This window comes from Coturnix japonica, chromosome 5 (genome assembly GCF_001577835.2).
Source record: "Coturnix japonica isolate 7356 chromosome 5, Coturnix japonica 2.1, whole genome shotgun sequence".
NCBI lineage: Eukaryota > Metazoa > Chordata > Aves > Galliformes > Phasianidae > Coturnix > Coturnix japonica.
In genome coordinates, this window is record NC_029520.1 from 41,103,957 (window position 1) to 41,166,847 (window position 62,891).

At 42.1% G+C, this 62,891-nt stretch overlaps 2 protein-coding genes across 4 annotated transcripts; one reads left to right on the plus strand and one right to left on the minus strand.

The window, feature by feature from the left end:
- The first annotated feature begins 19,765 nt into the window (after window positions 1-19,765).
- On the plus strand, window positions 19,766-22,193 carry FAM181A (family with sequence similarity 181 member A). 2 transcript variants are annotated; one of them, XM_032445011.1, is made up of 2 exons: window positions 19,766-20,059; window positions 20,186-22,193. In XM_032445011.1, the coding sequence occupies exon 2, from the start codon at window positions 20,256-20,258 to the stop codon at window positions 21,123-21,125; it is 870 nt and encodes a 289-aa protein (XP_032300902.1). In that variant the 5' UTR covers window positions 19,766-20,059; window positions 20,186-20,255; the 3' UTR covers window positions 21,126-22,193. The 2 variants fall into 2 exon arrangements, with proteins under 2 accessions (XP_032300902.1, XP_015720879.1); XM_015865393.2 differs by having other exon boundaries at window positions 19,766-19,908.
- A 362-nt stretch (window positions 22,194-22,555) lies between these two features.
- Window positions 22,556-50,267, minus strand: ASB2 (ankyrin repeat and SOCS box containing 2). 2 transcript variants are annotated; one of them, XM_015865390.2, is made up of 10 exons: window positions 49,934-50,265; window positions 44,379-44,650; window positions 42,828-42,917; window positions 39,352-39,518; window positions 38,577-38,732; window positions 37,910-38,155; window positions 35,690-35,861; window positions 31,172-31,733; window positions 28,251-28,404; window positions 22,556-27,477 (listed from the first exon to the last, which is right to left on the minus strand). In XM_015865390.2, the coding sequence occupies exons 2-10, from the start codon at window positions 44,621-44,623 to the stop codon at window positions 27,341-27,343; spliced, it is 1,929 nt and encodes a 642-aa protein (XP_015720876.1). In that variant the 5' UTR covers window positions 44,624-44,650; window positions 49,934-50,265; the 3' UTR covers window positions 22,556-27,340. The 2 variants fall into 2 exon arrangements, with proteins under 2 accessions (XP_015720876.1, XP_015720877.1); XM_015865391.2 differs by lacking the exon at window positions 42,828-42,917 and having other exon boundaries at window positions 49,934-50,267.
- Window positions 50,268-62,891: the final 12,624 nt, after the last annotated feature.

Below are 62,891 nucleotides of genomic sequence, written 5' to 3' on the forward strand. Positions count from 1 at the left end.
CAAACAAGAAAGAGTAATTTAACTCAAAGCTACCCCAAGCTATTTACTTCTGCCTTACAGACAACAAACCTATTTACTGAAGGTGATGATTACAGTGATTTACCAGCAGAAGCTCAATCAAATCCCTGGATGTCAGGTTTCCTTCCAGACTGGACAACATAGCAGTACTGCTGTTATATTATGATGTCTTTTGTGGGTTTCAGTTTACCAGATGACTTCCTGTTGGTCATTCCTTATGGTAGTCAGGTCACCCAACTCTCCAATTGGACACACTGGCTGGTTCTGTTCCTATTTTTTCTGCCCATTTTGCCAGTATCTTAATACGTCATGTCAGAAGAGGCATCTTTTCTTCTATTATCTGTGCTCAGGAGATAGCAGGGTGGGAGGAAAAGGCCATGTCTTGAAGGCTGTTGTGTGTTAAAGCAAGATAAAGTCATTTGCTGCCATGCATTCACACAGAAGAACAAAACTCAGTATTTTCACATCCATAAATCATGTTTTTGTATTTAAGCTCTGCACCATCACCATATTTCAGAAGAATTATAAAAGATCACTGAGGTTTCTATCAACTGTTGATCTTTAAAGACAAAAGATTAATTATCTTTAAAGAAATAAAAATACTTCTTTTGTTTGTTTAAAAAATCGCTATTTAAAGGTGATAGATTTTACAAATTGCTATGACACTTAGAGGAATCAAGAAACCCCTTTGACACCTGCAATAACTCTTCTTCAGAACTTCAGATTTTTATCTGGCTTCTTGACAGTCTTTTTTTTTTTTTTTTTTTTTTTTTACTGTATCTGAACCAACACACTCCATTAATAACAAGCCCAAGTGCCTTTTCTGAGTGGTACCCATCTGGCACTTCTTTATTGACTTTGTTCTATGCCTGGCCAGAGTTGTCCCTTGAACAATCCCTCTAAGTACACTTTACATTTTAATTGTACAAGTTAATGTTTCAAACTGCCTGTCAGCTCTCAAACTTTCACTTGGAGGCCTAATGAGATTTTATCACTAGTGATTTGCATTGGCTAATGGGAAACACCCACTAAATCAACAGGAGCAGGATCTGACCAGCTGAGGAGTCTCTATCCAGACAGAGACCAATTCTTCTGTTACTTCATGAGTTTTTGACTCCTGAAATTATTATGGCTTGATAAGAATCAATCTGGATTTACAGCTGTGTGAATGAGAGGAGAATCAGCCTCTAGAGTGAATTACAGAGGCCACTATGTGGATTTTCTTGAGGGGTAAGGTACTACACAGTATGATGGCGTCATTTTTGGTTGACAAAAATTTGTATGTTCTATGGCTTCTTTTATTTTATTAATGGCTCTCAGCCATACATATCATATCTTGGTTTCTTATCTTAAAAATATTAGAAGTAAAAGGAAACTGGTAGTGACCAGGGGCTGTCCAACCCTGCTGCAATGCTATATGAGCCCAGGTACAGTTTTATGTGCAGTCTCTGACTAACCTAGGAGTTTTCTCCTATGATTCTAGTGGAAACCTTCTCCACAAAGGGAAATACATTCCATTTTCTTCAGGCGCTGAGGAATAACACAATGCTTCTGCAAACAAAATCATAGTTTTTGTTTTTGAAGATGAGTTGTTTGCTTCATACTGCTCATCCTCCCTTTTACTATACCAGGGATAATAATTCATGCAGAAAAGGTAACATAAAATCAATACCTAGAGGTAGATACTGTCTTTGAACTACCATAGTTTGATAAAATGCAGATAAATCACAGATAAATCTTGCAATTTGATCTTGGGATGGGTTTAAGATACAAGTTATTGGGGTTTTCCTGCTTATTCATGCTGATGGTGTGCACTAAGACATTATCAGCAGAATGCTCCTGAAATGTCAGGTCCCTCTGCTATCTTAGTGCTTCATCTTGTGTGCTTTGATAGTTCTTTGCTAACTTGTCTCAAGTAACGCTGCAGCCTGACTGCAGTTCCAGGTCCGTGAAAAGGATTTTAGAGTTTGTTCAGAGCTTTCCTTTCTTGCAAGAGCAAATAGAGGCAATACATGTTGGACTACAACAGATTTACCTTGTTGTGGCTTTTTTAGTCACCAGGAATATGCGCTGATTTGCTATGGTTACAAAATTCATCTCAGTCACCCAATCGCTTCACTGAAAAGTAACAGGGCTAAATGCATATTCGCAATGAGCTGAAGCAGCATTGTGAACCCAGAGGTTCAGCAATCTGTGGAGCCACAGAGCTAAACAAATTGATTTATTCATTATTTATTCTCCTCTGCATCCCCCACCTTAGTTCAAATGTTAGCTTGGGACAAGACAGCACTGAGATTGTAATTGCTGTTCCATTGAATGATTAATAGCTATTTCTATGTTGCTTTATTTATTTGTTTATTAACAAGGAAAAAAAAAACAACAAAAACCCCCAGCTTCTTCAAAACAAGAAATCTGATGAAAATTTACTGCTTTGGAGAAAACCTTCACTGGTAGAATATGTTACTGAATGTAATGAAAACAAATGCCTGAGTTCTTTGGAAGCAGGTTCTCCGGTATGAATGGAAGATTAGTTAACTTTGTTTGCTTCAAATGTCCATGCTTGAGAAATGGGTATGGCCTGGAAAGGCTACTGCTACTGGTTTTGTTTAAATTTCTCATAGATGGAGAATGCAAATAGGTCCTGGGTGGAGACGCATAGCAAGTGTTTGCAGTACAGCTTCAGGGCTTCCAAAATGGAATAATTGACCTGGGTTCAGAGCAAGCCAGCCCTAAACACCTTGCAGTCTTGTTTAACTGGCATGTTTCTCTGCAAATGTATACACCAGGCAGTCCTGGAGGCAATGACGATCCTTTAAATTGGTTGCTTGTTTTTGTGAAGTGGCTTTCCACTGTTTTACAGAACAAAATATGTACAGACTGAAGCTGTTCTCAGTCAGTGCTTCTGAGATCTGTAATGTGGCAATGTCAGTGTCCCACTGCTCCTATGGATTAATCAGGCCCCTGCACAATTTTATTCTAAAGTACCTACATATGTTTTGGTTTTCATCTGGGGAAATCCTTTCCTGGTTTTACGCCTGTTTCTGTTCCTGATGTATCATTTTGCAGAGTTAAACAATGAAATAGCTGTTTCCCATGTCATTTCTGTGCACTTTGCATTGGAAATTATTCCGTGCAGCTTTGTATTTGCTCAAGAAGAACCGCTTAAATTCTCCCCAGTAAGGGGTTTTGTCAGAAGATAATTGTTGTTAAGGAAAAAGACCAAGCTACAGACAACATGGCTTAGATTGCTCAAAATGCTCTGAAGCCAGAGTCTCCCAGGTGTGGACTTGCACAAAACTCAACACTTAGCAATCCTGGCTGTGACTCACAATTTACAGCTGATAAAATGAGGGAGGAAGGCATGTTCTGTGACTCATGCTCCATGTTTCACCCATCGTGCTTACTCTAGCAAAACAGCTGGAAGCTGTATGTGACTGGAAATGTCCTTGCTGACAGCAGTGTGCGCAGATCCTGCTGATGCTGCTCTAGTGATGTTTCTGTCAGTTTCCAGTATGATGTCCCCAGCACAGCAGAGAGCACAGCAATGTTATCTACACTGGATTAGCTGCTGCACAAAGTCACAAAAAGCTGTTGAAGTGCCAGAGGTTCTGATCAGCCCTGCTGGACCTGCTCAAGTACAACTTGCATAGACCATTTTCTCTTTTCTGAAGCATCCCAAAAGGGAACTTGTGCTCCCAGGCCAGTGGCTGGCAAGCACTGACTGAGGTGGGAGCAGAGCTAGAGTGTTGGAGATGGGGTCCTGGAAAGAAGGGGCTGAGGTGTGCTGGAGTGCTGAATAAGATATGAAGAAGTAATGGTGAAATTCTGCCACTGACATATGGGGAAACTCCATTCAGCATTTACAGACTGCAACAGGGAGACAAGCTCTGTATTACAGAGTACCCTGTGCTGCAAGCAGGGCAAACTCCCTGTGGTTGGGGAGGTGTAGTGAATCTTGGCAACTTGCATTTGTCAGCATACACACAAACTTTCATGCTTGAAAAAGTCATTGCTTTTCCCCACCTTCTGAAAAAGAGCCGTGTCATTATCTATGCAAAATTGTCTATCCTTCTTATCTCAGTTTGCATAAGGTTGGTGGATGGATGAGCAAAGAGTCCTAGATGCAGCTCATAGTCTCCTGCTGCTGGGCTGGGGCTGGGGCTGGGGCTGCAATGCCAGCTGGTGTTGGGCTGGTGGGGAGAGCCCTGCATAAGGGCAGGGTGAGTGGGGCCAGACTGATCCCAGCCACCTCCCTGTCTGATGTGCAAAATGAAACAGGAGAGCTCAGGATTATGCACAGAAAAATGATTTCTCCGTGCATTTAAATGAAAGAGGATGCATGAATTCATTATGATCTGAAAGCTCTTCAAACACTGCCTAAGTAGGTACTGCAGCCTCGGGTGAGCCTCAGAACTGGTTTCTAATGCGTGTACTTAAGAAAATTTCTCTGGATTTTGCACAGTGCCTACTTAGAGCTGCAGAGCACCAGTTTGTAACACGCAACCAGGAAAAAAGGAGGTTTGCTAAAAGAAACCAAAAGCTGTAAAAATATCCTTAACCTAATTTAACTCTCAGCTATGGGCCTGCAATTCTCAGGGCTTCCCATTCACTCTACAGATAGGAAAAAAAAACATGCCATGGCATAGGGCTTACTGGTGATAAGGATTATAATAATAAAATGCTATAGCAATGAGCAGATTTTCTTATGTTGCATGGAAATTGGACTTTATAGAGCATAATTTTGAAGCTTAAATGGTACACCATGATCATTAGATTACTATGATCATCTTGTCTGACTACTTGGTTTTATTTTACTTTTTGTATCTGCATGTGTTTTTTGGATCATTTAAGAGAGAGTTTTATCTTGCTGATTTTGACAAGGCTGACAGCAACAATCTTGGCAAGGAACTAGAATCAGAACCCAATCTTGTTGGGTATGCTCCCTTATCATAGCTGAAAACTTAGATGAAGATATGCTATCTCCATGCACCAATGTACAAAAAACAACATCAAAGACCTAACAAGGAGGTAGAGATATTCAAGCTTCAGAAGTGTGGTGGGACCCACGCTTGTGCCCCACTGATCTCCTCCAACCAGCTTCTTTCTTCAAGCACCAGCCTGGGCTGCAGGGTGTCCTACCACTCAGGTATGATTCTTGTTCCTCACATCCAAGCAAAATGGAAAGCACTACTGCTTTCCCATGATCCTTCACATATAATTTCTGACACTGAATGTGTACAACCTCTCCCCCTTTGCAGGACAAATTCTTCTTCCCAGACCAAGTTCCTGAGAAGCCCTTTCAAATCCTGTTTCTAAGAGCAGCTTAATTCATTGCACATCCCCAGATGCAGCTGATATACATTTTAAAGACAGTCCTTCACTTCTAGGAGGAAAAGGTCATGAATATCAGTCACTCAAATTCAAAAGGCTGCTTCTAGCTAATCAGGGAGACAAAATGTCACAGGCAATTCTCCATAGCTAGCACTTTGCTTTGGTGGGTGTCCAATATGCTTAGTGGCATCATGCACACCGCAAAATGGGGCCTGGTCTCTTAGAAATCCCATGAGCTGGACACCAGCGAAAGACCTGTTCATGTCTGTAGTGTGGCACAGATCTCTGGAGAAGAAAGCCGAAGAGGGGTGGGTATAAGAGACCAACCTCAGGCTCTGTCCCTACCCACGCTGAGCAGTACCATGCTCAGCCCCTACCATGCTGACAGGAGCTGAGCTGCCTCAGTGGCAGCCTCCTCTATCAGCAGCTGTGAGAGGAGGGCATTCCTCAGTGCCCTGGTATGTTCATCTCCCAGAGGGCTGAGGAGGTCTAGCAAGGCATCATGTGTGATCTGATGTCCCTGACCACTGACAGAGGCAGGGTGCTGGCAAGGGAAACCCTCTCGTCCTGCCAACCTCTGTTACATTTGTCTTTGTTGCTGTAGTTGGAGCCAACTGTTCCCGCTGCTTTCATGCTTCACCCTTCTGGGCAGCCATTAACCATCTAATTTGCACGAGGTTTCCAGCTGAGAGAAGGCAGCATTCTCTGGGACACCCAGCTCCCAGATATCAAAACATCATGAAATGAAATGGATGAATACAAGGGTGTGGAAAGGAAAGGAGTTCTGTCTGTTTGCTTTCCAACGTGCGAGGATATACAATCTTCCTTCTCTTCATCTGGCACAAGAAAGAACTGAATCACAAACCAGCAAATGTATTTCTGTACTGAATTTTTTGTTTGAATATAACTTTAAAGCATCCTCAAGTATAAGATGCTCTCAGACTCTTTGCATTTTCCAGGCACTTAAAGACACTGTGAATTACAACGTAATTGAAAAATGAGCCTGTTTCTTAGAAATGAAATGTAACCAATAGCCGCGGTCTGCTGAGTTAATAGAGAAGCTTAACGTCATTATATCTTTATTAATAACAAGGCCAGTCAGCCATTAGCAAGAGGAGTTCATTCATTGTGTGTCTCTGACACTTTCCAGGTTGCTTTTTTTTCATGCTAAATGAGTGTTGCTTGTGCTCATTTTCAGATCATTCCCATTAGCAAGATAAACGCATGGATGAAAGATCCTACCTCCCTCTGCCTCTAAATAGGCACTGTTAACAAGGTGGTGGTAGATGATAGGTGTAGTAACAATCTGCGGCAGATAACAATAGGAAGACAAGAAGGACCCATAGAGAGAGTAGTCCTGGTATAATGGAGCAGAGAGAGATCAGAAAGAGGGACCAGCAGCCCTGACAAAGAGAGGCTCAAGCTTTATATTACTCCATGCTGAGCTAAAAGAGGCTTGCTAATGGAGAGCAGTACTGGGGCCGGGACTTGTGGAGACAGCTGAACTCCCTGGGTGCTTGTTGTGTTTAGCTTTCTAGAAAGCTCTTGGCTAAATCAATACTGGATACACATATTCCACGTGGTCTTTCGTTCTGCCCCACAGTCTTGTTTTTAATAAAAATCTCAGCGTTTGAGAGACAAGTCAGACAACGTGGATATACTTCATAGACCAGCTGCACATAATATTATCCTCTTGATGGAGCACTGTGAAGGATCTGTTCTGTTTTCCTCATCCCCAGCAGCTGGGCACTCAACAGGTTAGATAATCTGTCTCAGAAATTCACAGGTCCACTAAGCACTAGGCACTGCCAGTAAAGAAAATACATCAGTTTAATGGTATTGTGTATGTCCTCAGGTGATAGCTGTTACTCTATGCTTCAGGCCTTCCTGGTGTCTTCTCTCTCTCCATTCACCTCTCCACCGGTACCAGGCATCCTTTGCTCCTAACTGGTCAGCACAGTTGTTTAATCAAATATAACTAAATTAAATTCAGTGTGAAGTGTGATGCCTGTTTTAGATCTAAAGAACAATTTGCATGTTCAAAAGCTTACCTGCTTTTTCTGTCTGTATCAGTTCCACTGATAAAATACATTTCTGCAATGTTTTGCCTTGATTCTATCTATCTGAACAACAGTGTAAAGTCTAGTAGTCCTTAAGGGAAAAAAACTATTCACTTTCTGATCTAGTGGTTGGCAACCCTGCTCTCAGCAGGGGGTTGGTCCTAGTTGATCTTCGAGGTCCCTTTGAACACAGACCATTCTGGGATTATCTGGAAAAGTGGATACATCCAACCAAAGTGTGGTGTTCTCTCATGTAAATTACACTGCAATAAGAACTTCTTTTTTTCTGACAAGCCTCCCTAGAAATGGATTATCTAAATCATCCTCCTGAAACCAACATTCCCAGTACCAAGCAATCTTTCCAGAGCCAACAAGTGTTCAGCCCCTTAATGCTCACTGCAGTTTCTAAACACCAGGCAGATACAGCTTTTGTAGTGATTAGCGCTGCCTGTGTGTCACAGACAGTGTTAGTAAATATTTGTGAAACATGCTGCTGGATTCACCCCTGTTCCTCAGTCATACAATAGTGATTATTACAGATATTTTTAGAAAACTTTCCCTTCTCCTTTACAATTAAGGAGAAATGGGTGTTCATGACTGAAGTTTACCCTGTACAGGACCTGCTAAAGTTTCTGTGTACTGCAGCTGAGTGGTTGCTGGGCATGCTCATGCATTAAAATACAACAACTGTTTAGACTTTACCTCTGTTTGTCTTTATTTTTACTCTTTTTTTATTTTGCTAACAGTTGCTTATGGGAAAGTAGTTCAGATAACAAAATTAGACTAATTCCATTGGTGATATTAGTTAATTCGAAAATTATTTGAGTGGCTTTTAAAAACAATAAAAACCAAACAGATAACAATGCAGTTAAACTTTTTATTTCCCGAGGTAAGCTTCATAAACAGAGACTGTTTCATTCAGAGCATTTGGATAGGTCTGCAAGGATACTTTCAAACTCGGCTTATTGCCTGTGCTGCTGGCATGCAACATTCAGCTGTGGTGGCTGGCTGCACTGGCCTGGATGTAATCTTGTTTGCATAGTCAGTCACACACAAAACTGAGAATTACTCTACTGTATGATCAGTGTATTCATTACTTGCTACATCCCACTTTAAAGGTTTCGTTCACCCAATCAACAAACAAAGATGACACAGTGTGACACAGCCGAACTGACACAAAATGAATTAACCCAGGAATTGGAGCCTGGGCTATCAAAACTGTCCAGGAAATCACAGCTGGATAATTAGTGAACAGTTCTTAGAAGGAAAAAGAGCTTTATTTGATCCCAGTGAATTTCTGACCAGTGTGCTTGAATAAATATAAATTAAAAGAATAGCAAGAAAAAAAGGAAGATACTAATTCATCTGCAACATGGTGGAGAAATCTGTGGTATTATTCAGTACATCTTGTCCTAAAGGTGGCTGCAGTGGAAATGCTGAGTCGTGGCCTGAACTAGTGATTGAGCACCTGGTGGGAAAGCAGGGCCCGCCCAGGGGAGCTCAGTACATGCAGTGCAGCTGAGTGACCAAAAGAGGTGAAGCCAGGATCCACTTCTTCTCAGACCTCATTTAAGGGCTGGCAGTGGAGGTGAAGGTGTGCTGAAGCAGGTACTGGAGCTCACTACTGGAGCTCACCTGAGGTCTCCTAAAGGTAGGTAGTTTTTCTTCCTTTCTTTGTTTCTGTGTCCACAGTTGTTGTGTTTGTATTCCTTTGCTGCAGCCTAGGATTGTGCTACTCTGCTGTTACCACTGTACTTTCTATCCTGTTAAAGCGTTATAGTAACACATAGAATTATAAGTGTTGGAAAAGATTAACAACGCCTAGTCCAACCATCAACCCATCCCCACCATACTGCTAAGTGTATTTCTCCATTCTACATCCACACATTTCTGTGCATCCAGGGGCAATTATACCACTACCTTTCTGGGCAGCCAGTTCCAATGCCTTGCCACTCTTTCTGAGAAGAAATTTTCCCTCATATCCAGCCTGAAGCTAAACAACAAAGACTCTTTGTGGACTGTTCTATTCCTAGATGTTTTGGGATCATGCCATGCTTATAGGTCTTTTCACAGATCTGTTGTAGCTTCCTTCAGTGCACATTCAGCAGAATCCTCAGCCTGGTTCAGTGTGTTGTTTACACTGGTACAATCCCTGTGTACGGAACTGGCCTATGGGTGGCACAGGTGGCCATACAGCTGTCCCATCTGGTGTGGAACAGTCAGGTATCTGTGCTTCTTTTCTTAGATTGTATCTGGATACAACCACCACTAGAGTGCACGAAGTATCAGGTGTGTGCAAAACCTCAGAACAATCTCTTGTCAGAATGCATTTCCTTTTTGCTTTGTGACATTGTAGAATGACAGTATTCAACAGATTTATGTTGAACAGAAAAACCAACACGTTACTAGCAACAAGTCTCTACCAATCATAAGTAAATCATGGGAAGTTCTCCAGAAAACAAAAGATTCTGCTGGAAGAAAATTCCTATTTGAAGCCTGCTTTAACCAAGTCTTGACTACTTGTGCTTGTGAATGACTCTGGTGAATGCTTTTCAGCACCTCCATACCTAGGAGAACAATTGATAAATGTTCCCCTGACAGTCCTCCTAATGTTAAATTGTTGTGCATTGGTTTATCATTATTTATTTCTCTTTTCTATTTTTAGAGAAAGCTGTAGAATTACATAGCCAGTTCTCTTGAAACATTTGTCTTGAAAATCTTCTAAAGTTCAGCTGCATAAAAACACCAGTACTTATGTTTGGAAGCAGATCTGACAGCATGTGAGTTATGGAAGGCTGAAAGGCTGCCGATTGGGTTTTAATGTTTGAAATGAATATTGCTTATTTCACTTCCAAATAAATCTTTGCAAGTGTTCTGGGAGCTGATAGGGTGCTGCCTTATTTTGGACAACATTACTCCTGTTTCCTTTGCTTGTCATTATTTATATTTGCTTGATATTTCACCCCTGATATTTCTGGTATCCATTTATTAGGAAACAAGGAAAGGTTGCTTTCCATGATATCTTTTTCATGTTTCATAAGGTAGGGTCCCAAATGGCTGATTTTTGGCTGAGTAAAAAATAACAAATTCTCTACTGTCACAGTTTGCATTTTGTGATGCTATGTTGCCCTGAGCAGCTGCTGCCTACTGTAGGGATTGCCCTGTTCCAGCAATATCATGTCCTTAAAGAGCTGCAGATAAGCAAATTCACAGCCTTACTGAGAATGCACCATCGCATTTCCATTGGTAATGAACAAAACATCTACAGTTATTTCCGTCTGAAATGTGTTTTACTCTAAGCTAAGGATACCAGCAAGTAAGAAAAAATATCACTTGAGGTAGGCAGCAGCCTCCTGGAAACACTGTTAATATTTTTGTTACAGGAATCAGGCTCCTGGCAGAGTCTGGATCCAAACATCCCCTCAAGTCAGTGCATTTCAGGTCACATACAGCTCCCTGTAGATGCCTGTGGTGTTGTCCTGCCTCGGGTGCAGAAGGAGGAGTCCCCAAGGACACAGCTGAATTGCTGGTATATGTAAGAAATGTTGGATATGAACACTGAGATCCTATGCTCAACTGCCACAAGTTTATCCTGTGTACAGGAACTGCCACAAGTTTATCCTGTGTACAGGAATTCGTAGAGGAAATAAGAGATGACTGGAACATCTTTGTTCTCCTGGTACAAAAAGCTCCCAAATTGGCTTGATTTCCTATAGGCCTTGGTAAGGTTGGTGTCAGCCAAAGAGCCTGAAGGAAGGAAATATCATCCTAACTCCTATCAATTCCTTACTCTCAAAATTCTCATCAAAACCTTCTATGAAAGCAGGGCTGGATGAATTGAGCAGTAACAATGTTGCTGACCAAAGACCCCACAGGCAATATTTACTAAAAAGGAATTCTGGCATGAGACACCTTTCCAACTATTTCTCAGTGCTGAAGCAATATAAACCACCCTCTGTGGTGTTTGTTTCAGAAAAATGGAGTGACACTACAGCCAAACGACTCTCACTGCCCCACTACCCAAGGATCAGAAGAGGAGAGGTAGCGCTTGTTTTATTCATGACCCTTGTGAGCTTAAATGGGAGGTAGTAAAGCTGTGTCTGGATTTACATGAACAAACCACCCACTGAAGTGCAGTCTTCAAAAATACTGATTAAAAAGTTGGCCTTCTCTTCTAGCTACAAGCAGCCCTCTCACTCTTCTATTGGAAGAATTTTACATAAATTAAAATTAATGCAGTTTTTTCAACTAGGTCAGGGGAATGTAAATGTTCTTTTCCAGGGAGGATTATACATCGTAATTCAGTTAAGGGACGCACAGCACAGATCAATCCTGCTGCATTTATCAAAGCAGAGCTGTTTGGAGCAGAAAGCAAGCAAAGTTTTTCTAACATACACTTCATTGCAGTATTTGAAGGCTCATGAGGCTGAGGAAGGTGTTTGTCTGACTTAAGAGAAACCTCAGAATCATAGAATTATGGAGTAGTGGGGTTGGAAGGGACTCCTGGGGCATCATCTAGTCCAACCTCCTGCTAAAGAAGTTTCCCTGCAGCAGGTCGCACAGGAGAGTGTCCAGGTAGCTCATGAATTTCTCCAGAGAAGAAGACTCTGCAATATCTCTGGGCAGCCTGTCCCAGTGCTCTGTCCCCCTCACAGTAAAGAATTTTTTCCTTGTGTTTTTATGGCCTCATTATGGTCACCTAGTACCTAAAAGGAGCTTATAAACAGGAAGGAGATTGACTTTCTGATAGTGATAGCACAAGGGGTTTTAACTAAAAGAGGGGTGATTCAGATTGGCTATTAGGAGGAAATTCTTTATTCAGAGGGTGGTGAGGCACTAACACTGCCCAGGTTAGCTGTGGATGCTCCATCATCTCTCGAGGCAGTCAGGACCAGGTTGGATGAGGCACCGGGCAGCCTGGTCTTGTGGAGGGGCAGCAAGCCCCTGTCAGGGAGTGGGAACTGGATGGTCTTTAAAGTCCCTTCCCACCCATCATTCTATGATTTATGTATCTCCCTGGCTTGGCTTTTCTCTTTGGGCATGAATTGCACATAAACATATGCACTGAAATGAATGGCTGCACTGATTTCCAGCCACAATAGGGAGAGGCATCAGAGCTAAGTAGTCATGTGTCTGTTCTCAGAACTGGACTGTGGTAGTTATTTTGTCAGGCCGGAGAAAAAGATGAAGTAACCAAAACTATTATACAGCAACTAGCACAAAATCTACTCAAAAAGATAACATCGGTCTTCATGACGAATGGCACGTTGAATTACGCCAGTTCCCCTTAGAGCAACCTAATCATTCTTCTAAAAAATATATCACAAGTAAATCTTCCAGAATTTCAGACTTTCTTCTGTGAGCATTGAAACATAATTGCTATGAATGTAGAATAGCCCCAAGCAAACTTGTAAATAGGTGGAAGGAAATGAGGCTTTGCTTTTCACACAATTCCAGTGTACTCTTTCTGTGTCTCATGCTTCACAGCCTTACCCAGAATATATTTTACCATTCTTGATGGTAAGATGTGCTCTAATGAATGAAATCAAATGTTTCTCTAATCCATCTCAGATGATAGCCTATGTGGATATTAAGGGAAGGACACAAGGACAGGGGAAGAATTTGTATTTGATTTGTATCTGATGTTCTCTTTTGGCAATCAGCAGCATCAGAAATCCTTGAGCGACAGGTTGAAGGTGAATTATTCAGCTTCATCATGGTCCTCTATGGCATGACTTTACCTAAATCCTTTTTAAACTAATTAATACTTTGGCAGCAAGACCCACAGATTAATGTATCACATGGAAAAATCCTTCTTTATGGTCTAGACCTAGTGCATGGTAATTTGATTTGTTACCTCTAATTCTTGCACTGGAGGAATTAACCCTTTCTTCATTACCTTCTCCATTCTAGTGGTGACTTTATATACTCAATTCATACCCCCTCAGTTTGTTTTCTTTCTAAACTGAAGAGGTTTAATATAATATTTCCTATTATAAAAACACTTCCAGACCTATGACCATGCTGACTAACTTTTTTATACCTATCTAATTCCAAAGTTATAAACTTTTGAATAAGGAGAGCAAAACTGCAACTGTATTCAAATGTGCATAAGCAGTATAAACAGTGATCTGACTACTGTTTTCTGTTCTGCTTTACTCTGTTCTGTCACTCAGTAATTTCAGCTATTCAGTTTATGTTCTGATTGTTGCAGGGCGATGCATAAGGTTTTCAGAGAGCTCATACCTATGTTTCAGTTACCCAAGATCTTTTGAGTGTTTCTATCCACAGCCCAGCACTGTAGATGTATAGAGTTATTTTTTTCCTAAGTACCTTACATTACACTTGTCAATACAGAATTTTGTCTGGCACTTTGCTGTCAGTTGGTATTACAAGGCTCCTTCTGCAACAGCTAGCTTTAGCTTTGATTATTATGAATGATTTTGTATCATCTGCAAACGTCACCCCTATTTACTCTCTTTTACATGCAACATACAGAGGAGGTGAACAGCATCAATGCCAGTGTAAGTCCTTGGGGCAATTCTGAAGTAATTCTGTCTTCAGTCCAGAGGAAACTGTATTCTGTTATTTGCACAACTACCTTTTCCATTAATTATCTTTGTTCCTTGGGGTGGAGGCTGGTGTGAACTCTGTGTTGATAGCTCAGCAATTTAATATTTGAGCTCCTTCAGCACACTTGGTTGCATGCCATCTCGTTCCCATGGTCAATTCATCCAGAAGGGTCTGTTTTCTAGAGCCTATCAGTGCTTCAGTACTACCAAATGAATTTCTGATGAGGACCTTTGATGTGGCTTTGTCTGAGGCTTAACAATCTCACCATCAAAGCTCCAGCTCTGGGCATGGTGGAGGTACAATGATTCATTTATCAGAAAATAACAATCTTATCCATCTTCCAGAAAAACCAGTCCCCAGTGGAAGGGTCCTGTGTCTCTGAGTTAAGCTTTTAGACTAAGCATGATTCCTCTGCCAGTTCATACCTGGGGATTCTGTCAGTATCTCAAACTTAAATTCTATCCATTATAACTGGGAAGATGCTTTGAGTATGTTGCATTCTAAACTTGGGGTGCTGGAACAAGCACTGTATTTTGCACATAACACTGCAGAGTAATGTATTTCTGTAAACTATTGCCCCCCAAAAAAGGGCACATAGCAAACTGCTTCAACCCACCAACACTCACATATAGGTCCCTATGAACAGAAATATTGTGATATTCCAGACAAGCAGAGTGCTAATCTGCTCCGAGTAACCAACTCTTGTGCTTTTAACAGAAAACTCCTGGGGGAACCTAATTTAGCACCCATAGAAATCCATGCACAATTCAAATTTGGCTTCAGTGGGAGTAATGAGCCCAGAGCTGCTGTAGCAAACACCCAAACTCCAGTGAGACTGACTGATCACTGAAGCTTCACTTAATATTAGTTTTGTGATTTATTCAATTTCTTCACTGCAGTATGTACTGCAGATCCCATTTCAGTCTGAAATTCCTAATGCTTTAAGGAGGAAGGACTGGGCACTTCTTTTTTGTAGCTTTTAAGAGATTCACCTATTCACATGCTCATATTTATGTCTGTATTTTTTAATCATTTTGTAGTGCTTATCAACAGAAGCTGTTGAAGCTGTCTGTATTATTTGGCACCAAACTTGTCACTGATATCAATGTAATTATTTGAGAATTACATAAAGGAAACTATATTTGGCCCTGTTGCTGCACAGTACATACTTGATGCATGTGGAAGCAGGATTTAAACCTCAAAAAGGATGAAACCAAGACCAGGCTAATTTTACATGTTATCTGTTTCACCAGAAAGAGTGGCAGTGAAAAGCAGGGTGATCTTTGATCACATCTGATTACAGAACACATAGATAACGCTATTGCCATGACCTTGCAATAGTGTTATTTTTCCTTCCCAGAAAAATGAAAATTTTCTTAAAGAAAAAGCTGTGTCCTGCCTGCAGCCTGAAGAAGAATGGCATTAATCACATGCAGTTCAACACGTAGCACAATTGTAAAGTTCACTCTATGAGACTGACAGGAGCTATTCACATCGGCCCCCACCACCATCTGCCTGAATGGCAGTGGCTGTGGGGCAGTGACAGCCCCCCCCCCCCCCCCCCGCCTGCACCAGTGCTCAGGGTCTGCTCAGAGTCTGTCCCCATGTGCAGCAAATCAGGGGTTGAGAGCAATGAGAGGATGTCACTCAGGTCAGAGCAGGTTGTCAAGAGAAGAAACTGGGGAGGGAAGAGTCAAAGCTGGTGGGAGTAGCAATTTGCTGTTCTCCTGGGGGAAAGGTGTTGGCTCCAACATGGTGAGAAGCAAAGAGAACAGCTGAGTCTGGGGAGAAATTCTATATCCTCACTTGCTGAGCTTAGAGGACTTGGATTTGGGGACAGGCTCTGAGTCCAGAGGGCAACATGCTGGAGGCATGAATACGGTCAGTGTCCCCTCTTGGTATGCTGCAGGACCCCTCCTGCAGTCCAGGAAGGTCAGACTGGAGTGAGGTTCATTTTCATCCTATCACATGTTTTTTCCTTCTCGTTTGCAGATGGTGATTTCTCTCCCCATAGCAGAAATTCCTGCTATCAGACCCTGGGGTGTGTGGCCCAGCATTCCTAAAATCCTTTTCTCTCCCATTGCAATAATTCCTAAGGTCACCCAATTCTTGCAGTATGATGTTCAACAACATCTCCCATTTTTATGCCACTAGCATATGATTAACAGCACATCTCCTTTTCTCATCTCTCTGAAACACAACAAATTTAAACCTTTGGTGAATTTCTAAAGAATTTTTGTTGACAATTTTGAAGAAGCCTTATTTTTAAGTAAAAATCTGTTTACTACTTTTGGGGTTTTTTTTTGGTATAAATGGAGATTGACTAGCTTTAACTTGCATAAGAAAAAGATGAGGAGAGCAGCACTTAGCGTACGGACATATTCCAGACGAACAGATACTTGCCCCAGTTCAGGGAGGGCAAGAAGCTCATTTCAACCCAGCCCTGCCTCTGAAGTATACTGGTATTGCAGTATGCAGCCTAGTTATACTGACAGCAGGATGAGCCTTGTGCCAATGCTTATTACTCAGGCTAAGATGGAGAAAAAGTGCTCTACTAGGAGAGAAAAATGAGTTTTGTGTAAGCCAGTGCCAAAACGGTGATTTTGCATCACCTCTGTGCTACCCAGTTGTTCTCTGAACTGCTCTTTGCTTTACTGATCAATGCAGTAGTAGCAGTGATTTGGGTATCTGTGTTATCTCAACAATGCACTTACTGCATTGCCTCCCCTGTTAGTGGTTTGCATTACTGTGTCTGCTCATGCAGTCCTGGGATGATTCTGATGTTGGAATATCTGTGTTGCATGAGTCCCTGAGTATAGAAATAAGCTGGAAGAGGCTTTAGGGTAGATTTGGCTAATTTGTGACATCAGTTACAATGAGAAATGTTTTTAAAACACTTCCCAGGTATTTTTGTGGAAGAAAAAATAATTCTCAGTTTCTGCATGTCTGGGAGAAGTCTGACTGCATCCTTTCAGTGAATGGGTTTATTCCTGTGCTTCACTTATAAAAAGGAGTCAGAAAATTCCACATGCCAAAAGTTCCCAAGAAGACAGCTGTCAGGGGGTGACATGTCAGATATGAAGTGGCTCTCCAGCTGTTCCCTGTCTGCATGCTGGGAAGGCATGCGGAGACGTTTTTTCAATTGCTGTACTAGTTTGACATGTTCACAGTGGAAAATGATGTATCATTCTTGAGCCTTTGGTTGGTGGACACTTCAAAGTGCACTGGATCCTCAGAGAGGAGTGCCCTATTGTTAATTGTTCCTTTCACATGTACATTGGGATGAACATGGAGAGAGCAGGGAGGAACAAAAGGGCTCCGGTGGTCTCTTAGAGAAAACCCTGTGCAGCTCAACCTGAGTCTGACCTTGAAAGGGTGGGTTGCTCTGGTTCTTAAATCCCACTCACTGGTTCATTCCTCTTCAGCTCCTGGCCGTTACCCAGCTGCAGGGATATGGGATGTTGGAGCAACAAGTGTGGTGGGGCATGGGAAGCTGCCACGTGGAGACCAAGGAGCTGTGACCTAGGCAAGTGGCCCTCCTGGAAGGCACAGGTGTAGATGAGAACTTGGAGAGAGCTTCAGTGGTGTGGGAGGAGTGCTGGGTTTCCCATACACTTAGCCATAAATCCCATATCTTTCTTATAAATTCCCAATAATTGGATATTGGACTTACAGTACGTGACATGAGTTTCTTAGGCCTCTGAGGACCTGGTTCACTGACGTCCTCAGAAACTCCTTTGCTACCAGGCACCTGTCCCACATCTCTGTTTATCTTCGTCTTCCTCCCCTGGGCATGCCACTAGGGGTTACAACACTGCAGGAAATTTGTTCCTCCAAACAGGGATGTGAACCCTTGGTGTGCATCTTGTTAAGTGTGCTAGAAAACACTTCCCTTTGTAACATCAGCTGCAGAAGAAAGACCTGTGTCAAGTCACAGGGAGGCCAGGTCCCAGCTAGTGCATCCCAAAATAGATGCTTGAACAGGTGACTGGAAACTTCCAACACTGAAGATCTTACTGGAGAAGATTGCGCATAGTCATGCATCAAGATGATATGAGGCAGATGATAGAAAGTCAGCTGCACTAGGTCTCCTGAGGAGGAGCTGCTTTTGGAATAGAAACTGGAAGGAGAGAATCCCCAGTGCCTCAGGCAGTAATGGCAAAGCTGCCCCTCCCTCTGCCAGTATAATCCCATCACAGACAGCACACAGGTGCCCTCAAGGTTTTCTGCCTTGCTATCACAATGTGGTAGTGCAAAGGCTCTGTGGCATCTTTGCTGGGCAGTGTCCTGGCCCAAGGTCTCCCTAGATCTGCAGCACCTGAGTGCTGGCACCAAAATACATGGCTTGGGTTGGACTGGGAGAAATAGAATGAAAATAGGGGTGGCAGCACTGAGCACACTGGCATAGGAACACTTGAGACCTCAGCCCAGCGTGTGGTACAGCCTAGATCTTGCCCTTCTCTAAAGAAAATTGGATTAAAAATGCAAAATGTTGCATTTTTCAGCTCTTGGCACTCAGACCTTTGGTGCCTTATGTTAGCAAAGAAGATCTTGCTTGCAAAATGAGGGGTAGCTGGGATTTCAGTCCTTGCTTTTCCAGGGCTGGAAGCCTCTCCCTGTCTGTGGGCATGCTTAGCCTGCCACTGTCCCTCTCCTCCTGTCCCCAGGGTGCTGCAGGCAGAGAAGCAGGAGCTGCCTGTGGGAGGCAGTGGATCCCAGGCTGCAGCCAGATCCACATCACCCATGTATACCAAGGGCAGCCCTCCTGCTCTCCAGTTCCCCCAGCTCCCAGTTTTGCTGTGCTATTAAGTTATTGCCACCCCTCAGGGACAAGCCAGCACGAAGGCGGAGGGCTCACATAGCTGTGGATCAGTAAAGGAAGCAGCTCAATTAGCATTTCACACGCCTTTTCTTCCCTCTCTTCTTACCTTCCCTGCAGCGGGCATGCTTTCCCCTTAAAGGATTGTCCTGTTTCTGCTCCTTGCCAGCGTTGGCAGGGTGACAGTAGTCGAGTGTGCAAACTTGTGCTATTGTCCCCAGGCCAGGGGGAGTCATGGAGACCCACTAATATGACACAGGAAAATGTTTGCTGATGGCAATTCTATGGGCTTTGTCTAACTCTTTCTCCATCATGACGACTCGATTTAAGTCTCTAACTGTTTGACTACAGATGCAAGAGTACTATCCAACTCCATCCTTTTGTCCGGGTAGTTTGAATGGGTAATTCAGCTTTTGTGTAACTCAATTGAGGGGGCAAACATAAAGACAAGATTCTTGAGCGCTCAAGCTCCCTTTCCATGGATATCTGCACATCTCTTTAGAGATTTGTTCCTTTCCTACCTTTTTCTGACATCATCCTCCCCTTAAAAAAAAAAAAAGTCTCTGATGGAGAATGGTTAAAAGTAGGCTAGCCTGGTCCCCCGTATTACATTGTCCTGTGCCAATGAAGCATGGTCAGTATCAGCCCCCAGACAGCTTTGGGGAGCGCAGAGAAAAGGGTGCCTAAACTTTCCAAACTCATCGTCGGCGCTTTTCCTTTGGACTGTGCTTTTAAAAAAGAAAGGCCTTGGTAGGGGTGAAGAGGATAGGGGAGAATGGTAGAAATCGCGGGGAAATGATTGTATTTATTAGCTGTCTTTCTGTGGCTGTCCCCATGGTGACAATTTGTGATGGCAAAGAATGTGAGAAGGGGAGGCTGATGCCTGATTGGGATGCTTTGTATTTGGCAAAGTGGCTCCTGATTGGTCTGAGAGAGCCCCGAACTCGGCAGAGTCGATATTCATTCAGCTTGCTCAAGTGCTCGCTCAACTGCCTCCACACACACCGGCTGCCTCCGTCGGGCCTGGCAGTGTGTAACCTGCCTAACAAGATTAGCACGAAGGGGCTCTTCTCTACCAGCACCAGCAGGAAAGCCCCAGCGCGCCGGGTGAGTGTCCGCGCTTGCTTGCAGGGACGTGAGAGCAGCTGTCTTGGCTCCTTCTCCCCACCTATGCCTCACCTAATGAGATTAAGTGAGCATCCCTGTTCCGGGTCAGTGCTGAGGGGCTGCAGGTGCATGGCATCCTGCCTGCACAGAGGTGAGCTGACAGACAACCTGTGTGCTTAGCTGAGAAGTTTGATGTCTTCTCTCCACCTCCTGCAGTGTTCTTGATGCTTTTTGAACGCAGGCTTCGCACTCTGAGTCTGCCTGCCGTGTCTTGCAGGTTGGCCAAGGCTTGCCTGAAACGGATTATAAACATTTAATGGGAAACTCTGCACAGCACGTCCAGTGAAATGGCATCGGACAGCGAGGTAAAAACCCTGCTGAACTTTGTCAACCTGGCCTCCAGTGACATCAAGGCAGCCCTGGATAAATCAGCTCCCTGCCGCCGGTCGGTGGACCACAGGAAATATTTGCAGAAGCAGCTGAAGCGTTTTTCTCAGAAGTACTCGCGGGTGCCACGGTGCCACTCTACCAAGCCTTCGGAATGTGGCCCACGTCGTGGAGCAGAGGACAGGACCCGCAGCTGCCAGCCTGAAGTGCCTGACCCTGGCCCCCACAATGGGGCTGCTGCAGAGAAGGTACTGCAGGCAGCTGAGGTGGAGGAGAGCCTGGCTGGGGAGCAAGCTGTGCCAGAGCAAAACCCTGAGGCCAACAGGCCAGATCAGGTGCCCATGAGAAAACGACAGCTTCCTGCATCCTTCTGGGAAGAGCCACGGCCGCCACAGAGCCTCCCAGTCAGGGGCTTCCCTGCGGCCCCTGAAGGGCTACCAGTCCCCAGGGAACCTCCTCCTCCCTTTGAGGGGAAGAAAAGCAAAAGGAGTGAAGACACCACTGGACCTGAGAGCCATGAGCCTGCCCTTAATGCAGGGGAGAAAGACCCCACTGGTGTTCTCTCAGGCCGGGTGGGTGCCTGGACCTGCTGCCCCTTCCCCTGCCCTGGACCAGCTGTCTACCAGCCCCCAGGAACGCTGCCTCCATCACCTTTCCCAGGGCTGGGGCTGTGGAGGAAGGGCACTGCCACGCTGCCAGCTGAGGCACAGCCCTTCTGTAAGGAGGCAGAGGGCACAGGGCAGAAACTCTACAGACCTGTGGTTTTGAAACCCATCCCTACCAAGCCCACCATTCCCTCACCGATTTTCAATGTTTTTGGCTACCTTTAGCCAGAGGAAAGGGAAAGAGTGTGTGACATTGGACAAAATAACCTCTTAAAGGGAGTTGAAGCATCAGGTTGGGCAATGGGCACAAGGGGCAGGTTGTGTGCGGAAGAGGTGGTGTTGGCCACACCACTGTCCCCTGCACAGGCTGGAGTGAATTAGTAACTGTACAGTCTCCATTCTTCTTTTCCTATGCAGGTAAAAATCAGGAATAAGCCCTGTGGAGCTGGTGGCATGGCATGTGGGGCAAATTAGACCTCTTTTATGGAAGCACATTGTTGGAGCTATGGCAAGCAGGTCTCTGGGCAATTTACAGGCACAATTGTAACACCTCGGAGACCTCGTCTATGTGGGAGCATCTTCCTGGGTTGCCCTGCAGGCACAGCACTGAAATGAAATGAAATAAACTCACTGAAACTGTTTTTTGTACTTTTAAGTAATTCCGGAGAAGTCAAGATATTCAGGTCACTTCCTTTTGCGTGCAAGAGACTGGAAGGACGGTATTTAATGTAGAAACTACATTTGTGAATTGATTTAAGCTCTTCTCGTGTGTAAATACTAAAAGAATTGAAAGAAAAAATAAAGGAAGAAGGGAGGTAATTTTATTCTGGTGATTCTGCAAATGCAATGTTTTTACTTTTGCCCACTGAGTAGATGCAGGTTTAATTTTCAGGTGCTGGTTTGACATGAAGGCTGAAACCTTTACTTATTTAGGGTGATGTAATTCAGATTTAGTCCTGAGGCTGGGAAATCGATGGATGTTAAAGACATAAATTATGATAGAGAAGTGTTTATAATAGCTTGCCCTCATTTCTCTTTAGCAGGGATCTTTTCTTATGTCTGATTTTAAGATACAGTTACAAGACTGAACAATACACAAATGATCTGCCTATTGTTTTCTTAATTATTTTGGTGAAGTGGTACAGTAAAAGCTAATAGGTGATTGTTCAAGTTAAGTTTGTCTTAAACCCATTGACAAGGTGTTGCTAAGGCACAGAACGTGAGACCTGAAAGGTTTAATATTGTGTGCCTTCATATTCTGGAGCATATTCATACTGGAATAAATCACTGAGATCAAGAGATGTGCTGGGGGGGGGGGGGGGGGGGGGGGGGGGGGGTTGTGAAGCTGGGGGAGGACAGAGAATGGGCATCTGTGCCCTTTCTTGGCCTGAACCTGCTCTCCCTGGAGCAAATGGGAGCTTCTCTTGGGACTTAGCAAAAAGTGGTCTTGATCTGGTTGGCCCCTGACTACTGTAGTGCTCTATCACACTATCACACTATCTCTATGAAGAGAAAAACAGGCCATGCTTCTTTCAAGCACACTGCAGTCATGAAAAAATTATCATCTTAAGCCACCGTAGTTTAATTTTGGATCTTCTGATGGGGCTTGCTGTTATGTAACCAGGCTGCAACTGCAGTTAGGATATAAACTACTCTCAGGCTGAAAGTAGTTTATTCTTTCTCCAGACCTCTCAGTTTAACCCACTGATGTTTATTTCAATGGAAATAATGGCTGTAGTATGTTAATCTTTCATTGCTTCATATATGCAATCGAGGATGTGTAGACTGCTCTTCTAAGGAGACAGAGCATGTACCTGCAACTCTGTGCAAGGTGCAAAGTGGTACACAGCTGGTCTAAGAATTCAAGGCATCAGATTTGCCTTTGATCCAGATGTGAAGATGTCCTCATGTTTTTGTCTTTTTAGGAAAACAAATCTACGAGGAGACAGTAGCCTTTTTTACTTTAGTGAACAAAGAATTATGGACCTTAAATTGCAGAGCTGGAGGCAAGGAAATGTTTCATGTAATTAGAAGCATTTTCTCACATAAGCAGCTGTGTAACTCTGTTGTAATCCAGATGAAGCCAGATGCTGAATCTCTCTCATTCTTGCCAATGCAATGCACCCTCCTTGGCATTGCTCTTCATGTGGGTGACCAGAGAAGCTCAGGGAATGAACAACAGGTATTGCAGAGACTGCTGTGGGCAAGTGTTCCTTCTGGAGTCCAGGGGAGAAATCTGAAAGTGGATTCCACTAGACTGTGGATTTCATCAGTATTAAAATATTTTGCAAAGTGGAGAGCTTCTGGAGAAATTTTATTTCTGAAGATATTCAGGAAAAGAGAGTTAAGTTCAAGGTTCTACCTTTCAGGCACTAAACGTTTTGTGTTGCTTTTTTAGTCTTTTGAAGCATTTATTTGAATGTGTTGCTGCATTTTTGATGTAGCAGCATAGCCTGCTTTTAAATTAAGCTAAAGAATAGAATCAGATTGTCCCAAGTGATCTCCAGCATTATATTTATCAATTTATCCTCTAATTCAGGCCAATATTATGTTTTAAAATCCTTACATTCCACTGTGACATAGGGCTTCCTTCCCCAGCCCAGGGCAGGAGGTGACCCTTGGAGCTCTGAGCTGGAGCAACAGTGAAATAAAACATGAATGATCAGAAGCCAGTTGCTAAGTACATTCAAAATCATAGAATGCAGATGCTCTAGACGTTTCAAAAGGCATGCAAAGAGTAACAACTCTACAACTCTCTCTACCGATATTTACTATTCTCTCACCCCTGAGATTGCCATCAAAATTAACAACTGTGCAAGCTTGGATCAATTCATTCTTTTCCTGTCTGTTCTACTGTTTGGTTGTTTAATTTTGCTATTCAGGACAGCTGATAACCCTCTGGAATCTAATTGTTTAATTCATACTTTGTTGGAAAGATGGAAACATAACAATCAAGAGCTGCTGTTTACTATAACAGTGCAAATTTAAACTCTTAAAACTACAGTAGCTTTCATAAATAATGGGTAGGGAGAGGTAAATGAAAATCTTTCGTATAAAATAAGATAAAAACCAAAATAGTGCACACAAACATAAAGTGAATTGCACATGTTACAGTAGGATAAAGTACAGTAACCTGGTCATGAAATATTCCTATAGTATATCACAAAAAGTTATAATCTCTGAAGGAGCTGGAGCTACTGATCTGCTTACAAAGCCTGTTTTGCTTGGGATGTTGGGTATTTATCTTATCACAGTTTTAGACAGATGCAGTAAATGCTCATCAGATTTGTACAGATTCAGCGTCACACATTAAATATTGTGCCAGTGACTGGAGTGTAGGAGAGGTAGCTGGCTCAATTTCAGTGCAAATAAATGTAAACTGACTGTGTGAAGGTTTGCAGTAAAGATCAAGCAGAAAGAGCATAATAATGTAACTACGAGGTTCTCCCTCTAACATACGTCTCTCCTCAGTTGCAGTATGCTCACATCAGGTCAGTGACTGCTGCTCAGGACAGACAGCTGAGAGCAACCAGGATGTGAGTCTTCCAGCAGAGATTAAGGTCTTTTGGTGAAAAGAAGAAATGGACTTTCTCTATTTGCTCCACCCAAAACCAGTTTCATCTTGTCCAAGGATATAAAAAGAAGCTGTTATTCACGAGACTTTGGTGCATGTAACAGTGTTGGTTCAGAGTAAATTCCCTATTTGCGATGGTTTATGAAATCCCATCCCTGCAGTTGGTGGTTTCAAATCCTTCTGTCAGCTAGCAGTCTCCAGAGCTGACACTGCACACCAAAAGAATGCTTACATTAGCATGGTTTCCACCAGGCCATGCACAGTATCTATCACCTGCAAGTCTGTTCTATTACACTTATTTAATTTCAACATTTTTTCTTCTGATTTATATCAATATGAGCAAGACCCAGACCTTCACTGCTCAGCCCCATAAGCGGAGGGATACAATAATTCCACAGATGACTTTCCATTTCTCAAACTATTGCTTGCAATAATACAGTCTAATTTTTGGGCGGTTCTGTGTGGAGCTAGAAGTTGGACTTGATCCATGTGAGTCATGTCCAACTTGGGATATACAGTGATTCTATGATTATAATTACAGGTCCTTCACTGGCAATACAGACTCACAAAGGCTGGAGGAGTTCTTCAGAGGACTGCTTAGCCAGCTCTTCTCTACATGACCAGCAGTGTCAGCCAGCTCCTAACTGGTGTCATGGAGAGGCTCAATGGCCCTACTGGGCAGGTGGCACTGTACCTCCAGAGACTTCATTCCTCCTTTAAGAATGGTGGAGTTCACACTGCAAGACAAGGGGGCAGATCCTGATAGTGATGGAGTTTCAATAGTGTAGGAATTTCATCTTATTTTATAAAGCTTTGCAAGAAGATCACAGTTCAGTGAGAACTGCAGCTGTTGTTTTTTTCAACTGCTTTTGCATTTGGGAAGAGGACAGCTATGGACAGAGTGCCCTTAGCTGTGACCATTTCTGCTTCCACTCACATCATATCCCATGAGTGCTGAATGCATTTCACACAAAACCATCACAGAATCTGGACTTCTGTGCCCAGATAGGCCTGTGTGTGTGCAACACACTTCTAGTGCTATGCTAAGTTGTGGAACCACATACAAAGTCAGTCCAGTGCATTTTCCCTACTTATATTTCCATCTCATTCCATAGTACGCAGGCCAACAAACAAAAACAGATCTGTCAGGTCTCTGGTGGGAAATCAAAACAATCCCTACTTCACAGTTCTTTTGTCACCTAAGGTAAGAATGGGTATGCTTCTAGAATAAGATCTGCCAATACATGATTCCAAAATTGGGCTCTTCCGTCCTTACTTAGGCGCCTGATCAGGACTGAGGCATTCATTAAATTTCAGTGGTTCAGCAAGTCACACCTGTCAAGTGAGCTGTAGTCACTGCCAATAACCATTCGTGGGCTCCTCAGCCTCCCCAGCTGTGAGGGAATGTGACTTGTTAAAAACTTCAATAAAAGAATTTCACGGACAATTATAGCGGTTCAGCTGATAGATGGCAACTCGTTAAGCTGCCATAAATCAGTTGTGTATCTGAGCTGTAAATAGGTGACCTAATTTTCAAAGAAGCTGAGATAATAACTTTTGTCAATGTCAAAAGAACTAATAGATACTTCTAACTTCCAAAGTCAAGAAACTCGAGGCTAAATCCTAGGACTTATGCTGCCTCAGTAATCTTACACCAGAGTTGTCCCATTGGCTTTCAATGTAACTACAACTGGCAAAAGAATCTTGGCATTGTTTGGGCACCTGAAGAAAGATTTAGAAGCTAAATTCTGGGCATTAGTTTTCATAAATCTCAAAGTCTCATCATTTTGAACTAACCTTTTCTTTTTTTTCTTTTTCTTTTTTTTTTTCTTTTTCTTTTTCTTTTTCTTTTTTTTTTTTTTTTTTCTTCCAGTCATAGTATTGTTATAGTCACAGAAGTCAAGGAAGTAAGAGAGGCTGAGTTTCATAGGGACAAGATCCTCTAGTGGAACAATAGATAAAGTTAGTGTAGCAGTGTTGCTGTTCCCTATGTATCTTGCCTTTCTTCCTCATCACTGTCCATGCTCCTCTAAGGCTTTGTTCTGTTCAGAAACCAGCTTCATGACAGACTTTAGCTACTGTGTACAGTGCAACTACTTCTAATTTACAGAGAAGAATATATTTATAAATGTATATGAGTTGCTATCAAATCCCCAGAATAGAAAATCAGAAAATATAGAAAATTATATCAAGCACAAATTCACTTCCTTCTTATGTAATACAACTTGAACTGTATTTGCTAGGTGTAAATACAGTTCTTACATCCTCCTTCAGTAAAGCTTTCCTCAGCTTTTAAAGGAATCTGCACATCTGAGTATAGTTAAAAGTTCCGAGCTTTGAATGTTCAGAAATCAAGTACCCAACTGAGAAAGGTCCAAAAAATTGTTAGCAAGACAGCGTCAAACTATCAGAAAATTAGAGACCAGCACACTGAACAGAAACCCAAAACACAGAGTAGAAACTAAAATAAAAATCTCAGTCAGTGAATGAAATGTGGTTGTTTTCCCAAATATGTTGACTCTAACAGCTTCTGAATTGTGATCACAGCAAGGATGCTAAGCCCCACCAGACCCCAGGGCACACCAAAATCCTTTACTGGCACTTTCTTCAGCACTACTCATTTTTCAGCCTTGGCTTTCACTTCTTTTTCTTTACTGACCAAGCTCTGAGGTGGATCACATGTGCTTCCTCCTGTAAACCCTAATGTTTAGATGTTCACTCCTTTTTCTTCTCACTCTCAATTCAGAAGCATATTTCTTGATTAGTCATTGGAAGGCACTTGACCAAGCCAGCAGCAATTCCTCGTGGAGTGCCACTGTCATGCTGATGACTCTAGGAAGCTGCTGAAAGTCTTCCAGTCTTGAGGTCACTGTGTGTAATCATGCTGTAAGTATCGAATCAGTCTGTATGGAAGAGGCAATGTGTCAATAAGTTTAATGCGGTTTCTTCCAATCAAGCTTCGTACTTTGACACGACAAAGATGAGCAAGAGGTCGTGGAGGCTCTGAAAGAGAGGCAGGTCAAAAATGTAAACTGAATGGGTTTAAACTCAGGAGGGATATCCATGTCTGTGGTAAGAGGAGAATGGGAGGAGGAGTAGTCAAAACAGAGGCTTTGTCTGCAGTGGTGAGGTGATGTGTCTGCTCATTCACTCTGAGGCATGACATAGGGAAGGAAGTGGGGCTGGAGGATAGAGTGCTGTATCCAATGACAGCATAGCAGTGAGCTCTCTAGGAAGATTTAAGCAACATGCTTCACAGTACTCAGCCTCACCACTGAAAATAAATGCAATACACTCCCAGTTTATGTTGGACAACTAATTCTGATAATATCTGTGAAAGTCTTTGGATCTTATGAGAGAGGATATTTCAGGAGGGCCACTGGTGCTTACTGGCCTGCTGTGGAGGTGGTCACCTTGTCCACTTGCACTGATCTGCATACATCACAGGTGTAGACAAATGAGTCTTCCTGCTCTGGCAAGACTTTTTTTTGGGGGGGGCGATTCTACATCTGGGGTAAATACAACATCATAAAGTTGTATTTACCCCAGCAAATTCTAGTGCCTAATACCTGGCTGAAAAATGTAATTCAATCTCAGCAGGAAAATCCTACTGAGTTTAGGGGATGGATACTGACTGCATGATTCTGCAGAGATCAGGTTAAAAACCTACAGGGTTTTCAACAGAAAGATTGGAAACTGTAAGACAAAATGGTGACTGACATTTTGAATCCAACAGTGGGAATATTTGTGCCAGATTCTTTTCTGAGTAACCATACCTGCTTTTTCTTTAATGACAGCCCAGTCCTCATAGCTGTCTATATGCTCCTTTAGCCGGGAACAGAGCTGGACATTACCCACATAATCCAGGAGAACATCAATAATTGGCCCAGCCCAGCGACTTATCTCTGGAGTAGACACCATATCACAAAACTTCAAGAAAAAAACAAATTCACAACAGTCAGTGAAAGATTAATGCACCTGTAGAAATCATAACAGCAACAACTCTAACTCCTTTTGTAGTCCTTCTATCAACTATAATGGCAACTTCCAGTCTCACCTCAGAAAATTTTTTACTAAAGCCCTGTTTAATCTTCCATATCTGGGCCTGGACCAGGTACAATCTCCCTTGCCCACAAAGCAAGCTGCAGAGCACTCTGAGCTTTAGCATGGAGAGCTATGGAAATTCTCAAGCAGTGATCTGACTTTACATAGCTTCATTTCAAAAAATTTCACCTTCACCAATTCAACTTGACTCCACTTCTCCCAGATCACCCAGATCTACCTTAGTGGCTGACCACCACTAAGGTAGCATTTCCCTCTGGAGATTGCTTCTCTGTGGAGTTTTTGTGGTGAGTCTCAATACTGGCAAGCATCCATCTCAACTGAAAGCCTCAGCACTGGTGAGTCTTTTCTTAGATACTCTCTAGCAATCCATTTACTCTGTAATTACAACCATGCACTTGTATTATTCCAACTTTACATGGGGGGGGAACCCCCAAATCCAGTGGGAAATCCAGTTTCCTACCTGAATTGTTCATAGGAAATGTTTGAGATATCTGTTGTTCTCCAGTGCCTATGCCATTGCCATTCAGTTGCATGTAGAACATGCAAACTGGGGATCTGCACTACACCTCCAAATAGGAAATCACTTTGTTATAGTTTCAGAGTAATAAAGCACTGTATCTTACTGTTCTTGACTCCAACTGGAGTCTCTCTTCCTCGTTCAAAAGCTCAATCTAAAAATATATTTTCCAGACTAAAGATGTTCTCAGACATGTTACAGGAAAATATACAGAATGAAATGAAGCAGAAGGCAGCAAACCTGTAACAACAGGCCTTGGGTTAGTCTCAGGAGCAGAATGGCTCTGGTTTAGGGCTGCGCTGCCTGAAGTCTCGGCAGGCCCCTGAATGCCCTCTCGTGGCAGAAAGATGCTTCGTTTCCCCGGCTCACGGTTTTGGCACCGCAATTCGGGAACCGGGTGATGAGACAGCAAGCATTTTTCCACATTCACTTTCATAGGAAACACTAATTCAGTAGAGTCAGTAGTTATTTATAGTTATGTATCTTTTTCAAACCAACTTCCAGTAGCTCAGAGTGTTACTGTATAGAGACTAAGATTTATTTTCCTTAAGTAATTTGATACAGGGAAATACAAAATGTGTGTCTTATGTGTAGAAAAAGCTAAAGATTCCTATGATTTTATATCTTGGAATGCAAGCCATACCACAGCCATATCGTGAAGCTACCCCAGACAAGCCTTACTTTTGTTAGCCAGAAACCTAGCACTAAGAAGCAAATTTAAAGTAATACTGGAGGGAAGATGTCACTTTTTCTACTCTTTGTGCAGAAACAGTCTCTCTATGAGAGACTTATAGAGACCCATCAGCTTCTCTATGCACAGATATAAGCTTCTGCTGCTTATGCCTCTGACCTTTCAGGTGATGCTTGTGTTTTGTGTGTGATCCACTATTTTTTTAGAAATTAAAAATATGGTTACATGAGACTCAGAGGGAAGTATTGCATTTAGCTAAGTAAGAATACCTGTTTTTGTGTGGCTGAATTATCACAGATGGTACACACAAATACTCTCTCTTTGCCTTGGATTTTCAGCCCTCTTTTACTCCATATCCAACAGCATTGTGTTTCAATAATTAGAGATTATTCAATTTAATGCTGATTGTTTATTTGGTCTAAATGACACTTTCTTCTGAATCAAACAAAAGTACACTTCAGCTCAATAGGAGCTGACTTATTGCTTCCTTAATGCTTTCCAAAAGAGAAAGACAACTGCCATGCTGAGGTCTTCATTTTGCTGCAAGTTGAAGGACAGCAAATTTTGATTGGAAGGTCAGATTTTCTTTATGATATTTTTGAGGAGTCAACAAGCAGAGATTAAACATACACACACACACAACCCCCCTCACAAAAAAAATTACAAAAAACACAAGAAAATAAGCACCCTGCAATTCTGCAGAGTCATTTAGGGAATTAAGAATCCAATTCCAGCCCAGTGGAAGCAGTAGCTGAGCTCTGGAATGGACTGCAGATATACATGCACAAGACACAATCATCTAAAATGTGTAATTGGCTTTGAAAATATGAAACCATGGATCTAAATCTGGTCTCTTCTGAAAGCCTCTAATATTATAAACAGTCATATAGATAATGTAATAATTTATGCACTCTTTCCAGGGCTGCTTATCCAGATTTAGAAATGGATGTTTACATTTGCTAGTTTACCCTCATAAGGTGAAGGACTATACAATTATAATTTAACTAAGAGCTTAAATTTGTGGATAAATTATCAGATAAAACAATCATTACAGGGTAAATAACACAAACAGGTTTCTGCTGCCCATTTGACACTGCCTGACAAGAAAATGTTTCAGTTCTGGCACCTTAGGTCCAGAGGAAAAGAGTATTGTGGCTCTGACAACAAAAGCTGTCAAGATGGCTATTATTCATCTGAAATTCAGGGTTGGGCATCAGCAGCTTTTGCCTATGCCCATGTTGTCACTGAATGTGCATTTGGAACATGCACTGAATCTTACAAAGCCTTATTTTATGTAAATAAATTCAGTAAAAAGAAGGCATCTTCTCTTGCAGGAAAGGTGGAGAAGAAATATGTAAAGTTATCAAGATACATGTGTGAGAGATGTACCCCAAAGTAGTAAAGATAGTTTAAGGAGTGCTTACCTGTGTTATGGTTGGTTCTTTGGACAGCTGAGGATCATTAAATCTGTCCCGCCTATAATTTAAAGCAGGGTGTGGGCAGTTGCCATACTGACACTGAAAACAGGAAACAGCATCACAGCCAAGATCCAGGAGATACTTCAGCACAGAAAGGTACTTCATTGAAAACATGATTGTAGCTGGAAATGTGGTAGGATGGCTTGAAATATAGGCATCAATGTTTGCTCCATGGTCAAGAAGCAGTTTCATCGTTGTCAGGCAACCGTGGCGTATGGAGATAAGCAGTGGGTTGATAAGGTCAATGTTGGGGTTGGCTCCAGCTTGCAACAGGAGCTCTGTGGCATAGATGTTGTTGTTAAAAACAGAGAAATAGAGAGGTGTGGTTCGTCTGTCCTCGTAAAGGCAGGACCGTTCATTGGAGAGAGTGGTGTTCACCTCATAGCCAGCATCAATTAGCTCTTCCAAGATGTCATCATTGTTGCGTTCAGCTGCTAAATGCAGGGGACTGATGCCACTGCGCTTGACACGGATGCGACTAGTCACAGGAATCAGCATGGAGACAATCCTGTCGGGTGGAGAGTCAGTAAGCAATGGTGAGTTCTAGCAGATTTACTGCAAATCCTAGCTGTATAGTAGTAACTTTAAGAGCCTACTAACTTGAGCATAGGAATGACTTGCTCTGAGAAAAATCAGCGTTAACTTGAAAGCTATCTTCAACTCCCAGGACTTTTACACTGCCAAAAATTTGAGATGTTACCCCTCTTTTATGGAGGTGCAAGATTTTTGGAATTATCACCCATTTGTTTGAGGTAATGCCAGCCACAGGGGCAATTACAGTGGAAGAAACAGTGTGCTTACTCCTTGCCTATCCTGCTCTAACTCATTAATAGCACAGATGGCAGAATCCCATTCAGGATTTCCCAGGTGTTCTGCACCTCTGCCATCATTCTGTGGACAGCACTGGAGGAACTGGTGCAGGTCAGAGGAACTGAATGAGGAAGCAGGGGATCCGTCATGATTGCTCTGTGGTGAAGGGCCTCATAGGTCACAGCTACATCAAAAGGCTTGAGAACAGAAGACTAAAAACCTCTAGTCCGCTCAGACTGAGCTGGGATAAATCACATATTTGGTTTCCAGATCCCCATGTCAGATTTTACAGTTCGCTTTCTACCCTGGGTTGAGCCCCATGCTAAAGTCCCTCTGCACAGCTTTTGACAGTGATAAATCGAGCCAGAATGACAATTAGGAAAGGGGAGAAAAAGAAATAAAAAATATTTCCCAGGCTGTTTGCCACACTTTAGACCAAGGAGAGAAAAAAAAAAAAAAAAAGTCCAGCCAAGTTCTAAGTTCCAGTAATGAGGGATTGCTATTGGAAAGTGTGATGCAGCCTTAAGCACAGCAGCATAAATTGAGCTGCTCTCATTACGTAATCGGAAGTTCAAATATATGATGTACAAGACCCCAGCTATCATAAATCCACAAGTGTTTTTATGTCTCCATAGACATCACTGGAGATGCATAATCAAACCCATAGGTTAAACTCTCATTTCCTGCTAATGGAGTTAGATGTTTTTGCTAAGGCACTAGGTTGATTCTAAAATACAGATAAGGCACCTTAAGAAATAGAATGAAACTAAAAACTGTCAAGCCAGAATCCACCTCCTGCCTAACTGTAAAAGCAATTCTTTAGCAGTGAGTTAAGCACATCACTTCCTACTTCTCCTATGCAGAAGACTATCTAGCAGACAAGAGCTCTTCTAACATGTAAGCATGCAAAGCACATAATGAATGCATCTCTTTTAAGATGCTGCACATCTTCATCTTGACTGCAATGTCCCTAAAACTTAGATTTACATAATGAACTAAGCACAATGTAAGCTAGCCTCAGAAAACCTTTGTCAGTGATGTGCTGAGTGATCCCGTGAAAGACTGAGTCTTGACATTCCCAGGAGATGAAAGAAGAGTTGAATGTGTCACACTTTACAGGGTTATGGTCCTATTTGCATGGTGGACAGCTGATGTTTTCAGGTACTTCTCATTTTTGAAACAAATATATGTATATATATTTTTGCATGAAGTAATTGTGCAGATGTCTGAGGAAAATAAGTGGTTTTTTGTTTCTCTCTCTTTTTTTTTTTTTTCTTTAAGCAGCATCACTGCTCTTAAAGCACCTTACAACTCACCAGGGAGCAGGAGTTGGGTGCTTGTGAGCAGGCAACTTTCCATTATTATCAAATGTTCTATAAGAGCTGAAATAGCAAGAAGGGAGAAGAGTACTGTGAGGACATCATGCCAAGTGCCAACATTACTCATCCCATGATCAACTATTTGAAGATTTAAGAGTCTGTTTTGTTCTTTCCCTCCAGGATATGTGCCTCGGTCAGCTCTTCACATTTGAGTTAAAGATGTTCTGCCTCATTTCTGTTGGTGAGGTCCTGAACCTCTCTTCAGTGATGGCACACTGAGGCTTTATATTCAAATCCTGCAGTGTCCCAGACCTCAGTACAGCTCCTCAGATTTTGCTGGGAGGAAAGGCTGGGAATTCTATCAGAGTCTAATCTGTCTGTTTTCTTCATCCTTCAAAGCAATTTGGTTCAGCAATGTGGCATCTCCACCACCACAGAGTTTCCTTCCTGGAGGGAGGAAGAATGTAGATCAAGTGAAGGTAGTCAAGACTGGACAAACAAGGCCACTGATGTTGTCTGTCACAGGGCTGAGACTCATATGCAGTTTTGCAATATTGCTGAGTTTCTCCTTACACCTGAAACCTGCTTTTGTGATTTCTATTTGTTGGAAATTAAAGGAAGGAGGCAGAGCATCCTTAATATGAATGTGCTAAGAGATGATTGACTTGTATTTACATAATAAATCTGCCTACGCCTCACAAAGTCTTCCTAGCTCCCCAGTTCCAAGGGTGAAGGAGTTAAATGACAGCTTACACTTGTCTTAGAGCTGATGAGAGGACCTTTATGAACTTCATGTCAGTACTGACAAGGTGTCGTTTAAAATAAACAAACACCAAGTAACAAGAATTGACAGTTGAGCCTTGGGATCACGTTCTTGGCTTTTTGATGGCAGGGAGACTTTGTGCACTGACAAAAAGTTGAAGTGTGGAATTCCAGCAGAATTACGTATTAAATCTTCAGGAATACAAAGAGAGGTCATCGTGAAGGGTGTTATTTTACTGAATACCAGTGGAATTAAGAATAATCAACCAATTGGGCTATAGCTTTGTCATTTAGATAAATATTTATAAGATAAAAATCTTTTTTTTCTTTCTCTTGTACTTCAGTTCACGGCAGTTGGGGGAAAAAAAAAAGTTCTCGGTCTTTTACAAGTAAACAAACTCAGAGTTTGGGCTGTATTCTCATCTCATTTATGCTGCTCAGTATTGGCAATAATAGATGTGACCTCCAAATCAGGCTGGCTGGTTCTGTCGTAACGTAGGGATGCACTCAGATTGCTGAATTTCCATGTAGATTTGTTTTCAGATTGGGCTATCTATCTACTGAGGGAAAGAACAGAATCAGAGAACTGGTTCTATTTACAGATTGGATGCAGATAAATTTACTATACTGTCAGATTAACTTTTTTGAAAGTGAACAATTGGAGCTGGGTTTTGTCTCTGGCAGATTTCTCATCTAGAATGTGTTTTTTTTTTAAAAAAAAAAAACAAACATCTTTCTAAGTCAAACCCTGGGGAAAAAATTTGAATCATGCTTATATTAGTCTATGCAAGATATTTATATGCTAGAAGTATATAAACCTTTTACATAAATTCACACTGAGCCACCTCCTGAAAATACAGCTTCCACAAAGCAGACCTCCTCCAATTACAGAAAATAAATATCGTTATGTCTGTCGAAGTGATTTGAGATGTGTAATTTGGCTTCCCAAATGGACTCAAATGCTAGGATGAAAGATGCTAGAGGAAAGTGTAGTGCCAGCAAAAGTTTTAATTCCTCAGACATTGTGAAATATATGAGAATCTTTTATAGCAGTTTGCAAAAACAGCTTTACTATCTAGAAGTCGACTTTCTAGAAACAATCTTTGCATTTGGATAACTATTTCTTGATGGGTTTTGATAGAAATTGTGGTAATGGAGTCCTCTATAGTCACCAAAAGGTTTAGTGACTGCAATTAGAGATATGATTATATTTTGCAAAAATAGCTGTGGGCTGTGGCAAGGGGTTTAAAGTGAGTGCTAACTTCATATACAGATGTTTTTTTCATTCCATCTGACATATATTTTGTGGAGTTCTGTTTAGCCTGCTTTCAAGATATGTGCGGTTGTTTAGCTGTAGTAGGTGATATCTTGGCAAAGATAATGGGATCTTTTACCCCTTATTTCTGCTCACACGTCCTATTCATCCTACCCTGCAAACTCATTCAGTTCGGTTTATTGCAGTCTTCCACATTTGTAGTGCTCATAATTGGATCTAGGACATGAAGTTCTCCTTTCCATAAGGACTTCAGATTTTTACCTAAAAGGTGAAACTATAAAATAAACTAAAACTTACTCGCATATTCCCTTTTTGGCTGCTATGTGAAGAGGTAGGAGGCCATCCTTATTGGCTTTGTTAGCATCAGCTCCTTGGGACAAAAGAAACTCTACAATATGTACGTGTCCATTTTTACAGGCTTCATAAAGAGCAGAAGCACTATCGCAGGCTTGAGTATTTATATCAGCACCTAGGAAGGAAGAAAAAAATGCTGTAGTATCAAAGGGTTGAATCAGATGGGGGCAACATGCACTGAATGAATGTGTAAGTCTCCATGATGCTAGAGCTACACCATATGTAGAAAGATGATGTGAACAAAATCTGATCATAGCAAATGAAAATGTTATACAGTTATTTTATAAATCTCCAATGGGTTTTACCATAATGTTGATTTTATGAGGGAGAGTTTATATGGGCAATCATTTTCTCACTGTGAGATTGCTGGGGAAAATAAAATGATAAAGTGATAATGCACTCAAGAAAAGGAGAAATACCTTCACGGTAAAACAGTGGGTATCAGCCATCAGCTCCCAGTCATGAATCCAGTCTCCATTCATTTGTATCTCATAGACAAACATTTTAAAATGGGCTTGTTCTTGGTTCAACATTATTTTTCTTTAGACACAATAATTCCATAAGTACTTATATATTTACATTATGATTATATTTTATATTTATTTAGGTTTATTAATATTGCTTATAATATCTACATTCAAACTATAAATGAATTTACATTATTTATACTATATTTTAATTTTAGCACATATCTAGGCTTTTTTGGAGTTTGTTTTTTAAACAAGCAAAAACAAACCAAGCCAGAATACTCTTTGACCACACATAATCTGGAATCTTGCTTTTTTATTTCTGTGCTAGGTATTTTAGGTCTGAAATACTGGATTTTGACTGCAATATATTGCAATATGCAATGTATTATGCTGTATTGAAAAAGGCTGCTTAATGTAAATGTGTATGACAGTTCACTGGAATTTTGCTTCCAAACTCCAAAAAAGAACCTGTCTTCCATCAGATCATGAAAACTCCCTGCCAAAGAGAATATTTCCTTTTGCTCTCACCCCAAAATGAAACATCTGTGTTGTGTTTGGCCCTTTGAAAATGTTGTAGCTGGAAGCACCAAGAGAATTGCAGTGACAAAACATAACATGGGACTATGTTCTTAATGAAAAAGAAACCCTTCTTATGATGAACACTGTTCATCGTAAACAATGCAGTGATATAATTTCTGGTATTCTCAGAGGGGTTTTAGAAGGCTTGAAACGATTGAACAGTTTTATTGGATTTTCTCTTGTGTATTTTTCTCAAAATTGAACTTTAGACAGATATTATGATTTCCCTAAGTTGAAACACAGATCACATGCCTGTGTAATTTCTAAAATTGTAGGCAATTTGATGGACTAAATGGTCATACAGAACGGACTTGACAATGTTAGCTGAACAGCAGATTACGTTTTTTGTTGTTGTTGTTCCCTGTCTTTCATATCTTTCTTAACCATAAAAGCTGCTTTGTAAGTTTTTTGTATATTTACTGCCATTTAGCTTTCCTTTCACAAGTGCAGGATCCAATTCTTACCTACACGGAAGTATTAGTCCACTGCAAGGACAAAATGTGCTACAGAATGGTAGTAAAATCTGTACCCTTATTTACATGACTGGAGCAGTAAAAGTTAGGTCTAGTATGAATAAGAATCAAATTCACTCTGCCTATATGTTTGAATACATACACGTGGGAGAATCTGAAATTGCTTCTCTTTGGTGTAAATCCATTAACTATACAATAGGACTTTGTTTTCAGCAGTATTCATTAGAGGAGGAGAGTTAACCTTGTCCATTAGTGGCACATTTGTGAGCAGATGGAACTGGCTAACGTTCAGCTTCTGCCATCTCTTACCACCTACAGTTTTCCTTTATGAATAGATTTAGACTACACATGCACAGGAATATGGGTTTTGAAAGCTGTAAGGCAATTCAATTAGAGAGCACCATATTATTTCCCAAAGTAGGTGGCCTCAAACAAATGCTAAAGAAGTGCATGTGTCTAGACCATGCTCTCTCTGAAAGACTCTACACAAACTGCCATCTGGAGCCAAGAGTGTTTCAGCAGCTCTACAGGCTAGTATTTATCTACAAAGATAGAAAAGCTGAGCCAGGGAAAACTAATGAGATCTTTGAAATATGAAGGATGAAACGAGCAGTGGTGTATCAAGGCACGAGTCTACTCACCACATTTTGCCAGGTATCTCAGAGCTTCTAACTGCCCACTCTCAGCTGCCACAAATAAAGAAGTGATGCCATAGGAATTTGTAGACTCAATTTTGGCACCACCTTTCACTAGGATATCCATAATCTCCAGGTCATTTCTGGAGACAGCCTCATGGAGAGCAGTCCATCCTCGATTGCAGCGGTGGTTGGTATCAGCATTGTACTGTACCAGGAGTCTTGCAGCCTCTGCATTCTTGCGCTCACAGGCTGTTTTGAAGAAAAGAGAAGTGAATAGTACATGCTATGGAAAGATTCTGGGTGTTCTGGGTATTCCTTTCACACAGCACAAGCAGTATGGCACCCTAAATCAAATGCACTTGAAATCAGCAGCTGCATTTACAGTTAGCTTTTGTTGTACAATGTACAGAGAGGCAGGACAGCACGTTCCATAGTAGCTGTTGCCCAGGGAGGCAGCAGGGCCAACTTCCCTCAAGGTGTTCATGAGATGTGTGGATGTGGCACAGAGTGACATGGTTTAGTGGTAAGTTGGTGATGGGTTGATGGTTGGACAGTGGTTTTCTGCAAACTGAATGATTCTATGATTCTATGCCTGAGGTGAGTGAGGTGGGGCCAATACTGTGAGCTCTCTCCTCATGGAGCTCGTTATCCTGGAAGCTCTGGACCTCACCTTTGTAGAGGGGAGTTTCTCTGGCCTTGTTGGAGATGTCAGGTTCAGCCCCAGCCTGCAGCAGGGCAAGCAAGCAGTCCAGGTTGCCCCGGCTGGTGGCCAGGAAGAGAGCTGTCTCCTCATTGAGGGTGCGCCGGTCAATTGTGCCAGGGTACGCTGTGAAGAAATCATAAGCCCAAAGACATTATGGTGTAGTACTGTATAAATATCTGTAGAACCTTCAGTTCTTATGGTCTTAGATGAGCTTTTGTTCATTCATTCTTTTCAGTAAACAAAGTTAAGAATATACAATGAATTATTATCAATTAGATTAATCACTGACTCAGATTAAAACACTCATCTATGCCCAGTAGTAATGCAGAAAGCTGTTGAGTAACTGCACTTGAGCAGCAGATTGAAAACTGTTTGTAGTAGTTGAACACCTTCAATCACTGGCAAGGAAGTGTTGGTTTTGATCTTCAGCTAGTGGGACACTGATGCCAGCTGTGGATTCCAAGTAGCCCACAGCCAAGATTCAAGCTACAAGGCTTTTCTGTGAGAAGTCTGGGGCTTGACAAAATCTATCCAAGCATCACTTTCTCCTGAAGATCCTAACTTTTGAGGCTTCCCTCTAGAAGCCTGTCCTCAAAGACAAAGTGAAATTAATATGCAGTCACAGAAGCTGAATAATACTTCACACATAGTATCAGACAAGAACTGCTATGGTACTAATTCTTCTGTGTGTCTTACTCATGTTCTTCTTCCTTCTTTTGTAATTAGTTTTAATTTCACTGACCTTTTTGCAGCAGGCGCAGGCAACCCACTTGGCCATAGTATGCAGCTTCATGGAGGGGTAACCAGCCATCCTTATTAGGTTCAGAAAGGTCTTTTCCTGATTTCATCATGTTGCAGATCTCTTTTTCATCTCCATCCCTGATTGCTGCTACCACAGGGTCAAGTTCTCTTTAAAACATTAAAAGCTGATTACTACTTCCTTCATTACTGAGAGGTCTTTTGCAGCAATATCATTTTATCATTTGAACAACGATAAACTCCTACAGCATATAACGCTAAGAATTTATACCTAGCTACAGGGCCTCTGGAGGTGAAATTTATCTATCTATCTGCACTAATTAGGTTATTCACAACAGATCAGAACAATCTCTGTCTGGATGTGCTAATCTCTTTCCATAGAATATAAGGAAGATGTGGCTAAACTCTGACATAAATGTTATTATTTCAGATATCTGTAGCTGAGTAAGTCCAGCTCTACATTGTTCATGGTTGTGATAATTACATCACCATGCCATTTGCTGTCCCAAGTGGCAAGACTTTTCCATACCATAACTCAAAACCAAGTTCAGTTTAGAGGAGAATTGCCCCTTTTCATCACTGAAGATAATTTTAGTTTTGAATTGCAGGTGGCTTAATCTTAAAGAAGAAGTTGTTAGTTAATCTTGCTCTTGTGTTGTAGAAGTACTTCTCATTTCCCTGTTTTCAGAAGTTGGCTGAGACAGACATCTTTTTTGATGTTACCTATTTCTGAACCTTTTGAGAACTTAGCAAGAAGCGAGAACCTAGAAAAAGCATGGAATACTGCATGTAAGTGAAGCATGATGAGCACCCTGCAGGTGGGCTTCTGTCTGACAAGCCTTTCCTTTGCCACCTTGCATTGTGCACAGACCCAGAGGTGATCTGTGCCTTCCAGAACCAACAGGCTGCCTTGCTGTGCCAAGAGGATACAGCCACTGCTTCCTTATTCTGAGGCAGCAAATTGCCAAGATCCAGTGTTGTAAATAACCTAAGGGAAGAAGCATTCTTCCAGTTCTAATGGGCACTTGCAAAAAAAAAAACAAAAAAAAACCAAACTACATGGGTTATATTTTCAGAGAGAGAGAATGTAAGGATGCTGAAAACCTAGGAGAGCCTGTGGTCTGGGGTGGGAAGTGTGTGTCTCGGAAAGAGCATTAGCACTACCATGGTCAGAACACAATAAACAATGAAGGTTGTGAAGGACAGCGATAGTGGGAACATCCAGACAATATGATTATGACAGGAGATCTAGAATGCCATTGTAGGATGAGACCAGAGACAGAAAAATATGGGCAGCTCAGTATGCACATGAGTTCCCCAAAAACCACATCATTGGTACAATCTCTGCATTTAGTGCAGGCTGTAGGAGCAGCATGCCAAGGAATAGAGAAAGATTCCATTCCCTGGGTTAAAAAACACCTTGGCGCTAACTGTTCTCTCTCTGTAGCTGGAAGCAGCAATCTCAGGACAGCAGAGTCACAAAAATAGCTACACTTGAATAGGGGGATGGTACCAAATATGGTACCTGTTGAGATAATAGCTAGAGCATGTAGCTGCTGTCCTAGACACAGCTGTCCAGAAGGAATCCACTTATTTCTTGATAGCTGAAGTGCTGATGTCCTGGGAACTCTGCCGTATCTTCATATTGCCAGAGGACTACAACTAAAATTGCTAGTTTCTAAGGAATAAGTAATTTTTATACAGGTGCTTGAAATCCAGCACTTTGCTGCAGTCAGTCAACATCAGCAATTGGTGTGTTTGACTGGGAGAAATGGAGATGGGAATCCTTAGCAATTTCTGGCACAAGGAGGCTGAAACCATCTGTTGTTCCATGTAAAGGCTCATGTTACATATGCTGGGTTGCTCACCATGACCTTGTGACTGGGGCACACAATGGACTCACCAGCTCTGAATGAGTTACTGCATGCCAGGTGGGTATGGCAGAAGCCCCTGGGTGGTGCTGACACACAGCAAATGCAAGGTAAGTCACATTAGCTGAGACCTCAGTGAAAGCAGACAGCACCTCTTATCGGTGATAGGGTTAAAATGTGTGAAGAATCAGTTATTATTCTGCCTGATCCCTCAGATGTTGAATGAAGTAAATTTCTGTTGAGATTCTTGACCTTAAATGATTTCTAAGTAAGAAGAGGGGTTTGCTGGACCAGGCTGTGGATGCTGTAGCCAAGCAAATTCCAGATCAGTACAGAAAGTTTAATGAATCTTCATATGAAATTCTTGTTTTCTGCCTGGCTCTTGTTTGGCAGTTATAACAAATAACTAACACATTGTGCTGCTTGGGTTTCATCAGAAATAGAAAAAAAAAAAAAAAAAAAAAAAAGAAAGATAGAATGAGCCTGAAGTTCTGATGAAATCTTAACCTTATGGGCTAATCAAAAGAATTACTGCAGTTTCAAAGGCCAGCGGCCAAGCTCATAAATACTCATTGCAGAAGAGATGTATGGCAGGGTCAGTTCTGAGTGCTGAAGAGGTTCAGAGGAGCACAGAAGGGTTTGGAAGCTCCTCCTTTTACCAGCAGCCTGATGAGGTGCAGGCAGCAGGAAGGAGCACCATCTCTCCAGGTGAAGCCAGCTATGAGCTCTGCCTGCCTCTGAGATTAGGGCCCAAAATTGCCTTGCCAGCATGCTCCCCTGTGACTTCCCAGCTCTCACAGAGGAAGAATGGCTTATCAGTGTAGTCCCACCTTTGCTATGGATTAAGATCTGTTGAACCGTATGATTCAGGAGAAGGCATCAGCCTGCCAGTCATCACACCCAGAAGAGTATGATAAGGCATGTCAGGAGTGCAGAGCACTTCATGAGAGGGTGAAGTTTTAGTGGGGCCAAGGTGGGGTGGCAGGTGATGAGGATAAGGGGTCACCCATGTTCCAGCAGAGAGGTTTTCACAAGTGTCAGGGAGGGCAATGTCAACAGAGAAAGGAAAGATGGGGAGAATATAGAGAGGGGAGACAGATGGAAGGAAGAGGACAGGTAGAGCAGTAGTTATTGCAAACATGCATCCATGGAGGATCTTGAAAGATTAATAGAATAAATGGTTTCAAACTGAGAGATAGAAAAGTTAGGAAGGAGTTCTCCTCAGGGCACAGAGAAATGCTGCTGCAAGTCTTTGGTACAGCAGGTGTCTGTATCTACTCTGTCATGGAAAGGGCTGTAATAATCCTGTCATGGTCTGGACACTTCCACTATACCCAGACACTAGATAGGGCCATCCCCATGCAAATGGACATAGCATTCAGCAGCATTTATAAAACATCACTTTGAGAGCCTGGACTTTCTCATCTCACTGATATACTGTGGTAGATGGTTGTTTTTCACAATTTTCCCCAGAGCTGCCAAATGACCCAGAGTCCCCAGGATGTGTTCACTTGAGGGATGAAGAGGTATGAAGGGAGAAAAGAGAGCAGGGGAGATGGGGGACAGAGGAAGGAGGGGAGGCACTTACATGGGCTGTGCTGTGCTGCCGTCGTACCTTCGCCTGACTGCCCAGGCTGCCCCTGTGTTGGGTGGCTGAATACGGCCTCTGTATGCCATTCTGGAGTGGTGATGACATGAATGAAATGAAGAGAAATACTCTGAATAGGAGAAACAGGTCATGTTGAAGCAGAAACAGAGACACACATCCACAGAGACAGAGAGAAAGCGTGCCGGTCGGGGCTTTGAATAAAAGCAGATGGCCACAGCTTGTTCTGTGCTGGATTCAGCTGCTCTCTCAGCTTGAGATTATTTTTGGCCCTCTGAGGAAGCGTCAGGGGATTCAAATGACCATATAAGACTACAGTGAGGTTAACCCTGCTGCCACCACACAGGAAGCAGACATGCAGCAAGACAACGTTTATCACCTCCCCAAGTGTCGTGCAAGTAGGTCTGAGCAGGTGCTAGAGGAGAACATGTCTCTCCCAAGTGGCTGAAAGGCTCAGCATCACTCCAAATCTGGAGCTACAGTGCTGCAAAGGCTCTGCTGGGAGGTCAAATTCTGCTGGCCTGAGGCAAAGGCAGGGAATGCAGAGAGCAGTAGATGAAATTTTGTGCTAAAAGCAAGGACTCCTGAAGAGGACAGGATTAAACAACCAGGGAAGTCCTTATTATGCACAGCACCAGGTCCTCACAGCAGACCTATCATTGCAAATGCACTACAATGACCCCGAGAAGCCACAAACTTCAGCTGGAGTAGGAGGACACTCCGTAAAGCATCCCCATTCTGCAGCTAGCACACTTTCAGCTTCTCACATTGTCCTACATTTCCCAGAGCAAGAACAGCAGAGTTGAAAGAAAGGAGGAGGAACAAATCTGCATTTTCTTCAGGCTTATTAGAGAAATACTTTACAAGGATATTTTTGCAGCTGTCTTGATTTTGGGGAGACTTTCTACCCTCTTCTAGCCCTCCTTCTCTTTTCTAACCTCCTTCCCCTTGAGAAATCAGCCTTTAAAGAACAAAAGGAGAAGGATGCCTGTTTTGGCAGCAGGTTTCCACAGTAGCCATGTAGCTACATGGTGCCTGCATGGCTGGACGCCTAGAGCAGTGCTTGGCAGGGGCAGTGTGCCTGCAACCAGACCTGGACTTGAAAAAAACACATCCTCCACAGCATCTAAAAGGTGGCCAGATCACACTGTTTTATATACTGTTTTTTTGGCCTCTCTCCTATGTTTTCCCATATCAGACACTGTGCTCCCCCTCTGGCAAAGCTGCAGCCTGGAGAGCAGCATAGCAGAGGAGAGCTGCAGGTTTCTGCAAGGGCTTCTTTACTCCAGGGAAGCACACAGCAGTGCCCCTTTCTTGTTTAATTTATTGCTTAAACCAGACAGCTTCAGGCTGATTTTCATTTCACTGTGAGGGCGTAAATTGTTGACCTCACTGGATTTATAGCAGGCTCTGACTTTTAAACTAATGACAGACTCTCAGACCAAGCGCACGGAGCTGCTTGGCAAAGCTAATTAGAAGGGCACGTGTTTTGACAGAGGAAGCTGTCAGGCAGCACATTTGTTGCTAACTCACCTTTGCCAAGGGTAGAGGTAGTAGGGAGGGTTGTGGCTGCTAGCACTGCTGGGGGCAGCCGTCTCGCCAGGACCCCCTGCCAGTGGCTTTGGGTGGCCCTGGGCTGCTGCCTGGCCCACTGGATCCTCCCCCAGGCTCTGCTGGATGGCCATGTTGATCAGCTCGTCCTCACTCAGGCTGCTGTACAGACTGTATTCCTCAGAGCCTATTGTTTGTCTTTGGGTATTTGCTGCTGTTGTAGCCATTTTTGGTCTTGTATTTTCTTTGCTGTCCTGTAAAAGGAAATTGTGGTGATCAAAACATGGAAAATGAAAGAAATTCAAACATCTTGTTCCTTGTTAATTTCTGTCTCTTAATTGGACAGACCAATAAATCTTTCAGAGATCCTTCACCAGGTAGAGAATACTGTCAGTCAAATCTGCACATGAACTTAGTGAAAGAACTCCTTTCTATCATGTACAAACACCTGATGCATTTGTTGATTAAAAAGGGAAGGGAGCTGCTGCAAGGCAGGTTCTTATCTACTCCTCCTGGTTACCACAGTTCAAGAGAAAAATAGGTAAAGGAAATCCTCATCAGATTAAGGAGAAACATTTCTGAGGTGAATTTATCTTGGGCAACACCAGTGAGCATCTTTTTGGTGTATGTTTTGTTGTTGTTTTGTTTTACTTCTTGCTCTAATCACAGAAAATTATGGGACATAGTTTGCCTGCCTGCAGGTTTTCTGCAAGGGCAGGTTTGCTGCCACTGTAAAGCAACTCAGTAATTTCTTTTAACCTGCCTGGGGATCACTTTAGCAACATACAAAGCTATTCTTTGAAGTGACTTTCTCTGTTTCAGTCATCTAGTACCGCAGTGTGACAATGCTCAGTTTCACTTCTGATTTTTTGCTGTTCACAGAGGAAAATTCAAGGTCATCGGTCTTAAGACTTACGGTAAGACCCTCTAAAAACTGGTGCTGAGATCTGGAAAGAAGGGGAAAACACCAGGGAACACACACAGAAATCACAGAATGACTGCATACCCTCACCATCAAACAGACTCAAAAAAAGGCAAATTACCACTGACTTTCCAGCAGTAATAGGGATTTATTAATGCCATGTAGTGTGCACAGTTAATGCATATATTATAATGTTGTTGTAGGATCTCCTTCAGATGCCCGAGGGCATTCTGGCCATCAGTGTCCATGAGATTAGGGCTTATATCATGGCACATGGTGGAAAATATTGGCTCTTTAAGAATAACAGTTCATACTTGGGGGTAGTGGTAACTCCCCATATGGAGCAGACACAGCTGTGTACATGAGGACACTCACACTCATTTCTTTAACCAAAATTTAAAAAATAAGAAAAAAAGAAACAGAAAAAAATACCAAGTTTAAAGTATTAGAAGAACTTGAATCAAGACAGAAGAAAGTCCAACCTTTAGATTTAAGCATTTCACCTCAGAAACAGTGATGTTTGTCACATTCACTGCTCAGGCTCCAAGCGTACACCAGAGGAAGTAAGAAAGGGAAGCCTAGCAGATTTTGGATTAGCATTATGACTCTCAGCAGGGAAGAATCTATTTTGCAGTCATGAAAACTGCCAAAATAGAACTTTCAGTTCAGATAAATACTGCAACTCATTTTTGTCTCCTTTTGTTTTATTTTTGTCCAGACTTCTCAAGGCTACTCCACTGCCAGTGGATCTCAGCTCTGCTTTGACTCCTTGCTGTCCCAAGGAACAGAGCCCAGGCATCAAACTACTGATAATTCCCATACAGATGCTGCTGCTGCACCATGCCCCAGCTGCTTTGGTGCCTGTCCTCGGCCATGCTCCAACCCACAGCTGGCCAAAAGCCATTACACAGTCTTATTTTCCAGCAGCTTCTTCTGCTGCTTGGCTTGCTCAGCTCCTGCCATGCTGGGCAGCATGCTTACAGTCCCACAGCCTAGATACTTACCGAGTAAGTGGTGCTCTGCGGCTGTGTGAAACCCACGGGCTGGAATCAGTGAGCTTGCTTGCAACATTCAGTGCTGCTGTGCCCTGATGTAGGGGCCTGGCCCTGATGGTGACTCAGAGACTTCAACTAAGCTGTCACTTAAGAGGGCAGGACCTTATCCAAAGCTCCCAATGCAGGTGGTGCACAATGACTATTAGGAGGAGGCAAGAGAGGAGCTGAAGTGTTGTTCTCTGAGGGGAACCTGCACTTAGGAGGTTAGCTTAGGGCAGATCCCTCTTCTGTGTCCTCTCCAGCCCCACCACCAGCGTCCTGAATGTACAGCAGCAGCAGACTGGATTAGGTAACCCTCTAACACCCCATCAGCTCTAGGTATAAAGGACATTTCTGGACATCATGCTCCCCCTCTTACTCTTTCCTGTCTTGCTGAGGCACTGTGAAATTAAAGGAACATTTTTGAATTTGGGGGCCATTTCTTTTTCACTCTCTTTTGTACAGGTTAACTGGGACCCGTCCACTTGCAGAGGAAAGGGAGAAACTCCCCTGTGTGTTGGTGATCCTCACTAGTCTAAATATTTTGACAGAAGCCCTATGGAGTGCGGAAACAACAGTGCTGGCAGCAGCTCCCACTACTGACTCATCCTGTAGGCAGAATGTTGTGGGGCCCAAAACAGAGAAAATTTTCAGTGATGCTCATCTGACTGACACAACCTGGTGTGAGTGCCAGGGTCACATGTAAGGGCCACAGGAACTTTCAGGCCCATACAGACAGCCAAGAATGTCCTCGGCCACACTGATCCATACCAGTTCAAGTTGGATTTGAAGCCATTCTCTGTTGAGATGCTTTTGTGGGTGACTGTGAAACCTCAGAGTTCTGATGTGAGTTCATTTCTGTTAGAAGCTGATGAGATCCAGGAGAGCTGTGGCAGCCATCCATGTGTGTACCATCTTTTCCCCCTGGGATGGGCACAGCTGCCTGGTGCAGTCCTGCCCACTTGGACAGCTTTGAACTACCAACCACCACCTTACAAAAGCGCATGAGAATAATGAGCTACAGGTCTTTAATACCAGTATTACCAAAGGTGTGAAAAAAAGATCAGTCTTTCTTGCTATGAATGGCTGAACCAGTTCAGTTAAACAAGGTATGGTCAAGGCAGATTTGAAATATTGGAAAAGGATCTAGAAATTAATTGCTGGGTTAACCATTTCTCTATCCCAGTTTTTTGTAGGAGGGTGTCATGTCAGGCTGTCCCCTGCATTTCTCTGGCAGCCCAAGAGCCTGTTTTCACACATGAGTAGCACATTGCATCACTTGTACTTCAAGAGCAGAACCTGATTTTTAAAGCTGTGGTTGTAGAGCCTGTGTTAGTAATTAACACTTTGCCTTCAGGTCTGAATTGCCTCATTAGTGATCTCCCTTGTTAGAGACACATCACAGGATATTACTGCCTGTGCAACCACTTAATAGCTCAGTCTGACAAGACCTTCTGGATCTAAATTCATCATTATTTCCACCTTGGACCTGACCCTGCTCTCCTAACACAAACAACAGCCCCACCTGATTTGTAAATTTGCTTTCCTGGCTTCAGTGAGTTTAATTAAGTGTAGCACTCAGGTTTGTTTCATACAAGTTTCAACAGTAGGTGCAGGTAAGGGCAGTGGGCTCAGCAAGGAGGTGCTGGGCAGCCATGGCTCTGAAACCAGAGGTGCTGCTCATGGGGTGACTATTGAAGCCACTCACCTTGTGGTAAAAGCCACAGACAAACACAATTAGGGTGCTGTTATATTTGTACTGCAGGCTCTGTCAACATTCAGTGTTTGGGAGAATGGGCCTCTGATCCCTGATGCAACGTAAATAAACAATGAGGTTTATAGCAGGCTTTGAATATGCAGGGCAACACTTTTGGACACTATTAACACCTGGAACAGCTGGTCCCTATAGACAGCATTTCCTTAGAGAAAAGCTTAGCAAGGCTGCCTGTTCTTCATAGGATCATAGAACGCCTTGGGTTGGAAGGGACCCCAGGGATCATCAAGTTCCAGCCACCCTGCTACATGCAGGGCCACCAACCTCCAGATCTGGTGCTAGACCAGGTTGCCCAGGGCCCCGTCAAACCAGGTCTTGAACACCCCCAGGGATGAAGCCACTCTGGGCAGCCTGTTCCAGCACCTCACCATTCTCTCTGTGAAGAACTTTTCCCTTATGTCCAATCTAAACCTTTCCTCCTTGGGCTTAAAACCTTCAGTAGACCCCAGGCAGTAGAATGATCAGAATTGCTTCTTGCCATCATAGTAGGGTAACAGGTGAGTGACAACTTCATCAAGGAGCAGAGCCAGGGACTCTGCCTACCATCACTCTTCATTTACTCTAGTCAACTTGTAACTCTATAGAGAACATCAACATTTATGGCATAGGGTGTGATAAACTACATCTCTAAAAACAAAAGCAAGATTTTGAGAGGCTGTAAAAGTGAGAGGAGTGGTTTGCTTGTTTTGTCTTTAGAAAGGTGCGATTGAGCCCCAGGTTCTGTGGGTATCACTCCTATGTTTGTCTTTACTTCTGGAAGCAGCAGGAGGACACAGAGGGAAGGTAAACACAGTTGGAAGTCTTTCCAGAAAACCAAGCCTACACTTCAGCCCTTACTGCTCCATCTTTCAGGCCAGATCCTCTGCTGACAATGGAAACTAGACCAGTTTACAGCATTTAAAGTGTTCATGTTTTTGCTTCATTTCAGGACAGTTTCCAGCAAATCTCTGGTATTTTTGAAGTGCATTTGTTAACTACTGCTAGAAGACAAATGATGTTTCAAAAACAGACACATTTTCAGTGCCCATCATATCTGTCAGAGCTGGGGCAATAGAAGAACCCCACCTCATGCTGTCCAGCTGTGGTAACAGGCAAAAACATTCTGAACGACAGCTTATGCAAACCGGTCAAGTTACAGCTCTGTGCTGGAGAGCAAAGCCAGGCATCCCAAAGGAATCCTCTGAGCAAACAAGTCCCTCATTTGGTCCCAGCTGTCAAAACAAGTCACCTATCAGTCTGGCATGTGTTATGATGCCATGAAGTTGTGACTATGTGCAAATTCTTTACTGGAAATGAATACACCTGCATGCTTTTTTTTCTTCTCAGAAAGCATTAATTCATGCAGTAATCACTGCAATATTAACTTTGTGTTGTACCAACCAGAAATTTATAACTGAAAGAAATTATTTGCTTACGTCATCTTTCTTTTTTTCACTGTGCCTTGCATCCTATCATACCTTACAATATAATTACAACAACAACAACCATTTCTGAGCAAGTTTTCTAAGTAACAAAGATAAAAGCACCACTGATAAGTAGAAATAAAATGAGGAAATGACAGAACCACAGTTCAGCTTAACTCCAGTGAGAGTTTTACAGCTTGTGTGGAAAGAACGAGAAAAAAAACCCAAATCAATGCAACAGCAACAACAAATCACCCACAAAAGGAAATGACAAACTCAGAAGACTTTGCTGGGGTGTTCAGTTACAAACAGTATGAACTGCTAGAGGAAGAAGTATTTGCACAGACATAGCAAACTGACATTGAAAATGCTACATAAATTCAAAACATGCATATCTGTGTTACCTTTTAGTTCTGAAATAAAAGAGTTACGATTTTGTTGAAATGAGTTATCTTCTTGATATAGTCTTAATTCAGAAAATCCTCGTTGGTATTCATCTCCCTGCTTTGCCTGGATGTTTCGATCAACTGCAGGACAGCTTTGAAACACTCTCGCTTTGAAGCCTGGAGTTTATTTCTGGATCACCCCATGATCAGCGAATACAAGCCAAAATATAAGTTGTTCTGAATCTCAGATTTCCTGCTTGAAGATGCACTGCAGAAACTTTTACCCATTATAAAGTTCTTCTTTGTTGCATTAATGCGAGGAACTTCACTTCATCAAGCATCCTGTAGCTAAATGACACAAAGTTGACCTTACTATTACATCATTATTTATTGTCCCTGACAAGTAGACCATATATGGACATGTTTCTGGAACCTAAAGAAATAAAAGAAATTTCCATATAATTGTGAAGTAAAATATGTTGTCCTGTAGAATGTTATTTACTTGGGGAAAAGAAGTTCAATTTACTTTCACTTTAGCTGCTACTTGTTAAATGAATGAGACAAACAGTATGTGAGTATTTACTTATGTTATGCAGTGGCTCATGTATTTTTAAGGTTACAAATTCAGTACTTCAGAATTCCAGAGATGGCATAAGCAGCTGTGAACTTGTTCCTAAAAATATTTATTAGTGCTTGTTACTGGAATAGAACTGCTCTCAAAACATTTAAAGGTGTAAGATATCCCTCCGTCAGACTGCTTGAGTTTGTAATTGTGAAATGGTAGCCATTGTCCCCAGCTCTGTATAAGGCAAACTGTCCAAGGAAGAGATAACCTTAACCCGAGGAAACTGGCAGGCACATACAGGAGAGCTGACACTGTTGGATTAGCTGAAACATGAGGATGATCCTCAATTTCAGATGGTTACTTTGTATCTGTCCGGCTAATACTATGAATAAAGTATAACATAGTAGAATACAGAATCAAAACAATTATTTTTAGTTGATCTCCTAGTTCACTAATTCCTGTGGCAAAACATTGCATATAAAGAGAAGAAATCCTAGATCACAACAGGCTTTGTTTCCTTTCAGAATACCTTGTTGAGCTCAGCATTACTCTTCTCACCACTGTGTAAGCAACCCCACCTGAGGCTTAGCAAAAGCAATGTGGAAGGAAACCAATTTAGCAAGACCATTTGATCGTATGTGATCTCTTCCCAGCCACTCTGTTTTGCATTTAAGGCCTTTCAGGACCAGCATCATTCCTTCTCCATGCTGATCCTTAATCTGACACACTCCAGCACAAGATGACACAAGACAGATTCTCTCTTCTGCCCACTAAATGGTTTGTCCCTCATCTCCAGCAGTTACTGTGGCAAAGTAGTCCTGGATGAGGACAGCAAGAGTGTGTGAAACTCCTACACCCAAACAGCATGCCAGCCAACCCTCTATATCTTTTAAACAAAATATAGCACTTTTTTCCTGATATTACTTTAAGATTGTCTTGACTTAAAACCAAGATTGTGTATCTCCCAGATTTAACCCTTCTGCTTGCCTTTGGGCAGGCTCTCATCAGATCCACACCCTGTGGCCTGCGTGATGACTCACTGAACTCAAGGAAAAATGCTGATACTTCACTGTAGATTCACACTTGGCAAAGGTATGGGTGCCTGAATCTTCCAGTATGGGACATTTGATTAGAAAAAAAGACACTGGGCTCAAGGTCTCAGCAGCTGTAAGTACTGCAGGTGGTTCCCCATTCATACCTAGCACTCTGCAATTCCCTCTCTCATGCTCCTGGGTTTACTTGTAATGTCCAGTGCACTCTTCTCTTACAGAATCTGTGTGAAACATACTCTGAGTCCTGGAACAAATAAGAAACAATGACTAAGTCACCATAAAGTGTGGTCCACAACTTGCTTTTCTTCAGCTTCAACCACATCAGACCTTTCAAGTTGTGGGACACATCAGATATTTGTGTATATGCAGAGATACACACAGGATAGACAGCATGAAGTGGCAAGTGCTGCAGCTGGGTATCTCTTGTACCTACCCAGCAAGGAACAGGACTGTAGCCCCACTCCATGTTTCAGCAAACCAAAAGCCACAGGCTGGTAGGTCATGGATAAGGACAGCCACATTTAGCTGACAAGTGAAACAGAAGCTCCAGCATGGAGAAACAACCATGCAGGAACTGTTTTCATGCGTGTCTCACTCAGTGCGTGAGTCTGGACAGACCAGACAGCATTAAAGTGCCTATTGCTGGAGGAATGCAGTACTGTGGGCAATGGGGATTTGATGTATTTGGAGCACCTATGAATGCTGCTGGACTCTTTTCCAATAACATCACAGGACTCTGCTTCAGAAGTTCTATTTTCAGGTACCATTAGCTCCCTGTTTTGTCTTTAGTAAATCATTTAAGTCCTCTGAGTCTCATCTGCATTATTGGAGTGGAAATAGTCGAACACATTAACTTCAGAGATGAGTCCAGAAATTCTCACAAAGAGGAAGCCAGTGAGGCTACTTATATGGATAGAGATTGACAAATAGGACTTTATTTAATCACTACCTGTGAAATACTTTGGTATCCTCAGAGGAAGACCTCATAGAAATTTGAAATATTGTTACAGAAATATTACTATACAGTCTATAGTATATTACTGTACTATACAGACACAAAATCATACATTTGGGAGTTGATATTTTTTCCAATAAAATAGCGCTGTGTCTTTATTACAAAACATCCAAGGCATAATAATGACTATCATTATGATTTATTAGCATTGCATCAGATTTGTTAATATTTCCACTAGGACTCACTTGGTTATGAATCTGCATTTTCAGCTTAACCCCAAGACATTCCAATAGATTACAAAATATCACCTGCAAAAATAAATACATAAAAGCATGCCATTTTCTGGGACAGATTTCAAACTCAGACACTGCACGATAGTTCTGTTTGCTTTCTCTTTAAATAGAAAATGGTGGAAATAGCCAACTCATGCTGACGGGGGAGTCAGCTGGGGTCTCACAAACAGGGAGCAATAAAAAAATAGAGTCCAATCTGAGAGAAGACAAAAGAACAACCACTTAAAAATAGAAAATGGCTAAATGAACAACAATGTTCTCTTTATTCTTTGTGTTTCCTAAAAATAGACAGCAGAAATCAGGTTAGGAAAGTACATTTAATATGTTATATTTTTGGATATTTGCACAGCCCCCACCTCCATTAGTCGACCTAAGTAACCATTCAGCTCTTCTAAGAGCTGCTTTGTGTTAGAACACAGTTGAATAAAGCAACTAAAGTTGGTGAAAAAGCAAAGTTCATCTGTCCATCCGAGGAGATGAACAGTCCTGTTACAGACTCATTCTGTGTGCAAAGCTGGCAGTATCTTTGGCATTGCCTGAAGAAATTGCAGGTAAGAATGAACATCAGCGCTCATTCTCATCCTTAGCCTGTAACTTCCAACAGTGACCAACTCTGCTGCTCTCAAACACTTGACTCATGGAGATCAAGAAAACATTGACTAGTTGTGACAGTAAGAACCCCTGGGCAGAGAGCATGGTTCCAGCAGATAACCGTCTTGTTTCTGCCTGTCATTCATACATAAAGTCTTGAGCATGTGGTGGTAGTAACTGTGGAATACGTACAGATATGAGGTGCAATATGATCCAGCCAAGGAGACCTCTTGCATTATACAGTTGCATAGCAGCTCCCTGATCAGGTTCCTGTTGTCATTATTTTCTTGTGTTTAAAGCAAAGCAATCCCTACAATACCTTGCCAAAGAACAGCATAAAGAACAGCGTACTGATACATGTGCTAGGAACTCTGAGACTTTTCCTTGTCCCTGATAGCTTGTCTGAGCTTTTTCGCTATAGAAAGACAGTGAGGTATTTTGGGTGGTATATTTCATTGTCACTACAGACCTAGGATACACATTTCTATATCTTTCACAATCATATTCCAGAAAGCAGAGCTTTGTTTTTCATTCAGTGTTGCCATGCTGTGCTTCCATTTGAAACTCTGAAAGATTAAGTGCAAATGCCAGAAGCAAAATCAGCTCCTCCATACCTCCTGCTATACAATCCGTGTTCAAATAACAAGGAGACAGAAACTCCCACAGGGGAAGACAGTTTCAATTTCAATTTCCTTTGCAAGAACTAATGATTGCTTTGGCCACAGTACCTTGAGAAAGACAAGGAGCCAGAGGCACTTGTATGGGAAAAGGTGCAGAGTGTTACACATGCCCAGGGATAGGGAATACAATATATAATATTTCTTGCTGACTCTGTTGCCTCAATATTTCACTGATGCATATATTTAGGTGCATTGAGTTCTCTACTAAGAACATAACTGTCTTTTCAGGAGGGATTTAACCCACTCCAATGGCTCCTGACTCTCACCTGTAAATCAGGGTGCAATTTTGCACAGTGTACAACTGCCCCTTCACAGAAAGCTTTAATGTCTTAGAAAATAAAAACAGAGCCTTCAATTCTTTAGAAACATGATATGATCACCAAGGGGAACATGCCATACTAGGGCCCCAAGCCCCATTTGAGATATTTGATGGCTCAGCCCAGAAACTGCCCTGCCAGAGAGCCATCTCTCAGCCATCGCAGTCACTGCCTCTCTGCAAATGTCATCCTAAGGTCACATCCGCTGACTCAAACTGAAAGAGCAATCAGTCAGAAGAGAACTTGAAATCCTAATACAGCGTGAATGCAACCTGAAGACTACATAAAAAAAAAAACAAAAAAAAACATGTTCCTTGTAGGAAGGGGGAAAGCATAAACATTATCTTTTAGTTAACCTTTGCTGTGCAAATATCATTTATTTTATGTTATAATGCATGTTAGTAAGAATCCTAATGAAAGTCTTCTCTTTCTCTTGACCTTTACAGAATCCATAAAATTCAGATTTGTCGCTGCATCTCCCTTGCTCTGTGGCTTTTGCAGAGCAACAAGAGGACAAGAATGGCAACATGAAGCACAAACAAGGTCCTGCAGCAACAATGACTGAAACAGCAATGGTGGAAGAGTCAGTGAGATTTTGATGAGAAACTAGCTTTCTACATTTTTTTTTTTTTTAAATTAATAATTGGAAATATACAATGGGAGCTTACCTCTCTATTTTATCCCATACACTAATTTCAGAACAAAGTCTCCCTCTGCTCAGTTATGGGTTTTGATGTATTTTTTCTAGTAGTGTCTAATTCCTTGAAGACTGATGGCTTCACTGTGACTGCTGTATTCAAAAAGACCTGCTGTAGTGATCTCCTCCCGTGCTCCTAATGGTCTGAGAACGGGGTAGATACAGATCCGGATTTATTTTACTTTTCTTACTCATAAAAGGCCCTTGAAAACCAGAAGATGGCCCTATCTAAATTCAGCAGCTTGCAAAACATACATACCTTTTAGCATGGTAATGTTCAAGGAACTCATTTATGACTTTTCATGTGACAGGCTACCAGGGTGGAGGCAGAGTGAGACCCTACAGTGCACAGCTGCAGGAGAAGTGGGTAGCTTTGGTTCTTTAAGATGAGCTCCAGCTTGGACTGGGACAAACGATGGCAGTGTGTCCACTGCCATCAGGTTCAGCAACACAAAGCAAGGGACAAGATGTCATCCCTACTGACTGCTGCCATGTAACACTTGGCCTGCTCCCCTGCATAAGCTGACCTAGCAAGGGAATCATTTCTTGCTTTGCAGACGAGAGCAGCCGGAGGACGAGAATAGACTGTGCTAAAGGACACTGCACCATGATCTTTATTTACCTAGTGCTGTTTTTGCAGCGTGGTCAAATTCAAATGCAATAACTACAGTATTTAAAGCTCTGATAAAATTATCTCTCCTTTATACTGTCATTGAAATAGTTTATCTGTCTTGCACTGACTGCTTTGCACACACGTGAGAGATTTCTGCTTCCTTTAAGTTCAAATCACAATGCAACAGGTTTGTTTTGCAGGGCTGACATTTAATTATTTGCCCTACTTCTTTCAGGTTAAATTTAGAGCTAAATTTAGGACAAGTGTCTGGACAGAATGTCATATGACACCAGTGTATATCTCTTGCGCAACATGCCATCCAAACACGTAGCATTCAGTTCAGTTAAAAATAACTATATACTTACCTAATTCAGCAGGCTGTTGGGCTCTGCTGAGGTGGTAAACAGGCAGGGCAATAAGTCACCAGTATTTTGAGGGAAGAGACGTCACTACAGGCAAGAAGACAGAAAAAATCCTTTCCTGTGTTAGCTCTCTTTTCAAGTGGTATTCATTGTCCCGTAGCCACTTATGTATTATAGACTACGTTATTTAAGAAGGGTGAGAGCAAATAAATTACAGAGGAATTGTGGAGTTCTTTTCCCACCAGTGTGAGATCTTTGATTCCTCAAGAGCAGTGTTAACTGTCAGTTCAAACTCCCACCCTAAGCATAGAAGAGGACAGATCCCTTCACCATTAAGAAATGTCTTCCTAGTGCATAGTCTCCCAAAACACAATAGGGGTTGATAATGCCACCCAGCACAGATGAGGCAGGGAGACCCAGATCTCCAAATTAAGCACGATCAGTTCTTGCCTTGTGTTTGAGATCACAGCTCCAGGGAAAACCCAATCATGTGATAAAAATAAACTGTGGAAAATCAGTTTAATACCTTTTCAGATAAGATGAGAGCAAGCATGACAGCAGAGATGAAGGCTGGAGTAAGGAGCTGAATTTTAGCCAAGTTGCCTTGTTGTTGATAAGAGCTGTAAAGACGTGTAGGATGCATTTTCTTCACTTAAGCTGCTGTTGTGCTTTGGTTCTTGGGCATTTATGTAGTCCCACCCCACCAATAATGGCAGGTTAAGGTGTTTTTTTTCCAAGTGTTGGGGTTGCAGGCATTGCTGTCCATGGGTGATGGCCACAAATGACCTTTACTGATGTGCACTAGGAGTGCCACGGGCAGCTTGCACTACTGCCCAGCAAGCAGGGAATGTGGGAGCTGAACATGGAGAGGATTTAGTTTCAAGGGATTAGAAGTGGGATACAAACAGCTCCCTGGGTCACTAGGCCAAAGCTGGTCCAGCCCAGCCAAAGATTTATACCCCGCAGTTGCCCAGTAGCTGACGTGCATATGTGGACTTCCTGAACTCCATGGATGTGGCCCTGGGCAGCCTGCTCTGAGTGGCCCTACTTGAGTTGGGGGTTGGACTATGTGGACCCTGAGGTCCCTTCTGAACTCAGTCATTCCTTGATTCTGTGATGGGCTGCAGAGGGTGTTGTCCACTCTCCTCAGATCTGATGATATGCTTATACATAGAGCTTACAACTCCATCTGAGGAGAGCATCAGTGAAATACAAAACATAGGTATGCATTATGCACACAGTTAGACTGAACTGGAGATTTGCTTCCATCTTGAATTTCTATTGCACCAAGTTGTATTTTGTTGAAATTAAAAACAGAGTGGATTGGCTTCTGTTGATACAGGCAGAAGCCATTACAAACTCTTCTCATTAAGAGAAATATAAATAGTTATCCAAATACACATAGCTTGATACATAAAGCACTATGAGCCAGGAAAGGTTCCTGTTGCACTCTAAGTGCTTTGCGCACAACAGGGAGTCAAAATCAGTCTGTCATGAAGCATTTGCTGCAGCTGCAGAACAGCAGAAGAAATGTTTTGCTGATGCAATTGGGTAAATACAGGTAGGTGTCTTCATTTCAAATCCTGACATATCCCTGATATTGGAAGGAATCTTTTTTGGGGGATATATGAGCTGGGGATTCTCAGAATCAGAAGTGTTTCTGAAGAGTTTAGGACAAAGAGGAATGACTGAGAAGTAGTTTTCCTATATATATACATGTGGAAAAACTCCCTGTGTAAACATAGCACTGTGCATTTCAGAGTAGAGTAGCATTTGAGAAAATAAAACCAAACTGGAATGATGTCAGTAGGCATCCACTGTTTATTAGGTGTTTGTTACATTTCTATGCATATCTCATGTTGACTGAATTTACATCTGTCTTGCAACATGAGAAAGGACACTGCAGAAGGCAGTGAGATGATTAATCATTTGAAACTCATAAGTTATAGCAGGTAATATGGAGTCAATATAAATAAAAGGACAGACCAACCCCATGCATAATATGATACACAACTGGTTGATTTAGCCCCAGAAAAGCTTAGAAGAGCTCTGGGAAACTCTGTGTGTGCAGCTGATACTCATGTGATTAGGTCCTCCTAATCCACTCCTTAGCTGTAACATGCCCACCACTGTGCTGTTTACATTATTCAGGCTCCAACACATACATGCATTGACCTGCTTGATCTGAATTACCGTCTGAACCTACTTGCCCAACAGGCATAACATCTAGGTGACTTGTTTGTGGAAATTCTTAAAGTGGCAATAAATAAATAAATAATCCAGGGTGTTTTGGACACATTTCCTTACAACAGAATCTCTCTAGAAAGGAATTAGGAGTATATCAGACACGCACATTAGTTTTATGCATTCAAGACCATTCTCTTGCAACTTGCCCTCAGATACCTCCATCCCCAATAGTAAAAGACTCCAGGTTTCCAAGGTTTGTAATCATAAAGAAATCAAAAGAGTACTTTAAGAATTTTGAATGAGACTAGACCTGTAAAAGAAACCTCATTTTTTCATCTCATATATGCCAAGCTTACTCTGTGGCCTGCAGAAAATTAGTAACTGGGACCATATTTCATTTTCCTACTTGTAGAACCCACAAAACCATCCGGATGATTTCTCCAAGACTCCAACACAATTGTGACCAGTGTATTAATCTTTGCAGAGGTGGTGTATGGAGACTGTTGAATCACAGTCTGAACCACTGATTGAGCACCTGGAGAAAGGAGTTGGTCAGCTCTGGGAGCACAGGTGAAGGCAATTCAGGTGTGTGACCAGAAGGGTTGGAGCCTGGCTGCACCTCTCTTAGATCTCATTTAAAGGCTGACTGCCACTAGGGAAGGATCTCTGGTTAGACATGCTTCCCTTATGTAGTCATTTCTGTGAGCTTTGATTTTTGGAGATAGGTGAGCACCTTCACTTTTCTTGTGAAATACTAACCTATCTGCACTGGTCCCTTTGCTGTTACATTTTTGTATCACCCTTCCACTGCATTATTTTTTTCCAGTTGTAACAGGTGGCAAGACAAACACTTCATCTGAAGAAAATTCTCAAGAGCTGCTTAGTATCACTAACAGAGAAGGATTCGATACAGTATCAGACATGGAATTAAACTGGTAAATATATATGATTCTTGGCTGTCATTATTTATGCTTCTGGGTTGATAACAATTTAAGTTGCCAGAATTAAAAAATGATTATAGACTTAGAAGCCTTACATAAAGGTTGACCTGCTGGTAGTTTCTGGTTTGAAGCTTCCTATTGGAATACCAGTCTAACTCCTGAATGCCTTTCTTCCTTGTGCAATGTTATACAACTAGTTTTCTTCCTGACCCCACTGTACAGTACTGATGCATAATCTTGGCACCAAATTGTTGAGAAGTTGCACAGATCTTTATATTCAAAGTACAGTAATCTCTGTATATATCAAGGCTAAAATCTATTTGTCATTGAAAGAATCATAAAATTATAGAATCATTGGAGTTGGTAAGGACCTCTGAAGGCTATCTATGCAACCAACTCTGCTGCAATAAATAGGGCCATCACAGCTAGAACAAGTTTCCTGGGGCCTGATCCAGCCATGCCTTGAAAGTCTCCAAGCATTCTCTTTTCTTTGCCTCTATGCAGCCTTTTCCCATTCCTACTATCATGCCATGGTGTGTAATTACTCTTACCAGAGTTGAGCCAAGTATTAGGAAAATCATCTCTGCTAGCTGTTATTTCTTAAAGTCTGATTCCAGGAGCAAATTCTTGATGTGTTTGTGAACATGCAGCATAAACTTTCTTAAAAAAAAAACAAAACAACAACACAAAAGTGACCAAAAAAAAAAAATCTAATAAAATACACCAGATTTTTTCTTGCATTTCCATTTAACCTAATTTTAAATCTAAAAGGAAAGCTGGAATATAAAAACCCACTGAAATGACCTTGCATCATAAAGTGAAATTTCCCAAGTAGTGCCATTGTTTTTGGAACCAACTAAGCATTATAAAAATCACAATATTAACCTTCATTTGTCAGCAGTTCATATTTTTTTAAATGAGCTGTTTATAAAACATCACTGAGCACAGTCTTTGTGTCAAATCTATTGGAGACAATGAGATGCAGCCTATTCTCAACTCTTCTAAATTATGTTAACAGCAACAAATACAATGGGTTCTCTTTTAATCTACATCATCATTGACTTTATGACTTGGACAAAGAAGTAAATAATTTTATTCCAGCAGAAATTCAATGACAGGAAATATTATCCAGCAAAAGTTGATGTAATCTATTGCCTGATCAGTCTCTAATGGCAGGTGAATGATCATAGTTCTTTTAAAAAGAAATCTAAGTTCAGTAATTTCTTCTGGTTGGTGCATCTTGTCCCATATGAGTAGCGTTACTTGCCAGTAAAGAGTGTCCAAGTCTGGAATGAAGATAAAACCAAGGCTACCTACAGTTGTGCCCTGCATGGTTGGGTGATAACACCAAGAGTATTAACATCTGCTCAGTCCCTTGCTCTGGTCCTCAGGAAAAGGAAAGAGAAATGGTCACTCTCAGCCTGCATTCTCCAAGGAGAGAAGAACAGGTCTTCCTTTTCTCACTCATGTGTTGGGGTATGAGGCCAGAAAGGCTGGCAGCCCTGCATGATGTTCAGATTTTTCTGCATACTCTTGAAGTTATGCTTTATCAGCTGTATAGAGAGGGTCTGTTACGAAGTCTTTCCTAAGGGCAAAATGCCTGTTGAAGCAGAGGCCATTTCACCACATACAGGTGAGTAAACAGTGAGTAAGAAATTAATGATCAGGATAAAGCTACGGTTGATTTGATTGACTGTTGTGTATTTTCCCAGGAAAGAAGAGGACAAATATGTCATTCACATCCCCATCATCCATGAAGTTGGATAAATCTTTCATCCCATTCATGTCAGAGAATGTCAGTAAATTGCATTATCTCCTTAAATCAAAGCAGCTCATAACTCTTAAATCAAATGCTGCCTTCTCAGTGTATGGTACGTGTGTTGGCCAAGGTCACCCAGATGTTCCCAGCTATTTGTCTGTTATTTGGCTCCATGTTCAGGCCTCTGGGGAGGTGAGTGTGTGTCATTCTGTTCATCAGGAAAATTACCTCAGCATGGTGTATTGACATTGGAGGTATGGCAGGAGTCCAAGGATGCAGTAGATTAAAAGTGCCCGATCAAATTTGGAACAAGTCTTATTTCTATCTGGGGACTTCCTTCTGAGAAAATTGTACATCAATATATTTTGTTTTTAGAAATTGTTTTTATACACAGAATGACTCAAAAGCAGTTACTGATGGTGAGAATAAGGTAGTAAACTAGTAAGAAAATCAAAGAAGAAAAATACACTGTGTTGAGGAACTAATGCATAGTTCCAAAAGGTAACATAACCAGTTATGTACCTCTCTTGTTTGTTCTGTGGCAAATTTCTGGTCCTACCTCAGTTACTCCCTCCTTTGTGCAGAAAGTGGGATGCACCTTGGCACCTGTCCTGCTTCTTCTCACATGAAAAGGCACTGACTTCATGATCTTATTGCCTTGCACTTCCTAAATGATGAGAGAGAGAAGTGATAACTGTGGGCAGCAAAGAGCTTATGTAGACCTCAATGACATCTTGGGGTATTTATTTTTATTCATCAGCTTTGAAGTTAAGCTTGTAATTCTGGCATCTCTTTTAAATATCTAGAGCTTACCAGAATGCTCTGTGTGCTTTAAAAACCCTACATAAATGTAGATCTTTCTGGAGATTAGGCCTGCATCCATCATGTCTGTCCTATGCAAGCCAGCACGTAACAACTCACTGTTCATTCCAGTTAATGGGCATCAACTTCACCACAAAGAAGCTTGGAAAGAGATCTGAATGTGTTTTGGATGCTTCCCAGCAAAAGCTGGCCAGCTCCAAGGACGTCAGAGACTCTCAGAGCAGGTTACACCCATGTGGCAGTGTCCCACAGCCCCACTAGTTATGATGGTCATGCCCATCCCAGTATCATCTCCTTGCTGCTCTGTGGCTGAATTGAAGAGCCTCTCCACACTTTATTCTTCTTGAAGGCTGTGGCAAGATGAGACTCTGGGTCATGGTAGATTCTATCATGGCACAAGGATGTCTCATGGTTTAATTTGACTAAATGGGAACCTCTTAAAACTGTCACACTTCTATTCTTGTTTGGGGTCACCATGTAATTGAATGTCTGTACTGTGAGGGGATAGAACTTGAGATTTTGGTCAGCTTTAAGACAAAAAGTTGTTGTATGCTAACTTGGCTCTTTGCAAGTCCAAGGAAATTTGCCGTGTGCCTTTTTTGACTTGCAAGCCAGTTTTCTTGGTAGGCTCCCAGTGAGAAAAGCAGTACAAATGTGTTCCAGAAGGCTCTTTTTCTAAAGAGTGAGGTCAAAGCCAATCGTGTCGCAGCAGAGCTCATTGCCAAGAGGAAAGAAATTGAAGAGAGGGTGCTGTGTCCCTGCAGAGAACAGAGCTGGCTGCCAAGCACTAACATGTGAGCATCTTTTCCCACTCTATTCTAGGAGAGGAGCTCCAGTATTAGGGCTTGGTACTGGTTTAGCCTTGGGTGTCCTCTTTTTTCCTTCCTTTCTCACAGGTACACACTCTGAATACATAAGTATGAGTGACTTTCATATTTTACCATGACCAGTTGCCACTGTAGCCTTCACAGACTGAAGCTTATTTCTTTACCCGTACTACAAAGTGTTGGGTTCAGCAGTCACCCTGGGGACAGTCATCAGGTGAGCCTCTCCCCCTTTGCTCCATTCCTAGTGTAGGCATGTCAATTGTTTGGGACTTTGTGATCTGCTGGAAGCTGAAAACATTATCCAGGATATTAGAT

Bases quoted from the DNA above. Each gene is read 5' to 3' on its own strand.
- FAM181A (XM_032445011.1), top strand. From the start codon at position 20,256: ATGGCATCGGACAGCGAGGTAAAAACCCTGCTGAACTTTGTCAACCTG.
- ASB2 (XM_015865390.2), bottom strand. From the start codon at position 44,623: ATGGCTACAACAGCAGCAAATACCCAAAGACAAACAATAGGCTCTGAG. The intron at 38,733-39,351 runs GTCAGTGAAATT...ATTTCTTCACAG, and splicing joins CCTGCGCCTGCTGCAAAAAG to CGTACCCTGGCACAATTGAC. The intron at 27,478-28,250 runs GTATGGTTACTC...CCTCTCTTTCAG, and splicing joins TGTCATTAAAGAAAAAGCAG to AGCCTCCACGACCTCTTGCT.